The sequence below is a fragment of the Maniola jurtina genome, chromosome 8 (assembly GCF_905333055.1).
Source record: "Maniola jurtina chromosome 8, ilManJurt1.1, whole genome shotgun sequence".
NCBI classification, from domain to species: Eukaryota; Metazoa; Arthropoda; class Insecta; order Lepidoptera; family Nymphalidae; genus Maniola; species Maniola jurtina.
Genome location: NC_060036.1, coordinates 15,130,758 through 15,201,652, shown reverse-complemented (window position 1 = coordinate 15,201,652; position 70,895 = coordinate 15,130,758). Strand labels below are relative to the sequence as shown.

Sequence of the window (70,895 nt, the reverse complement as noted above, 5' to 3'; positions counted from 1 at the left end):
GAATTGTCAACAATAATATAAAATTATTAATTTATCTAATGCAGGTAGTTTGATAAAATCGATATTTGGCTCATTCGATGTCATACAATCTGTTGCTAGGAGGCCAACAAGATTGAACTTGCATAAATACGGGTGTTTTGAAGGTTTTAGTTTAGTCTCCTTCTGAGATTCGGAGCGATATCGCATATTTTCGGTATTTGGATTGTGAACTGGATAATTAGATGTTGTGATAGCAATCACGCTCTAATTAAATTATTTATTTTGGCATTTGTTTGTTTAGATTAAGACTCTCGGATAACCTTTACACATTGAACTTGTATTTTTTGTGTTGGTTTTGAGAGGACATTCCAATAATCCGATAAAAATATTTAAATAATACCTGCTTTTCTGAGTGACGCCAATATCAGTAAGCAAAAATACATATACAAGTCATAGAAGTAGATTAAAAGTAACTCTTTTCCAATAAAACGCCGCTAGGTGTAGGTGCGCTGAGCCAGCGTGTCTATGCTCCGCCATGTTGCTGTGTGGAGGCTGTTCACTGAATGTAGGTTTACGGGAGTGGGTCAGGGTCGCCTCACAATGACCTGAGACGTCTGCCTCTACATAACGTCTCACTTATTAACTCAAAGTGCTGTCCGTCGACACAATGCTTGGAGTTTAGCTTTTAACATAACAAGGTTAGTCTTATTTGTTCACGACAACACTAGATCTCAAGTCTTATTTTTAACCTTCCGAGCTCCGACGTTTTAAGCTTAACTGTGTATCTGTGTATGTATGTGTCTGTGCTACTCGTAGTAGAGTGGCGGCTAATAGCCGCAACCGAAGTCTCTTACCAGACTAGACCACTACCCTCCGTATAAGATTTCACTTCTCACCAACGTTGATAGTATTTGAGAGTCGAAACACTTCAGCGTTAACGTAAAATGGCTCTTAACTACCATACATATAGTTACACACAAATCGTATGCGGACAGGCTGGTGTCCGGTAGTAGTAATAGGTAATTAAAGCGTAGGTGTGTCACACCACTGCGTCAGGAAAATCGCGGTTTTTGGTAAAAGAATAGAATAGTCTTTGGCGACGCACTCGGCCGTAGCCCGTAGCGGGTAATTCGCGGAGTTCTCCACTACCTCCGCCCTCCGGGAAGTGGGCAGGTTTACTTTGCGCCCTTCGCCCTAAATCAACCGAAAGCGACGTTGCTCAGCGGGGGGTTCACAGGGAGAAATAAGATGGTTGCTGAAAAAACTACATCCGATAACATTCTTAGACTATAAAATATGAAGGCGTCGGTCTCCTGGTCAGGAGGTCTGGCGTTCGATCCCGGGCACGCACCTCGTACCTACTTTTAGTGCGTTCATAATAAATAGGAGATGTCCATGTAGAAGTTCGTCATTTTTCAAGAAAAAACGAAGAAGTACCTACGTGTTTTAGGCTTTCTCCGTCACTCGCTTCAAACAATCGTAGTTCCAATTTCAGCAACCAAAGTCCATGAAATTTTGCAGACATATTCTAGAAACTAATATCTGTGTCTGTCGTGTTTTAGATTTTTCTAAAAATATGTAGTTTTAAAATTACAGGGGTTCAAAGATTTGTATGTAAATTTTTAAGACCGCGTAACTTTGAAACCGAATATTTTAACAGAAATCTGGAAAATCACAGACATAGATATTAGGTTCTAGAATATGTCTGCAAAATTTCATGGACTTTGGTTGCTTAATATTCAAATGAAATCGGAACTACGTTTGTATGAAGCGAGTGACGGAGAGACCCCTATTAAGGTTTTTGGAAATTCCACCTCGTCACAGATGTCCAAAAATTCTATTTGAGCGAAGGCGAGGCGGGTCAGCTGTGGCTCATCTTGCGGCGATGTTGGGTCAACGCTATCGTTATAAAAAGCAATTACCGTCATTTATTTTGATTGTATTTCTTTGAATCATGCGGATAATCCCAGGGTGATGTTATTACATAACAAGTTGGCAGTATTTTGTACTCTCCCAATTCCCTTTAGAATTTTGCCGTAATTTCAACATAGTTCGTGCGCCACGCCGTGTTCGATACACGATTATTTACTTACGACATTCTGATTGGCAGCTGTGTAGGGGGGAAACCGGCGTAGCAGCAAAAAGTAGCCTCCTGTCGGTAGAGTATACTGTATAGCGGCGTACCTACCGCTCGCACGTAGCCGCGGCCCGACGGACGGCTCCCTGACACCCGCTACTGAAACGTTTTCACGATCTTGCTACATACGATACATTGCTGCTTTTGTTTTATTTTAATTTTATTTATTTAACACAGGACAAATAATTAATTAAATGACAGGCAAGACATATATAAAACACTCAAACCATAACTGTCTCCAATGAAACATTTACACCCCTTACACAACTATACGTCCACAACTAAACAATCGGTTATAGCATACCGGTTGCATGCAGCATGGTATATTACATTATCGGTTATAATGTAATATACCATTATAGTACCATTACGAAAATGAAAAAAAAAGTTTGATTGGTAGGTTAAAACCAAAAAGTGGAAGTGGAAGTAGACCTATCGGCGCAATAATGAGACACGTAATTCATAGATCGAATGACGAGTAGAATCCTCAATGACGCATCGTACGTCGTCGACGTTTCCGAACCCCACCGCCACGATAGTATTTAAAAGCGAAGCGGTCCAGCGGAGCGGCATTCTATTATCGACAGTCGAAGTGATAACACGTTGAATTTGTCTACCTTTTTAATTTATTCGGTTTAGTTTGACAGTTAATTGTAACTTTGGTTTAAATGTTAAGTTTCTTAAACTTCTTTCAAATTTGTTCGTTTAAGTTTGACGGTTAAATGTAATTTCGGTTAAAATATTGTAAATCGAATCTTATTGTAAATCAAATCTTTGAAAAGAGCAACCGCTGAGTTTCTTGCTGGTTCTTCTCGGCAGGAAAGGCGTTCCGAACCAGTGGTAGATTCATTTGATGATTCAAAAGTATTTGTAAAGGTTTATTTGGATAAAAGTAATATTAAAGATGGTTAAAAGTTTGATAATAAACTGTGATGAATAATAACAATGGCGCGAGTTTTATTGGAGCTAGTTCTCCTACTCTTACATCAGAAGAAGGGATGAATCAACGCCAATTACCATCATCGCCTCGCTAATAGCAACGGCATTTCTGGATAATACTTTAGAGACATAGATTGAGAAATAATGAATAGATTTTAGCCGTTTATTTTCAAACTTCAACCCTGATGTGAAAGAAATGAATATGATTTAAAATACAACGAAGTGCGACTGAAAGCAGCTAGCGCTCATTTAGGAGCAGTAAAATCGTGGGAATGTTTGCTTAAAACCACGACACGGAGTACAGTACCAGTTTTAGAACAATCAATCCAAGGAGTATAACCTGAGTGAATTGGCATACGTATGATGTTGGATAAGTGAAATAATGGCTGAAGGTATCCAAAGTCTGGAACGTGATACAAACCTAAGATTTCAAAGATAGTTGCCGACAGAAGATGACGTGCGTGGCGTGGTGTGAGCTGTTTTATTTGTCATCATTTCATTTATTATTATCATAATCTTTATTTATTTTTCCAGTGGTAGGCCGCTATTAGAAGCAGATGTGTTTTGTAAAGCTTCACAGGTGTATTTCTTTGAAAACATTTACTTTACTATTTCGTGGTCCCAAGATGATAGTAGACGGGTTTAAGCAATTTATCGGACTCCTGTTGTGTTTCTGGATAGTTCCGTTTTTTTTGTCTTCAAAATCGTTTTTGATTATTCGTAGATTTCGCTGTTAATGGCGAACCGTTGAATATTCTTAAATTTCACAGCAGTCACTTAAGAGAGGTCATAATAGCATAGTATTTTTGTTTTTTTAAGTGATCCTTAATACCGTACTAGATCAAGGGCTTGTTTTATGGTGGGAGACACTGATCGGCAGTGTTCCTTCTTTTCAACGTTTTCTGTTTTATGGTGGAATACTATTACCAAGGACCAAGCTACTGACTGGATGTTGTGTCATATAGAATCGGTTGTTTTCTTCGTAATACAGGTTTATCGAATAACTTTGACAAACTCTGTGGTGAGCTGACGGGTCTGTGCGAGGTGACTCAACGGCTTTGGTGATTTGCTGATCATTTTCCATTTCCGTTAAAAGTATTGGCTCCGTTAGGAAGTGTTGTTGGGAAAACTAAATTGTCTTTCTTGGCCGTTGGTTATGAATATCATTTGTAGGATTTAATCTCAGAGATTTTTAATTTTTTTTTTAAGTTGATATTTTAATAGTTGTTCCGCGTGTTTCTCAGACCACTGCCGCATTTGGCGGATTAAACATTTGTGGGTACATGGATTGCTCGATTAGGTATTTGGAGCCCGAATCCAAGCTATCTTAAAGACTTACTGGAACATCTTCGTATTGGCCATTTCTTTCGAGTTTCTCGTTCGGTTCAGACTTATTCTAATTACAAGTTTCGCACTTAAACGTTTCCGTGTGTTGTGCGTGCCAATGCCAAATATCAACGATACGTAGAACCGGTATCCCAGTTTCCTTTTTGTCTTAAATGATAGTAGTGAATAAATTTTTAAGGTTTCATTTTTCAACCAAGATACGAGTCTTGTAGTCATAAATTTGTTGAATGTTCATAAGTTTGGTTCATTAAGAAGGCCATTATTGTAAAGAATTTTCTACTAAGTAATTTACTTGGACGATTGACAGACAATTTAAATCAGTTTTAATAACACCATCCCATATTAAGATCAAGCTCAAGCTTTACGAGAAAGCTAAAAATGTCTAATCAAACCTTCAGTGGAATACATCAAATCACACCATAAAGCGATCCTAAAAGAGATGAAAGTACTGACTTAATCACGGCATATCTGAGGTACTTATTGTCTACTGACGAGAAAAGGTTGTCATGGGCAGAATGGCCGAACATGTTCTCAAATTATGTAATTCACCCAAGAAATCAATGAGACCACATCGGTGATGACTGACTGACAGACCTCACTTGTTCCTGAAGTGCAATCTAAATTTTAATTTCAAGGCGATCGACGTGGTTTCATAATTTAACTGTTTTGACGTGTTCCTATTATCAACTAATTATGAAATTCGCCCAATCGGCGATGAGTTGATGACTGACTAACAGACCTCGCTTGTTCCTGTAGTGCAATCCAAATTTTAATTTCAAGGCGATCGACGTGGTTTCATAATTTAACTGTTTTGACGTGTTCCTATTATCAACTAATTATGAAATTCGCCCAATCGGCGATGAGTTGATGACTGACTAACAGACCTCGCTTGTTCCTGTAGTGCAATCCAAATTTTAATTTCAAGGCGATCGACGTGGTTTCATAATTTAACTGTTTTGACGTGTTCCTATTATCAACTAATTATGAAATTCGCCCAATCGGCGATGAGTTGATGACTGACTAACAGACCTCGCTTGTTCCTGTAGTGCAATCCAAATTTTAATTTCAAGGCGATCGACGTGGTTTCATAATTTAACTGTTTTGACGTGTTCCTATTATCAACTAATTATGAAATTCGCCCAATCGGCGATGAGTTGATGACTGACTAACAGACCTCGCTTGTTCCTGTAGTGCAATCCAAATTTTAATTTCAAGGCGATCGACGTGGTTTCATAATTTAACTGTTTTGACGTGTTCCTATTATCAACTAATTATGAAATTCGCCCAATCGGCGATGAGTTGATGACTGACTAACAGACCTCGCTTGTTCCTGTAGTGCAATCCAAATTTTAATTTCAAGGTGTTGACGCGATTTTATAATTTAAGTGCTTCCATGTGTTCCTATTATCTACCAAATAGTACAGACCTCATAAAGAGATGTGTTTGCGAATCCACTTTTTCTCTTCTTATTGTTACAAATTTTTGGTACCAACCAAATACGAACAGATAATAACATTACAATTGTCGTGATTCGATTAAATTTACTGTTTAATAATTCCATAATTATTCAAAGTTTTGAGTAAATCGTGTTTGTCCATAGTCAATATTATTTTCAAGTGGCAACTTTAACAATATTGGCAATATCATTTTTTATGTTGGCAGTCTTGTGATATGTTTGAATCGACCAATAGCAAGTGGCGCGGGTATTTTTATGATAAAATGGCGTGAAGTGGTAGGGAGATTTTTGGGGTAGACACGCTAACCAGCGGCAGAGCGGCATTCATTACGTGTGGTGTTTCGACAGAGTGAAGTAGTGAAAGGACTTCTTGAGTCAGTACTGTGAAAGTGATTTTAAGTTGCAGTTGTAATTGGTGAGTTCGTTCCAATTTGTACAGATAATGTGAATTTACATACGTGTGAATATTGTTGGTTAGAAATGTTGATTAGACGGTTGAGATAGTAGTTACGATGGAGCCAATCTAGTGTAGGGTACCGTCGCCCAGTTACTTGTTGTTATTATAATCAGAGTTCTACAGGTCGGTGACACATATCAGATCTAGTTATAGAATCCCGTGGTGTTTTATGAATTCGTAACGCTGGGTGTTGTATATATCAAAACCGATTCATTATTCTGCGGCTCTGGTCAGAGACACTTCTCAGTAGACACGGTCTGTCGTACTTACTGTAGGTTTTAGAGTTGTGGTTACCTTATGTGGTTTCCGTTGGTTGAGGTCATAGTACTAGTTGTGGTAGCTAGGCTAGATGGTCGGTTTGGGACCGGTATAGGGGTGGAAGAGCCGGTCTAGGTAGAGTTGGGGTTTTGTATTTATCAAACAATGATACAAAAAAAAAAAAAAAAAACAATGGGATAGTAATGATAAAAAAAAGAGGATAAGTAAATATTTAAAAAAAAAGGGTAATACCGCAAAAAAAAAAAAAAAACAAACAAAAAGATAAACAATGCAAAAAAAAAAACTGATAATAATATTGTATAAAATGTTAACGTAAAAGCTGAAGTAAGAATATCCTCTGAATATGAATATTACTGAACAATAGACGTGAACTTCATCGAAGTAAACCAATGGGACCAGAAGAAAAGTTTGCCACGATTAACGAACGTTTGGAAAGCGTACCAAAATTTGAAGTACAAAGTAATGTGGCCGTATCGGCTATGAGTAAACGTAATAGTACGGCAAAGTGAGGATTTGACGCGCAGACTGACGTGCTTTTATAAGTTAAGTACTTTTCCATTATTTAAGTGTAAACGGCAAGGCCAATATGAGCGCTGAGGCTCTGAGGCTGAACCAATATTAGCGCTGAGGCTTGAGGTTCCGCCGTCATCACTTTTTACTATCTTTCCGAAGGTGTAAACGTCAAGGCCAAAATGAGCGCTGAGGCTCTGAGGCTGAACCAAAATTAACGCTGAGGTTATGAGGTTCTGGCGTCATCACTTGGGGTTTCAATTATCCTTAAAGTCCATTTGATGTGTGAACCAAAATTAGCGCTGAGGCTATGAGGTTGTAACGTCATTTGTGCTTTAAGATAATTGAAATGTGAAAAAAAAAAAAAAAAAAAAAAAACAAAAAATGGTTACTGAACCGAAATTAGCGCTGAGGCTATGAGGTTCTGATGATCACTTATGTGTTTTCAATTGTCTTGTAATTCATGTGTCAACGTCAAGGCTAAAATGAGCGCCGAGGCTCTGAGGCTGAACCAAAATTAGCGCTGAGGCTATGAGGTTCTGACGTTATCACTTATGTGTTCCAAGATAATTGAAATGTGTTTACGTGAAGGCTATGAGTTAACGTGAAAGCTAATATGGGTGTCGAGGCCCTGAGGCTATGAGATTCTTAACGTGATAAAAGTGTTGAGGAACCATTTTTGATTTCGAAATTATAAGGGTTTATGTGTGTGTGATGTTGGTTTACTAATTTATGCACTTTATTGCAGAGAAAAAGGACGAGAGTAGGCGCAGGGACGCGCCTATGATCAGTATGGCCGTATCGGCGCAATAATGAGACACGTAATTCATAGATCGAATGACGAGTAGAATCCTCAATGACGCATCGTACGTCGTCGACGTTTCCGAACCCCACCGCCACGATAGTATTTAAAAGCGAAGCGGTCCAGCGGAGCGGCATTCTATTATCGACAGTCGAAGTGATAACACGTTGAATTTGTCTACCTTTTTAATTTATTCGGTTTAGTTTGACAGTTAATTGTAACTTTGGTTTAAATGTTGAGTTTCTTAAACTTCTTTCAAATTTGTTCGTTTAAGTTTGACGGTTAAATGTAATTTCGGTTAAAATATTGTAAATCGAATCTTATTGTAAATCAAATCTTTGAAAAGAGCAACCGCTGAGTTTCTTGCTGGTTCTTCTCGGCAGGAAAGGCGTTCCGAACCAGTGGTAGATTCATTTGATGATTCAAAAGTATTTGTAAAGGTTTATTTGGATAAAAGTAATATTAAAGATGGTTAAAAGTTTGATAATAAACTGTGATGAATAATAACAATGGCGCGAGTTTTATTGGAGCTAGTTCTCCTACTCTTACAGACCTAACAAACCAGTTATGGAGAAGTAGAAGGGTTAATTGTAGTTTAAACTGTTTGGAAATCCTTGTATAATGCGTAATAGTGAAAATATTTACCATATTTTTTTCTTTGTGACTGCCCGTCACATGACTGTCATGTAAAACGTACGGCCGTATTAAGTCGCATTTTTGACATGACAGTAGCAAAAATAGCGAGTCCTTTTTCATTTATGCATTATACAGTATGTAGTATTCAGAGGATCTGCCAATCCGTTATCACCACGGGATTCGCAAAACGATTTTGATGACATTAGCTGTGATCACTGTGATATAATATTGTCATAAAATACAAGTCGTCTGTATCCCAATGATTAATTATCTCCAAAAGTTAACTGATTCTATTCTTATGAAAATCATAGTTAATTGTAACATGCAATGTACAGCAAAGTGGCACATTTCTCGTGTAGTCAGTAGTGGATGTCGGGCGGGCAGTTATTTGTCGAGCGTGTCCGGAAGGCGCGGGATAGCTTTGAAATGGATGTCGATCCGATCATGCCATTATTTACACACATTTTCAGGAAAAAAGATGTTCATCATCATCATCATCATCATCGACCCATACATTAATTGTCTACAGCCGGACATAGGTCTCTTGTAGAGACTTCCACACGCCACGGTATTGCGCCGCCTGAATCCAACGGCTTCCTGCAACTAGTCTATCCACCTAGTATGAGGTCTTACAATGCTGCACTTTCCAGTGTGGGACCGCCATACTAACACCTTAAGACCCTAACATCTACCAGTAGGGTGTGGGTCGTGTGTATTGCTTTCTTTTACTGCTTCTTTAGTAGTGGGGAGGCGGGCGGCGCAACTCACATGCTGCACGTTGTACCATACAGATTGGTCTGTTTTGGCCGATTATAGCGAATTAATTAGCTTGTGTTATATCATCAACTTTCACAAAGGAACTTCAACCCAACATTTAGAACTGAATTAGTTCTTAATAAAAGTGGGTTTATAACTTTAGTTTTTTCCGAACTCGGAAATCTTTCAAGTCTTTAAAATATAAAAGACAGCAACGGAATTGGGTGAGCTAAATAAAATTAGGTCACTACGGAGTGCTACGGACTGCACTACGTGATGATTCGCGCCGACAGCTCGTTTTATTCGAGCGCCAAAAAACTTTGCAGTTTCTTTTTCGTTTTTAAAAGGGTTGATTCTAATTATATTTTCTAAAGTTAAATAAATAGCTAAGTAGATATATTTTTTATTTGAACATTATTTGCTGTACCAAAGATTATTATTTTTGAAATTTTAAGACCACTATTAATTATAAAGTAAAAAATGTGTTAAAAATCACACACATCCAGTATCGGCCCAGAAATCTTGAATTAAGTAATTATTATAGGTGTACATAAAAAACTACTAAAATAAGTAGTAAATAATTTATGTTTATGAAAAAAAGCAGGATTATTAATTAAATATAGGCCCTCATTTTGGATTGGGGATTGGATAACTCCTCCACTGACTAGGTTGCTTAACTATCACTCAAGAGAGTTGCTGGGGAGCCGCGAGATAAAAGCGGTGCCTATAATATCTTGGGAGACCTCTACGAGTAGGTATGCCTAACAGTGACCATAGATGTGTTCTTCTTGTTTCGCTATATGGCTTTTAATATTGCCAAACTCTATTTCAACTGTAATTTGTGTACCTTTCATTTACACTAACCCAATCCGCAATTTTCACTGACCAAGAAAAGCGAAGCGCTCAAAATGAAATCATGATTCAACAGAGTAGCAGTAGCTAAGTAAGTTAGTAGCCGTCTCCCTGCCTCTAGCACAATATTATTTCGGTCATAATGCCGCCGTACAATTTTCCTCTCCGCGAGGCGCGAGTATGATCTTATTTACAATGCTTTTGGCAACAAAATGACAATACTACAACTTATCTATGATTATAGGCACTGTAATAGTACGTCTGTCTGTGTATACAAGAATCTGTCAGTCTTTTCACAGCTCAAACTCTGAACTGAAGGATTCTCATCATCAACCTATCGCAAGCTTACAACTGGGCACGGATCTCCTCTGCAATTATGAAGGATGCCATAATCCTCCTCGTCAACCAAGTGCAAGTGACAAATCAAGACTTCACATACTTTGAGAACATTAATTGAAGAGCACACTAAGGCATTGTTTCCTTCACCGTTAAACCGAAGTTAGAGATGCGTGCCCGGGATCGAACCCTCGACTCCCCGACTAGGAGGCTATCGTCTTAACTTATAGGCTAACACCGTTTCTGACGTATACTTAGAAGTGTAATTTGACAGCTAGGTGCAGTGTGACGATCATAATCACCTCCGATAAGCTGATATCACGAAGTACGGTGGTTGACATTCTCTCACTATTGGCTAAAACGCAGTGCTGCAGCAAGAATACTATAAATTCAGCCAATCACGACAATTGAGATTATAGAAATCATATATAGCGATGATAATCATTCATTTCTGTGCTACGGGGGGTTGATCATGACGAACACAGAGTTTTATAGTCTGTGGCTACATAAAATTAAAATAAAATAAAACAAACCTTAATAATTCACGTGGATAAAGCTATACAAAAATTGAATAATCTGCTTTCTGAACTAATGATAAAACCTTAACTGAGCTACGAGTTAATTTACATGAAATAAATATAATTGCGTTTGGTTTGATTAAGTTAATTAATAATTTGGATGAGTTTCCCTTGAGAGTCTGACACAATAAATTCGCTAATAAATGTAACGAATTCATTCACAAGACATAATCGCATCACAAAGTACCTCATTGGCGCTTATGCCCAAGTTTACGACGAACGAACAACGCGAAGACAGTCGTGAGTTGAATCATAAACGTTTAGGCTTGTCACGCATTAGCGCAAACGCGACCCGCACAAAGAGCATCGCGTCTTCCTTCCTTCAAATTGACGATCATTGGGTAAATACTGTCACCCGGATAATCGCTGCTGCTAACAAGAGATAAGTGACTTGTTTTAGCAGATTTCCCACTAGACTACAACATGGGGTTATTCAAGGGGCGGACCAACAAATTCCTGAAATGCCGCCAACGCATCGGTGGTACCTCTGGTGCTGCAAATGTTCATGAGCGGCGGTAATCACTTAACATCAGGTAACCCACCTGCTCGTTGGCTCGCTATTTTTTATTTTAAAAAATTTTTGCTCCTTTTGAGCGGATTTATTTAGGCATTTCACAGTTGCTGCAGAATAGCTTGAGCTTTTTCTTTCTTCTTTCGTAGGCCCGCTAAAATGTTTAGACAGTCAAACTAATATTGCCAACTTAATGCTTTCGAAACTTAAAATGAATGAATCAGCGCTTAGAATTTGATTTCAGTGATTAATACTTTTTAAAGAATTCTCCTATTAATCCCCATTAATATAATATAATCCCCATTAATTAATAAATTAATTATACTGCACTGTATATGCCTCGTCACTATAGTATGATGGCGTATGAGATTTCAACGAAGGGTAACAGAGACGTCCGAATTATATTGCTTCTTCAAATAATTTCAACAGCAGCTTCAGCAACGCTCAGCATAGATTGAGATTGAAGCAATCCAAATATTGATGCACGAACACTGCCGAGTGCTGCCAAGTGCGTGCGGCGCGTGCTGTAACTTTAAATATGCGATTATCTTTAGTATCCACTTCCGAAATTTGGATCGTTCGTAAAATCTCCATTCCTAACTCATAATTTGATTTCAATACAATATTTCCATTTGAATAGAGCTAATCAAATGGTGCGATGTTTTCCGAATTCGTAAAGACCTTTTTGAGGCTTTATATAATACTAGCTGATGCCCGCGACTTCGTTCGGGTGGATTTAGATTTTTTTTAAATCCCGTGAGGATCTTTGATTTTGAAAAAGTAAGTCTTTGATTAAAAAAGTAGCCTATGTCACTTTGGTCTTTAATTATAATTATGCAAAAGATCACGCTGATCCGTTGCCCCGTTGACGGGTGATTGCTAGGCAAACTAGCAAACCAACAAACCAACAAACGAGAACACTTTCGCATTTGTAATATGCGTAGTGATTTAATATTTATATTAGCAGTCATATTATTTGCAACGTGCTTTGACTTTTTTTTAAATTAAGAATATTATAGGCAGGCGCTTTATTGTCTGAAAGGCTTTTCATATTCTAGCAGTAGGTACGTACGAGATACGTATTAGAAACGAGGAAACGAATAGCTTCGTACGAGTGAAATTTCAACTATTTACGGGCACATGAGTAGACGGCTATTATGTGAACATTAGGTATTTATCCGATATTTTTCAGAGATCGTAGCCTGGCCACGCCACGTCGTGTGTGAGTTCGACTCGCATTTAATCCAAAATTTATTCCACTAAAAATAGATCACTGGTATTATTAGAGCATCAATTTATACCTTCACATGAGCTACGCTTTTGCCTACATTTGTCTGCATTAAGATTACATTAAACTCCAAACACACATTTGGGTAAGTTATGTGTGTATGTGAGCTGCGGGTGCTCGCACGACGTTGGGCTACGATTTGGCGCCCTGCCCGTGACCCACTTCTAGTCGTGCAAGTGGGTGCTTACACACGGACCAACTTAAGCCCTTACTTAAGTCGGCACCCAACTTTGATATTGCGCCTAAATTAAGGTTAACGTCAATGCCCAACAACGCTATAATTATCGCGATAATCAACGCGTTAAACTGTGCCAATTGAATTGTGGTTAAAATCGTCTAACGCCAAACGGCATAGTGAATGCCGTTGTAGGTTGATCGTGGCTACATCTACGTTTAACGGTAAACAGCATTGAACATCGCGTCGTTGGCCGTTAATGTGGCCGGGATATAGCAATTCCTAGTGATTTAGCGTTTCGGCGCGATGCCAACCAATAAGGGGTGTGGGTTTAATAAAGTTGCCATACCCCATCCAAATTAGCTCAAATTACAGTCAAGTCAAAGTCAATACTTAATACCTTTATTTTATTTTAACCTTAGAATATGTATAACTTAGTTAGTGAGCCGAGCCTCAAATATTTATTGTAAACGCTATTGGTACATTGTTAATGCGAATTAGGTACCCATGACACAGGATTACCAAGTGTGGGTAGGGGTACCATCTTCCAGAGAAAAATTACATAAGTTTTATTAGGTTACTAAATATTTATAATTCTTTTCAAGCGTTGTAAAAACGTGTCAAAGAGTTCGTCCGACAGCCGGACTCCGGGCTTGTCGGCACGTCTGTGGAAGCGTGTGGGAAAGCTGCATGCCGCTGATCGTTACCGAATCGCCAGCACCTTGACACAACCCGCATCACGTCCTTCCTTTTATTTCTTACAAATTCTCGACGGAACAATCTAGAATAAAGCTTATTTTATGGCGTCACACTTCACAAGTTTTCGGAAAGTTTTTCATACCTCATATTTTTCTAAAGATGACCTCTTCGATGTTTTTCGAAAGTGGAACTCGATTAAGATTTATGTCGCTCTCTCCATCGCCGTTAAGGAACTCTAAGGCCGCAGCCTTAATTATCAAAGTACGAAGAATCAGTGGGGCTCACAATGAATCAAGCGGTTAGTGGTCTCATAATGGGAATGAAGCTGATTTGAATATGCATATCGGAGGCGACGGGCGAGGGGCGCGGGCGCCATAACTCTCCGCTGAGCCCTACCGACTACACTCAATTACGGGGTGATGCCTTGTGGCTGTGGTTACACTGATAGCGGCAAAAACTAGGACGAACTAACTATCTACTTTGCAGAGAAGAGATTCTCGAATGTCATGTCTGTCAATGGGGCAGACGGGTTCTGGAATGGACACTGCGTACCAGGAAGCGCAGTTCGTGCACTGCACTTACCGTCAGCCCGCCTGCTCCGATGACCTGAAGAAGGTAGAATTCCGCGGGCGGATGAGGAAAGCAGAGAACCGTGTTTGGTGACACGCTCTTGAAAATGCCTGTGCCCAGCTGTGGACGCATAGGTACAGGTTGTTGGAATGGAATGGATTAAGATTATAAAAATCTCGTGGGAAATTTTTGATTTTCCGGAATAAAAAGCGGCCGGGAAGGTCATTGCCGGCCTCCAATCGGTTAAACGCATAGGCCGCGAAAAGCTAGCAGACAGATAGACATACACACTTTCGCATTTATAGCATTAGGATTTGTATAGATGAGGCATCGACTAAAGTAAGAGAGAGTTTCTCCCGCTATCACTATCGCCACTCATCTCCGATGTGGAACAATCAGAAGGCTGCGCGGCTTTGTGGGGCGTCCTTCGCCGCGCCCTGCGCCTCCGCCTCAAGGCCGCGCCGAAGCCGCAAAGCCGTGACGCAATCCGTCACGTTGTTGCAGCACGTCACAAGTCTAAGCTCTTCCATTTTATCATTTATTACCGCGACGTGCTCCAATTATCTTCCCAAGCTCATTATGTTACTATTTTTTCCATAATCATTATAATATTATTATGAACAGTCAATTTACTAACAAAGCATAAATAAAGCCAAAGTCACACTTACACTACACTAGTCTATCTTGAACTAATAAAACTCAAACCTTGATTCAAACTCACTTCACAAGACACAGGTATAACTTACGCGACAGGTCGAGATGGCAATCGCGGTATGAGACGAGGGGTCGCCCCGCCCACACGTCACCCACACGTCACCCACGCGACACCCACACGACACCCACACGACACCCACACGTCACCCACGCGACACCCACACGACACCCACGCTATCCCGCGCTCGATTGCCATCTCGACCTATAAGTTCAATTTCGAGAAATAGGTTCCTAATCCTACTCGGCTGGGCAGCGTTCAAGAAGCTTCGAGATGTCTTCTCTTCCAAAATAACTCAGTGCTTGAAGACGCACGTCTTCGAGCAGTGCGTGTTGCCGGAAGAAACTAGCCGGAGTGATAAAAACAGAGTTGAGGGGATCCGTATTCCGTATGAGAACCAGAGTAACTCACATAGCTATGGGCACATAATTCCAAAAACCGATAGAGATGTTGGTGGTATAGAATAGCGACCTGACACCGGGAAGAGCAGCGTTGAAACACTCCTCACTCGGTGAGCAGATGACATCACAAAATGAAGTTAAGAGGGCTCTCTCCGTCACTCGCTTCTACTCGCTTCATACAATCGTAGTTCCAATTTCATTTGAATATTAAGCAACCAAAGTCCATGAAATTTTGCAGACATATTCTAGAAACTAATATCTATGTCTGTGGTTTTCCAGATTTCTGTTAAAATATTCGGTTTCAAAGTTACGCGGTCTTAAAAATTTACATACAAATCTTTGAGCCCCTGTAATTTTAAAACTACATATTTTTAGAAAAATCTAAAACACCATCTGTGGTGTTTTAGATTACACACACACACACACACACACACACACACACACACACACACACACACACACGCACACAGATATTAGTTTCTAGAATATGTCTGCAAAATTTCATGGACTTTGGTTGGTTAATATTCAAATGAAATTGGAACTACGATTGTATGAAACGAGTGGAAGCAAGTGACGGAGAGAGCACGACTACATACTACCCGCGAACTTCCGATACATAGCGATAGATATTGTATGGTGGCACAAGAGCGTGGTGTGTGGAGGTCCCTACGAGAGATCTACTCGTATATCGGTTGATCATGATGATGATGATGACTTTACCAACGCTTTTGGAAGTAAAGCGGCTAACGTCGGCTACTCACGTTTTGGAACGCGCAGTAATTCCCTTCCTGCTTTGAGAAAAGTCAACACAAAACTGAATACTTGTTCCATCCACAAATTAGCGAGCCACTAAGTAGCCTATATCAAATTTCTGAAGGGATGGCTCGTCCTCCCAGGAGGGCTTTAGTAGGGTGGCTACTAAGAGCCTTATTATCGGATAAGATGTTTAGGTTCCAGTAAGTGCAATCCCATATAGAAGCGAATTACAGTTAATATGGGGTATGGCAGCACTACGTAACTCCACTAATTTTACCTCCCGTCTACCTAATCTGCGGTAGGTACCGACATAAAAGTATTTTGCACTAGCTGATGCCCTCGTTTTCGTTTGCGTGGAATTAAGTTTTCAAAAATCCCGTGAGAATTCTTTGATTTTTCAGGATAAAAAGATGCCTTACTCTATCTCCAAGTCTTTAATTATATCCATGCAAAAAAAATGACATACATCAATTGCTCCGTTGCGACGAGATTAAACGACAAACAAATAATACATTTTCACATATTTTGTAATAGGGTAGTGATACGCAGCCTCAGGCTTTTGAAAAACGGTCAAAATATCACTGATGATAAAGGGTATGGAGGGGAATCTATCTATGTGCAAGCTGTTCAACTAAAGTTGGCAAACTGAAGCAAGCGTGGATGAATGAGGTTTTTAATTAAGATTATCCACTAACGAGCCTCTAGAAAAAATGCATTTGTTTGTCTGCTATTCATGTTACTAATGAATCAAAATACCTACTCGTTAGACATGATTGCATGGTGGTATTGTGTAGGTAGTCAGTAAGTATACTGTATAGTTAGCAACAAAGTTCTCTATAAATATACCAATTTGACGGGTTTTTTTGATTTTTAAATCATAACCTTATCTTCCATGTAAAACCTCATAGCTTTAGTTTAGATATGTCTATCTACCTACTGTTTATCGGTATTCTACAGTATACATTTCGGAGAGTGTGCCCAAGAACTTTTTGAACTATTTTCCCCCTCACCTGTCTACTATGGTACTGCAAGGCGTCGTCGCCAAGGTCTGCAACCCTACGTAGTCGAAATTCCACGGACACGTACGAAGCCATTTACCCGATTCATTTTTAACCGACTTCCAAAAAAGGAGGAGGTTCTCAATTCGTCGGGATCTTTTTTTTTATTTTTTTTTTATTTTTTATGTATGTTCCCCGATTACTCAAAGACCCCTGGACCGATTTGGAAAATTTTTTTTTTGTTTGAAAGGGTATACTGTGCAGGTGGTCCCATATAGATTTGGTGAAGATCTGATGAATATCTTCGGAGATGGAGAACAGAACTCCTCAATGGATAAGAGCAAATTGCTCGCGATCACTGTAATAGCTTAGTAAACAGTAGGGTTTTAACTGGGCATAGCATATTATAGTACAGTGGGGCCACTAAAAATTGTGAAATAAAAAATTTTCAAAAGAAAAATAAAACCGACTTCAAAAACCAAAAACACTAAAAAGTAGAAAATAATTTTTGTTTAGCTACACATGTAATGGTATGAAGTCGGGCGAGCTTCACTCTTGGATTTCTAATTTTGTTTTAATATGCTCGCTCGACTTCATACCTAGGTACATTACATGTGTAGCTAAACAAAAATTATTTTCTACTTTTTAGTGTTTTTGGTTTTTGAAGTCGGTTTTATTTTTCTTTTTTAATTCGAACCGTTAGTATATGGAATGCCCTTCCAGTTTTAGTTTTCCCTCCAATTTTTTTATAATTGGTATAGCATAATAAAAGAATCTAAAAATGTAAGCGTGAAGCTCGCCCGACTTCATACATACATGTACACGTCTAGAAACAAAAAATATTTTTTTACGATGTAGTGGTTTTTGAAGTCGTTTTTTTATATATTTTTTTTATTGAACAACTATGATCCACAGCTATTATAACCCATCAGACGGCCTGACTGTACCAAGCCGAACGGCAACTGTGTGTGTAGCAACCCTAACGTGAATTCTCACGCTGAACGCACAATACAGCAATTAGCGGGAAAATGGAAACAATGATTGGAGCTTACTGTTTTGTTTGGAATTAAAATAACTGATCGTGAAATTCCAGATTGCTCCCTTTTACATAGAACCTTAATTTATTTCCAGACCAGCATAATATGACCGCGGCTCTGTTCGCATTGAAATTGTGTAACATTATGTGGAGAATCTCATTTGACAATGTATAATTTTGTGAAGTTAACTATCAAATAAGCGAACCACCAACTAGAAGGCAGACGTCCTAACCACCAGGCTATCATGTTCTTAAGTTGACTAGTAAACAGTGATAAAAGAATAATTTCCTGAATCTCGATTTATGAAAAGATTTTCCTATTTCCCTACGCGGGACATGTTTATGCTTAAATAAGCCCGTCCTATGTTCCTCCGCGCCCAGTACACTGTATATACATTTCAGCGAAATCCTCACAGTTGCTCTAATGGTACATGATTCGTGCGCGGAAAGATAATATCCCAAAATTTTACCATTTATATGAGGCTCTCCCGGGCTTAGGCCGTAAGGCGCGTTATTTATACCGTTTGTCGAGTACACACGTGACGTTCCGGACGTGACAACAGCGAGGCGAGATCGAAATACCTACTAAATAAAAAATCTCCAGATTAAAACTAAACGCATATCGATACTTCCTTTCTTCTTCTTCAACTTCTGACGACCTCCCAAGCGCAGTGGCAAGTGCAGTGGTCTTATTAGTGAGAGGTCCCGGGTTCGATTCCCGGCAGGAATTTGGAATTTTATAATTTCTAAAGTCTGGTCTGGTCTGGTGGGAGGCTTTGGTCGTGGTTAGTTACCACCCTACCGGCAAAGCCGTGCCGCCATGCGATTTAGCGTTCCGGTACGATGCCGTGTACAAACCAAAGGGGTATGGGTTCCATAAAAATGCCATACCCCTTCCAGGTTAGCCCGCTTCCATCTTAGACTGCATCATCACTTACAACCAGGTAAGATTACAGTCAAGGGTACCGAAGGCACGGCCGAAGCCTCCCACCAGACCAGACCAGTGATTTAGGAGTAATAAAATTCCAAAACCCTGCCGGGAATGGAACCCAGGACCTCCCACTAATAAGAGCACAGTGCTTACCTCTGCGCCAGGGAGGTCGGAGTTAGTGATGCAGCGGTAACTGCGCCCGACTCAATATCCGCACTTGGCAGTGAGACGGCGCGCTAAGTCAATATCCTGTGGAAGGCGGTAAGACGCTCGCACTCGGATATTGCCGGCTCGGAGCCTCTTCGGGTAGCCGCAACTCTTATCTACGTTCTCTATACTTCATACATATATACAAAGCATGTACTCCATAGTCACATTGGCGACGAAACGCTGGATTAAACTCCAAAGTTTGGGTCATCAGTGCAAGATTGCTTGCCAGTCGGTATTCTACAGGATATAATATTCCGGAGCGTACATTAAGGCATATTAGGGACCATCGTCAATTCCGCACCGCGTATAAGCGAGCGTAGAGTGGGACGCCCGCCGCCCGCCAGCACGATGGACCGGCGGGCGGCGACACTGAATAGGTAAATATTCAGTGACTGGCGACGATATAAAGAGGTTGGCGGGAAGTGGCTGGATGAGGGAAGCTGACGACTGCGTGTGGTGGGAAGACCTATGTCCAACAGTGGATGTCCACAGGCTGACGATGACTTTGTGTGGTCACACCACAACGATATAAATGATTTATGATGGAAACAATTATTTCTTTGCTCCACATTCGTCCCGAGGCCATTATTCGTTTATGGCTGAATCCATTTCTATCATTCGACATAAAAGGGCGCTTTGATTGATCGGGACGTCGACATTATGCGGGAGGCGCAGGTGTAAGTGGAAATATAAAGGGCCGGATTATCCCTTTTTTGTACCTTCTGTATACCTTCGCTCGTTGAAACAGTTTGTTCAGTTGTGTAAGTTTGTGTGTTAAGCTTATTCGCCTATAAAGGGATATACTTGAACCGTCCATATGGATGTTAAATTTTTGTTTATTTGCTAGGTAAACCATACGTTGATACTTGATGTTCTAGATAAAGATAAAATGGGTATATTTTGTTTTTTTTTCCTTTTTATTGTCATAATAGGTAACCTACCTGGTAACATGTCGTCTAGCAGGTATAATTTGTCATAACTTTTATTTTTGTACAAATACTTGTTTTAATGGTGAAGGAAAACATCATGCCAAAACGAAAGTTTCCATGATGTTCTTAAAGGTGTATGGAGTCGGTCAGTAGTCAGTACCTACGCAGTTTAGCCAGCATGATGGACTATAGCCACAGGTTTTCTATGACTATAGCCCAAACCTTCTTATTCTGAGAGGAGACCAGAGTTCAGTAGTTACTATTGATGGCATTTAATTTGGGAAATGCCAAAAACCTAACTTTCAAACTAATTGGTACCTATATACAAAACATAATAAGTACTAAAATCGTAAATTTACATTTATTGGGCCATACTTAGGTTTCCAAAGCATAAAAAGTGTATCAGTTTAGTGTATTAGTGCCCAATAAAGTGGAAGTTAATCAAATGGCGAAGTAAATTCAGGGTAAACGCCCCGCGCGGACAAGTTGCACAACTACAGTTGTTACTTGTTGCTAAACTGCTAATAGTCGGCTAGCGAACTGAGGCACCTAATAACACCCAATTAGAGAAACAAGTCACAAACAGACAGCAAAACCTATCGACACCTAGTGAAAATATACATTACTAGGTCAAAGTTTAACCCACGTAGTGTCTTCTTCTTTGTTGTAACACAGCACGGCAGTTGGCACGAAGTAACGTCTTTGACGGCAGATGTTATCACTAGCATTCGCCCTTTCTCCCTGCCTAAAAGCCTGATTCACTCGTGCTAGGGATCAACCTTACACACATCACACATCAGCCTTAATTTGGTCGGTCTATCGCACGGGCGACCGGGCAACCTCGTAGTGTACGAATTCTCCCAAAATACGTGTCAAAAATGTGTCAGGTGGTTCCGTTGCGCAATCATCCCCCAGATTAGTGCCGGGGGAGTTGTCCGGCGTCCACAGTCCACACGCGGCAATCACGAGGGGCTTGTCGAAAGAGTAATAAAACGCATTAATTCCCAGCGAGCGCGCGGGCGGCCCCTTGTAATATTTACGTAATTTCACGCCAATGTGAAGTGCCGAAAAGCCGTTTATTGCTTCACCCTTTGTTTTATTTCACAAACACAAATGTCATTTACTTGAAGTAGGCCTACGTTGCGTTTATACAAGTCCGTGATTACGTTATTATAATATCATAATCAACCGCTGACTACTGAGCACGGGTCTCCTTTCAGAGTGAGAAGGGTTTGGCCATAGTCCGCCACGCTGGCCAAGTGGCGGACTTCACACACCTTTGAGAACTTTATGGAGAACTCTCAAGCATGCAAGTTACGTCGCAATGTTTTCTTTCTTCGTTGTAGATACCGTCAAAGACCTGGGAAATGACAAGCTGCCTTTCATCCCGGAAAATCAAAGAAATCCTACGGGAATTTTAAAAAATTTACGAGGATGAAATCGCGGGCATCAGCTAGTAGGAATATCATTAAAAATAAAGAAACTTTCAAAGCAATTCCACAATTCAAGCGTTTATGAAGTGGTCTCATTCCAGCAATAAGTAGATACTTGAATTTTAAAAGTTACGATTCCATAACTGCACCGAACAGGAGATACGACACTGACCCAGCCGTGTTGACGCCAAAAGTCGACGATATAAAATAGCTGTTCCTTTTATCGCCGAGCCAAACAAAAATAGATTGAATAATATTTCTATAACGTTCGATGCAATAGAGAATTTCATATCCGTCCGTAGCCGCCTTTGTGTCCTCCTCCACGTCCCGACACTAAATCCTGGCTTTTGAAATACCCGCGCCAATCGCCAATCTATCCGACAAATATAGCAGCTAGTAGGTACCTTCGATAAATAAAACTGCTGTGCACAATTTTGAGGATAGTCTGTAGTAAAGTCAGCAATATCCTACCTAGTTCCAGGTTCCAGACTTTCTGAGGAAAATATATTGCAACGTTAATCTAGGTTCAAATTGCCAGGGCCAAAATTAGGTAGGATTTTTCTTACTCTGCTACACACTCTGCCTATCTGTCTGTATGCTAGCTTTTCACGGCCCATCCATTTAACCGATTTTGATGAAATTTGGTACAGAATACGGAGATAGCTTACATCCCAGGGATGAGCATAATCTTGGTACTTTTCATTCCGGAAAATCAAAAAGTTCTCACGGGATTCTTAAAGGCCCATCCGTTTAACAGATCTTTATGAAAGGCACAGAGATAGTTTGCATCTCGGAGATTGACATGGACTACTTTTTATCCCACGGGATTTTCATGTACTTACCTAAATTCACGCGGGCATCATCTAGTTTAATAATATAATGTAGGTATTTTTTTTTAAATCGCTTGTACCATTTCGGGCAGCAGGCGAGCTATGCATGCAGCTGGCACGTGCCGGCACGCGCGTCGTCGGCACGGAGCGGCCATACTTTGCGCGGCTCGATTTATTTCCCGCCGCCGCCCGAGCGCCGCAGCTATCAGGAAGAGATTACTTTTTAGACGCTGTAATGGACTATCTTTAGTTTTTTATTTTCCCGCGACATATATTGCAAGTTGCAAGTTGCAACGGAATGAGAATTATTTTTTATTTCGGAAAAAGCAGAAAAATGTGGAAAGTTAAAACGAAGAGGACTAACGGCCGAGAACTGAAACGTACGAGTAGGTACTTAGCAGGTGCATTATAATTTGTTTGTCAATGCAAAAGACCTGAAAGTATCGACGCTGGTTTTCTGCGAACTGAGATGGGCTCTAATGTACATATCTATGCTCTAGTGTCAAACTTTGGCCCAGTGTCATATCAGAGAGACAGCATCGAGACGATTGCTGGCCAACTACTGAGTACGTGTCTCCTCTTAGAATGGCAAGAGTTTAACTGGCCTGATGCGAATTGACTAACTTCACACACCTTTGAGACCATTATGGAGAACTCTCAGGCATGCAGTTTCCTCACGATGTTTTCCTTCGCCGATAAAGCAAGTGATATTGAACTGCTTAAAAAACTACCTTAAAACGCAGAGAACTCTGAAAAGTTAGCATCGTCGCACCCGTCATTAAACCATTAGGCTATTATTATTAAAACCAATCGTTGTCTGGATCCAAAGTCATTTTCCCAAAAGTTTGTACAGGTGACTCAAACAACATTTCAAGTTAATCTTCGTATTCCAAACGTTTGTTTGATACTTAAGTTAATATTGAAGCGAAATCTCAAAGACAATAAAGAACAATTCCGCGATCCCCCGTGGCGACGCTGAACGTATATAAACCCTTTTAAATAACTTTTACTTTGCGCTGGAAATGGTTGGCTAAATTTGTGCTTTTCGGTCGTTTCTTTTCATTAATTCAACTACCTCAGCTTCGTCTAAAATGTTTCAGAATTCCGATGTTCTGAAACTTTTAGCGTATCTACCAAGTTAATTAAATCTGAAAGTTTTATAATTTACCTACTCTCTAGTTTGGAGTTATTGCGATTGGTTGTGAGTTGTGGCTAACTATAAATCTAACTTAAAAAAATAAAAAAACCCCCGACACTAAAACCTCTATAAGAAACTAGAAAAGAGCTGATAACTTTCAAACGGCTGAACCGATTTTTTTGGATTATAGCTAAGAACACTCTCGATCGAGCCACCTTTCAAACAAAAAAACTAAATTAAAATCGGTTCATTCGTTTAGGAGCTACGATGCCACAGACAGATACACAGATACACACGTCAAACTTATAACACCCCTCTTTTTGGGTCGGGGGTTAAAAATTCCTTAACTTTCAAAAAGTGTACAATGGTACTAATTTGAATGTAAATGATTTGATTTTTCTACGAGGCATGCCTTTTAAGTTTTGTCGTTTGAAGAAAAAAACACTACTAGAACCTTATAGTACTTTTTATTCCTTTTCAAAGTATTCACCACGTAGCTTAATACACTTTTCATTCGCTCAAACCAGTTATTCTAACATTTATTCCACTCTAAAGTGGTGGTGTTCAAAATGGCTGACTTGAAAGCGTCGACTGCTTCTTCACCGGACTAAAACCTTTGACCACGAAGACTTTTCTTAATTTTAGGAAATGTAAAGTAATTGTTAGGGCTTAGGTCAGGACTATATGGAGGATGGTCAAGAATTTCTACTTTTTCCTGCTTCAAATACTCAATCGTTTGACGAACTCTGTGTGAGCTTGCGTTGTCGTGGTGCAGGATGATGCGTCGCTTTGATATAGATTTTCGAAGTTCGGCGATGATTTGTGGTAAACAAACTGTGGTATTCCACTCTGCGTTAACCGTTCTACGATCTTCAAGTGCAATAGTCGCAACATAGCCGGTTTTTCCAATAAACGTGGCCCCCATCTTCTTTGAAGTGCTTCGAGAACGAACAACTTTAGTGGGCTTTGGCTCGTCTTGAAAGACCCAGAGTGTGGATTGTTGTTTGGAATCAGGATTGTAGGCATAGATCCAAGATTCGTCACTACTGATGATGTCATAGACGTGATTTGACTCTCCTCGGTTGAACCATTGCAGAGTTTTCTTGCACCATCTGACGCGGGCCGCCTTGTGATCGTCGGAAAGCAGGTGCGGTATCCAACGGCAAACTAGCTTTCTCACACCAAGCGCTTCATGCAAGATCTTCGGAATGGTTGTCCCTGAGATGCCTAATAGAGCCTCTATCTCTCGATATGTCACATGATGATCTTTGAGAATTAGTTGTCTCACAGCAATGATGTTATCTTCAGTGAAGGCGGATTTTGGTCGTCCTTCGCGAGATTTGTCACTAACACTAGTATGTCCACGCTGGAATTCTAAATACCAGCGTTCGACAATCCGCAGACATGGGGCTTCATCACTGAATACAGATGTTAGTTCTTCAAAACACTGAAGCCGTATCAGGCCTCTTCTAAAGTTGTAGAAAATTATTGCACGAACATTTTCCTTAGAAAGATTCACTTTCGTATTTTCCTGATAGATTCCAATCGATGCTGTGACTAAACGATAGCATTAATCCTAATACTTTCAACTGTTTTGAGTTTCCAAATTAAAACACATTCGAATATAGAACAGTTCCAAAGAACTTCCTGAAGGAGAGCGTTCATGTAATGAACCAGCTACTATCACTAGGTACCCATCACTCTAATATTATAAAGGAGAAAATATGTGTGTATGTTTGTTACTCTTTCACGCAAAAACTTACTAGACGGATTTACTATACCCTGGATTAACACATAGGTTACTTTTATCCCGGAAAATCAATGATTTCCCACGGAATTTTTAAAAACCTAAGTATATCCACGCGAACGAAGTCGCGGGCATCAGCTAGTAATATTATAAATACGAAAGTGTGTCTGTCTGTTAGATTTTCACGGCCCATCCACTTAACTGATTTTAATGTATATTTATTTAACATATGTACATGTAGTACAGAGATATAGGCTACGTCTTTTAAGACTTCCCTCGGGATTAAAAAAAATAAAACATGCCAATCAATTCGCGAATTCAGTACTTCTGCAGAGCCTAGCTTTTATTCCGGAGACGGATAAAATTTCATCCCGGAAAATCAAAGAGTCTTTTAGTCGCACGCTGTCCCCATCGCATCGCATACTGCAGTGTTCCATGCAGTTTTTACATTTTATATTGTGTTGCCAGTGATGACATACGGATCGTAGAAGAATAATAGAGCAGGAAAAAGAGCACTTAGTCCTGATCTGCAATCTCACCTGGTGGTAAGTGAAGATACAGTCTAAAATGGAATCGGGCTAACCTGGAAGGGCTATGGCAGCTTTTATTAAACCCCTTTGGTTTCTACACGGCATCGTACCCGTCGTACACTTGGCGGCACGGCCAAGTGATTAGCCGGTAGGGTGGTCTACCGCGGCCGAAGCCTCTCACCAGACCAGAGCAGAAATTTAGAAATTATAATATTCCAAGCCTCTGCCGGGAATCAACCTCGAGACCTTATACATATAAGACCACAGCGCTTGCCACTGCGAATCTACCATCTGGATTCTGCAAAGGCGTAAATGCGCTGTCTGTGATACATTTTGCCGCGCAGTTGCCATGACGCCGCGCTACCTACCTACCGCTACTGTTTGTTTCAGGTTTCAGCATTAAACTGTTTAATGGCAAAACGATTAAGATACTTTATTTACGAGTTACGACCCCGTAGCCCCGTGCACTCGTTGCATTGTGCTGGCGCGGCTTTAAACAGTAAATGCAAACAAAGTTCCCTCTATCGGGCAACTTTTTAGCACAAAAACAAGAGCGGAACGTTTTACACAGACTATGCAAAAACTACGTTCCATTTTCACCAAATTTTTGTACAGCTCTTGCGGCATTCTTTTTTTTTAATAAAAAAATGTGGATCGGAATGGAATTGAAAGGGTTCGGGTTGCAACGCTTCACGTCACGTCGCGTTGTATTCAATTGTAGTTGAAGGAAAATGATTGTTTTTTATTGTGAGATAGGCTTCCGCTTAGCGAAAATTATGCCTAAAATACATATTACGGCTCATAAGATACAGCCTGCTGACAGACAGATGGACAGGCGAAAGGACGGACAGACGGTCGATCAGCGGAGGCTTAGTAGTAGGGTCCCATTGGCATCCTTCGGATACGGAACACTAAAAGTTTTATCACCACTATATCATCTTACAAATCTAACAATTCTGATTATCAAAAGGTGTAGGTACAATATACTTTGAATAAATGATTTTGAATTTTGAGTTTTAAAAGTAAAAAACGCTTAAAGTAAAGAAGACAAGGTTCAGTAAGTGAGTGCAATTGAAAAACAATTCAATCAAAAATTGAATGATTACTGGCTACTGGCTTAGACACCTACTTTATTGAAGTTTCCAAGCAGAGCGCGCAGTTTTTACAGAGATAAGCGCTAAAGATCAGTGTGTGGCGATGCTGCGCGGCGCCGCGCCGGCAATCGATAAGTACGCGCTCAGAGTGGCACCCTAACGCGATTTGTCACCAGTACACACCTATAATTATGTAGGTACAATTAAGATAAGTATGATCCGATTAACTAGTTCACACGCGGTGAACATATTACTATGTTTTTTGAGAGCTTGGTTCACAAGTAGTGAATGAAACCTTCAGAAAACTAAACTTCAAGAAAATGAGCGAATGCAGAGTAGGTATTGCAGTCAAGCTTGAATATTATTATGATTAAAAAAGGTATTTGTTACGCTAGGCTGCAAAGTTGTTATTTTGTCGCGAGAATTTGTTTTGAATTTCGAGCCAGCGAAGGATTCTTATTGAACCACGAGCGAAGCGCGTCGTTCAAAAATACTCGTAGAATCCTGAGCGTGTAGCGACGAAATTACCACTTTCCACGTAGATTTCAAAGAATCCTTTCCGAACGAGTGACATTTAAAAAAAAATTACACTGCATAATCTGCATAATATCATTAATAATTCGACTAATTACACGAGAGGTTAACTGAAGTGTGAAAATAGTAAATGCACTGTTGTAGATGTGTAAGTAGATATTCTATCTCATTCTCCCGCATTCTAAGTCCTAACTAATATATGTGTTTCTCTTTTTAGTGTCGCTTTTTCGTTTCATCGAGTTTCAAATCCCAACGGTATTAAAGAAGTTTTCATTTCAAAAATATAAGAAATATTATGACTCTTAGCAGCTCTAGCTCGATCCCAGCAATGGCTATCTACAAATTTTTAGAAATTTAATATCTAAGGTAATCCCGCGTCAAGCGAGCAACAAAATCTCATAAGCGATCTAGCTCCGCGCAAAGAATGCTTTGGATATCAAAAATATGTCTCATATCCTGAAATACGAAGTCTAGAGAGCAATTTGGAGAAAGGTATGCACTTCGCAACCGCAAGCAGCGTTTGGGAATTGCAACGTAAATACTAGCCACATTCCCTGCTTAGTGCTTGGCATATTCTTAGTTATGCCATTTCATTCATTGCTGCATGAACAGAACAGAAGAAAATAGAACAGAAATGAAGACAAAGGAATTCTACAATTCCTAAAGAATCAAATAGGTTAGGTATTCCAGGTGTGATACTAATTTTTGGGCTGCCGATGCCGTGCTGATATTTTTTGAATATGCCGCGCTTTTCCAGTCTCTTCTTTCGTTTGCCAGACTCTATTTAGTAACTGAACTGGATTTCTGTGTCTTCCTTATGATCGATCCATTAAACGTGTATTTCCCCAAGTGAGCTAGGTAATGAATCTGGCGGGATTGTTTATTCAGTGATTTCTTCAGGGAATAGCTCCGCCGCCGCCACCAGCAGCAGTCGGCTCCTTTCTCGCTACAATCATAAATTTCAATTTAGAAAGTTAATTTTCCCCGTTGCTCTGTTTGCTTGGGAATATTTTTCATTTAATATAATAATATTTTTATTTACTGAACGTAATGTTGAATGTTAAGTTCTTCTTCGCCCGAGCGCTGCGCTTGTTAGAAAAAACCGGTCAAGTGCGAGTCGGATTCGCCCACGGATTCCGTACCATCGTGCAAGATTTTTTTTTTTTTTACTTTAGGTACGTGGCTGTCTTTTTGAATTTTTTATTATATTTTGTCGTTATAGTGGAAACAGAAATACACATGTGTAAAATTTCAACTTTCTACCAATTACCGCTCATGAGATAGGCAGTTACAGATACAGCCTGCTGACAGACAGATGAACAGACAGCTAAGGCTTAGTAGGTAATAGTTTCCGATTGGGTTAGTCGTATTGTCCTATTTTGGTACGGAACCCTAAAATAAAGGTATTTATGTAGTAATAAACAAGATTTTATTTTTTCAGACAAATTTTTGAATGAACAATTGAGCGAAGTTTCATGAGATTTAATATTTGTAAACTTTTAACAAGAATTCTTGGTTTCAACTTCAAAAAGGAGATTATTCTTTAGAAGCTTTTATTAATTCAACGCGTACAGCGTTCTTTGGCGGTTTTACCCAATGTTTCATCGAATCTGAACACAGGCTAACTAATTACTTTTTATTTGAAAAATATCCTGACGTAAATTCTCAAGATCTGAAGAATATCTTGAGCACACACAAGATGAAGCATGGAAATACTCGACGGACAATCACTCACATTCAGTGCATCAATTTGGTAGGAACTTACCTACTTACTTTTCAACCACACAAAATTTCAACTTGCAACATGCTTTCATAGGACGGTCCGTGAGGTACAGCCCGCTGACAGACAGACGGGCAGATAGACAGACCGACAGACAGCGGAGGCTTAGTAATAGGAACCTGCAATAGGGTTCCGTTGACATCCTTCCGAATGTACCCGAATTCAAAACGACGGACATAATAATATTATGTAGTAGATAATATTATAATACACTTAATACCAGGATCAGATACGCGGTTGTGGGCGGCGGCCGGGCCCCGGGACTGATGAATCCATTTTAATCCACAAGATATACCCAAATGGATTACTTTGTGTTGGATCGCGCACTCCTTTGATCTCGGTGGGTTATGATGAAACAAAAATAATATGTGAAATAGGTCTGTGGAAAACTCAAGCAAATCCTTTTTCGAATTTATGATAATACTCTGTTTCGCTGATTGAATAACATAAGAAAAAAAATTTATATAATTTATTTTAGAATTTTAATATTGGGTATTCTATGCTTCTAGAAATATTGTAAAATATTGAATTCAGGCTTATTTCGACATTATAAGCAAAAAAGCGGGTAGGTAGTTAATATAGGTAAGGTATGTACCTACTGCCCTTAACAGCTCGAACTTCATTTAATCGTCTCTCGCCAAGCTCTCACCAATGACTTCTATGTATACTAATTAATGTCGCTGACTCTCGCAGCCACAGACATGGATTTCTCGCAACACTGCAGAGTCCCTTCGCGTCGCATTGTGACAACATTTCAAAATCATTTTTACATCGAACTTTAGAAAGAGATTTCTGCTTTGTAGAGTGGCGTCTCTGTCACTCATCTCTCATTTCAAGGCAGTAGGTACTGCCTCCTATTGCATATGGAAACGAAAATATACGCTGTCCGGTACTGTAGGTACAGCTACGTATTTGTATTTACATTACAATATTGCAAAATATTTTGGACTTTGAATTATTGTTGTACAGCTACAACAATAATTCAAATAATTCAAATTCCTCATTTTCACCTGTAGGTATTATCGAAGAAATGATCGAAATGAGAAAATATTGAGAGATGCAGCCACGATGTACACGCTGCAACATACCTACAAGCGGCATCGGATCGGATATTCGCGCCAACTGGAGTATAATACTAGAGAGAAGAAATACAAATCAAACGACGTAGATAAGCGGCCTGGTGCAGCGGCGGCGTGTTATACAGCTCGCCGTTTATGTACATAGTGCGTATGAGGCCTTAGTAGAGTGAGTAGCTATCCCTGTAAACGCTCACCGTAATGTCACTGATATTATGACATTGACAAGTGGAAGTGTCATTGTAAACTGTCATTTGTCAAATGTCAGTCCTAACGTCAACAAAGTCAATAGGTATTTTTTGGAATTTTTGTATGATTTAGCTTTGAATTGATGATATTTTAGAGTTATCTAGGTTCTAAGCAAAATAAGAAATGAAAGAAACACTACATACTGTTTCATACAAATAAATGTACAAGTGAAGTGTAAAAAAAAAAATATGGCAAGTGACGACGAGAGAAGTAAACATCGGTCTCCAGAGAGGCACCGAAGCAAAGATACAGAACGGCACAGAAGTCACGACCGAGAGAAGCGGGACCGCAGTCGAGATCGTCACAGGACTAGCAAGGGTCGAGAATCTAGCCGAGACAAGGACAAACACAGGGATCACAGTAGCAGAGAGCGGGACAGAAGCAGGGATAGAAGGAATCGCAGTGATAGGGATAGGTCAGAGAGGCCACAAAATCGTGATAGAGGCAGGAGCTCCTATAAGGAATATAATGGAGGGGGATTGGGAGGTGGTATGTACACTTCGGTCTAATTCTTGTTAGTTATTTTGAATTAATGATGATCACTAATCACTATCTACAGACACATTTAAACTCTAAAAAGCTTTTTTTTTAAATTTATTTATTCATAAAAGTTCTACAATATTCTTAATATTATTTACTCGCCAAACTGGTGGGCCACTTTGCTGGCGAGGTGCCGCTCTTTTGTACATAACTTTAAGAGCGGCCTAGTAAAATTTATTTGGAGTAACTTTCTCTACAACTTAATCTACTGTACTGTGTGATATAAGCCTTTATTTATTGAATTACATGCTATACATGAATATATACTATGTACATATATTTTAAACAAATTAATAACTTTGTTGTTTGTTTTGTCCATCATGGGCATAGGCATTCATATAGTTCTTTCTTCAGCTTTTCTTCGCCATGTATTCCCTGCCTGTTCTCATATGTCATCCTCCCATCTCTGACAAATCCACTGTATTCTACTTGCTTTAACATTGTAATTAATATACTTTTCCAAATGCCAGGTCTGGGTGGCGGTGGCGGTGGTGGCGGTGCCGGGGGCGGCCGCTACAAGGCGCAAGAAGAGGAGTTCCTGGACGCGCGGCGCGAGGAGCGCGAGCGCATCGGGGAGGTGGGCGTGGCCTCCGTGTGGGGCAAGTCTCCCGTCAGACCTGAGTCAGTGCTCATTAGTTTTACTGATATTTAATATTGTTTTAGCCAATGCCCAGAATTCATTGCAATGACTCACTCATCACATATTTGTATGTTGATAGTACTTTGTGGTAAATAGACATCCTACATAAGTGTAAGACCATGAACCTATTGTATTATGTACCTGGATTGATGACTTGTAATACCTACTTGAAGCCAAACCTACTTATCATTATCCCACTTCAACTTCTGAACGAGAGTGAAAAATTGCACCCCACTGGGGTCTGATCTCTTGCTATAGTTGATTTGTCATAGTGGGATAACGATAATTAGCTGTTTGCTTCAAGTACCTCCCATGCTGCAAATGTTCATGGGCGGCGGTAATCACTTAACCTCTGTAGGTCAGAGGTTCAATCCTCTAACTTTTGTGTGTTAAATATTGCTTTAACAGTGAAGAAAGACATGGTGAGGAAACTCACACACCTGAGTTGTGCACAATGTTCTCCAAGCTGTGTGACTGTAAAGTCTACCAGTCTGCACGGAGCCAGCTTAGCAGACTATGGCATTAACACTTCATTTATATTTTGATAATTTTTTTTCAATTACAAAGCTACTTTATCCAAAAGTACCATTGACTATGCCTTTGGTACTTTTCATTTTTTATTATTTTGCGTGCATTTTACATTTTTTATTGATTTTTCAGATCTGATGAAGAAGAACCACCGAACAAATCAGAAGTGAGCAAAGAGAAGAAAAAGAGTAAAAAGTCCAAAGACAAAGAAGACACTAAGGTAAAACTAAGAAAGTTAAAGAAAAAGCTCAAGAAAATCAAGAAAGCGCGGAAAAAAGCCAAGAAAAAATCTAGAGGTTCCAGTAGTGACAGTAGTTCCAGCAGTGAAGAGGAGATCTGGGTAGAAAAAGGAAGTAAGTTTTGATTATTTACTAAAAATTTACTGCATCGTACAACAAATAACACTTCATTTTCTTATGATGTAACCACAAATTCACAGTTTTCAGATTTTTCCTTTACTTGTGCTATAAGACATTGCAAGTTGCTACCTGCATGATTCTAGGTCAAAGGGAAGTACCCTATAGGTTTTGATTCTCTTGATGGCTCTTGACAGACAGACAATGAAGTATTAGTTTACTCTTTTTCTCTGTTTACTCTTACTCTTTTTTGAACTCTAAAAACATATATTTACTAGATATCAACCTTAAAACATTCATCCAAACTTATACAATGTTGCACATTTACCTACAGAGGAGCATGAAGTTTTGGAAGCGTCTCGTGCGTCCAGAGAGTCGGAGCTGGGCGGCGAGGCGCCCGGGCCCGCGCCGCGCTCGGCCGGCGCGCTGGCGCCGCGCGACTTTGGCCGCGCCTTGCTGCCGGGCGAGGGCGCCGCCATGGCCGCCTTCGTAGCGGAGGGCAAGCGCATCCCGCGCAGAGGCGAGATCGGCCTCACGTCCGACGAGATCGCGTCCTACGAGTCCGTGGGATACGTGATGAGTGGCAGCAGGTGCGTATAGTTGTACTGTCCTAGTGACGGATCTCTGTGCTCCTCGGAGGCCCACTTGCTAAGGCGTGCTGGAGTTCACGCACGCGTGGCCTCCAGGCGGAGCTATGGAGTCTTAGGACAACGCAGAGAGAAGGAAAGTGAGGAAGAGAATGAGATAAAAGAAGATGAGGGATGTGTGTAGAAGTCTACAGTGAGGAGGAAGGAAATGAAGGAAGCTCAGATTGTAGACCAATCATAGTACGCGTTCGTCCGCTATGGGTTGTTCCCATGCCTAAGCGCCATGTTTTGTACGCGCGAATTATGAGCGAGCCAGCACGAGGTTGTTGTGTTTATCTCAACGTCAAGCTATTGCTATTACGTATGTATTTACGCACGTTGTTACGTATGTATTTCATTGGTATTCGGTTGTACCTACCTAATCGACGTAAGGTTGCACTTTTCTGCGCAAATGAATTTTGTCAATGTGACATAAAGTGGTAGTAACTACCGACCATTGTACACTTTTTGATTGGAAATAATTTATTGAATATGTAAGAATAGTTTGATGTAAGTAATAAATTGTGATAAAACCTGCATAATTCACTACATAATGTTTTTTTGTATTGTACTCTTGTATATTTTGTTCGGCAGACATCGTCGCATGGAGGCCGTGCGAATACGTAAAGAGAACCAGATCTACTCGGCGGACGAGAAGCGCGCGCTCGCCGCCTTCAGTAAAGAAGAACGTGCAAAGCGCGAAAACGCCATCCTCGCGCAGTTCCGAGACGTGCTCAGCGCGCGCGCGCACCGGAGAGAGGACTAGGGCGAGCTGCTGGGGATACAAACTACACTGGTTGCAAATATTAACAAGATCTAGTGCTTAAACGCACTAGCGGTCAGCCGCCCAGGCGGGTTGTCGTTAGCGGTTCACCGCCACGCGGCGTGGCACAGGTCTAACTCGTACACAAAGTTGAAATTTTCTATTTAAACAACAAATACTGAATTAAATAGTTTTCACACAACTCGCTCCAGAATGCTTTATTACTGGCCTGTTATTCTAAAGGTAATCTAAGTCATCACGTTCCTATGAATTAGCCGGGCAGTAATGTTGTATGGAAAGCCCATGGGGCGTATTGTAGCGTCCAAAAAGTTTTTAGTTATCAACTATCTTGCTCCGACGTATGATGGTGTCTCTCTCACACGCGCGATTTAAATTTTCTATCTCGCTTTGATAAGTGATGGCGTCTCTCTCTTTCACAAACCATAGATTAAAGAATATTGAAAATTTCCTTCAAAACATATCTGCGAAACCCTGTGCAAAACGTTATATTATGGTGTTATTGAAATAAATTATTTATTTAACTTGAAATTAAAATGTCGAGTGATGACGATGATGGCAGCAATAATCTAACTCCGGAAACTATTAAAAGTGTTCAAAAGTGCTCAAAGTGTAATAAACGATTTGCTCCCAGATATTTCTAAAGACAGATAGGTAGGTACTATATTATAAGCTATAAGCATACGAAGATTAAAATTTTGATTTTGATTGCGAGGTGTGAAAAGCAGAGTATGCAACTTGGGGATAATGCTGTCTTAGTCTTGGGCACCCCTAAATCCCGCGCTTCACTCAGGATTCTAGATGTAACACCCTCTCTACGCTCGGGAGTTACTCTAAAATCCCTCGTTCGCTTGGGATTTATCCAGGTGCCCGTGACGTAAGACATTACATTATCCCCATGTTGCATAATCTACTATTGTAAGCTGCGACCAAAAGGAACGAACATTTTTTGGGTTTTTCTTTCACGGTTTATTGCGATGTTCTAGCTCGGAAAAGAAATATTTCCTACACCCAAAATGTGTTCATAATTATGTACGGAACCCTAATAGAGCGCGGACTGACTCGCACTTGACCGGTTCTTTTAACATAGGCAATTCAGTCAAAAGTGAAAAGGTATCTTCTACCCAAGCGCGCTCCATCATCACTTGCCAGCAGGTCTGCTTGCAGCCAAGCGCTAGTCTATAAGTTAAAAAAAAAAGCCACCCACGCGGTTGACCGCTAGTGCGTATGAGCGCATATTCGCAATCTGTCACGGAAGAAATCCTCTGGGTGATAGTAGAGGATTTTGTCCAACGCTGGTTGAAGGTCTCTTGCGTAGTCGAAGGTTTCTAGAGGTCCAAAGATCAGACCTTAGCTGTCGTGTGTAAATTACTATGTAAAATAAAAAATATGAACTTTAAAAAAATACTTTTATTACAACTCCATTAACAAAACCATTGTTGACAGTAAAAGTAACAGTTGCACTTATAAAATACCTCCTCAACAATTAATAAAATATTATTAGTATTACATAGTTACTTTTTTAAACATTTAGTCTTTTTTTTATATACAAATTTAAAAAAAGTTTAATACATAGTTACTTTTTTAAACCATTATTATAAGTCTTTTTATATACAAATTTTAAAATAAAAGAAAATTAATATTATCTCGATGTAAATTAAAATCACAGGATCAGTTTCAACATGAATTATTCAACTTAATCATTAGAAGTACACAATATGTGTAAAGTTATATATTAATTGGATTAATATAACATATCTACACATTACAAATACACTATTACATCCTCTTATAAGTATACTAATATAATTTTTCCCAGTTTCTGAACCGCTTTTTTTACAAAACACCATTACCACGCACATTAATATTATGTCAATATATACATAGAGGGATTATTGTCCGCGAAGAACAAAAATAGATCACCTTCTTTTGTCCTCCATGGACAGTAACTAGCCCCTTGTCTGCGTACACCCTATGGCAAGAGTGAATAGGCAACTTCTAAGCAAGCGATAACCCCTCGACAGCTTTGCCACAAAAAATTAAAACAACTAAATTGACATTTCTCGACAACTTTTGCATAGCAAAAACTATCAGAATTAAAATAGGTAAACACGCATTGAACGCTTTACGCAGAGTATGTAATCACTACGTTGCTTTAGGTACGTTTCTTGTGGTAAGTCATCAGTGAGTATATTAAGAGGTGTCATGATTCATAATACGCCTAAGACAGATCTATAGAATGCACTTTGATTTTACTCAGTCTTAAGTTTCAGTTAAAACAGACAGATCTCTGCAAGAAATATAGCGCTGTCTCGTTTTAAGTGTCTTAAGACTGAGCAAAGTCAAAGTACGCTCACAGCTTCAGAACCGGACTCCTCTTGTTCCTGCAACCCTGGCAGCTCCTGCGCCTCGTCGACTATACACAGTATGTAACCACCACGCACCCGCTCTGTAGTCGGGCACTGAAAAGCACGCGTGTACGTGTAAACAGTGCTTTGACGACAATATTATCGTCTCTAACGAGGTACAAGTTACCATCTTCAACGATTGTGGAGAAGTATGGTGATGAACGGAACATGTGATCACTGGTCGTGGCCGCCCTCGTAGTGCGCGAGCCGCGCGCGACAGGCGCGCAGCTCCGCGCTGAGCGACGCGATGGCCGCGCGCGCCGCCGCCAGCTGCGCGCGCAGCGAGCCGCCCTGCGTCTCCTGCGCCTCGTCCTCCATCGTTATGTCGATGGTGGCCGAGTCGTCTACGTCTTGTATAATTTCGTTTACCGCGTAATTTGGTGTGCTTGCCTGAAACATTGAAATGATACTCTGAGAAAATATCTAGAGGGCCCATAAGCGGTTGTTCAATAATGAAAAAAATATATTCAGCCACAAGTTGTTTATTAATTAGCTTTTAAAATTGTTGTTGTTTGAATGCCATATTCTGTGGTACCTACGAGTAATATTTCAAATATTGTAGTACTTCCAAATTCCATGCTCGGAAATGACTTCCGTATAGATTTCTTTAACAAACAGTTCGACAATCTTAAACTACAAAATTGAGGTTATTTTCACAATCATAGTCCCAAAAAGCCTCGAAAATGACACTAATATTGATGCCTTCAAATTATTATAAAGCCAGATTTTTTCAAGGAGAGTCTAACTTTAGGCCCTGGTAATTGAAATCTGACTGACGAAATGTGGAATGATCTTACCTGCGCAGCGGCGGCGGGTGCCGCAGCCCTGGTGTTGGCCAGCAGGCGCTGCAGGTGCGCCTTGTCCAGCACTATCTTCAGCGCGGGACGCAGCTTGCCGGGAGATTGTGCTGACGACTTACTAGCCGCTGGCACTCGCATCACTTTCAATTGCTGGAAATCACACGTATTCTCATTCAACAGGTTAAAGAAAGTCATGAGAATGTAGGATTCCGTTGTTGCCGGTCACAATATTCTAGCTGTTTTACACAACTCAGAACTTTGTCTAAGTACAAGTAATATCCATTGAACATTGCAATGTAGAGGTCGCAAGATTGGACCCGAAACAACTTGGGTAAAAATATACCTCCCTGCATGAACCCATATAGATAACTATCACTAAAATTAGTTTTGCACTTTCAGTTATCATCTCACAAAATAGTTTTGTCTTGAAAAGATCCTGTGAATTCTCTAGATATTCGAAAACCTACACAATTCCAGAATAAATTATTTTGCATAATTGGTCAAATGCTTTGGTTAGATTGGACGATTAAACAACTACTGATCTATGCTTACGTATTTAAATATCTTCATTTAGTGGCATCGGTTGCATCATCTCAAAAGTAAAATTGGTTACAAACAAAAAGTAAGATATTCAAGACTTCCTAACACTACATAAGTTAAAATTAGCAATTTTACAGGAGAGCAAAAAACTTCCTGTTTCTAGGTTTGAGTTGTTTGATGACTATGGTGCAGCTGCTTTTTATTCCTTTAAGAGTTCCTATTGGACGTTTTCTTGTTTCTGACTGGTGCAATGACGCATCTCTCGATTCTCTAGCGAATAGCCTCGAAATATAAACCAAGAAAAAATTACTTACCTGTAAATCATTCGGATGAATAATTCTTTTCAATGGCTGGTTTTTGTTCAAGGTCACCAGTTTGACCTCCTTCCCGTACTTCGCAGGCTTCACTCTCGCTCTCTTGCTGAAGCCCTGCACTATGCTCACACCCGCACTATCTGCACTGTTCACACTAAAGTCGCTGTCCACACCGGTGTTGGCACTTGCACTAAGGTTGGTGTTATTCACTTGGATGATGTTAGCATTCGTCACTGCGTGTGTAGTGTTAGTACTGTTCGTTACGTGTTGGGGGTCGTTTGTGACGGCGCTGCTTTCTTTTAGCATTAGTTTGCCGGCATCTAGAAAAAGTGACAGCGGTATTTATCAGTTCAATAGAAGTTTGTCTAATTTTGCAGATTATTTTGAGTATGTTAATTTCAGTAACACCATCCCGCGCTCTGGTGAATTAAATCCTTTCACCAAATGTTGCCTGTAATAAGGCCGCCTTTGTACACTTTTGTTTAGTTTATTCTGTATCTTGTATTGTTTTCGTGAATATATGTGTGTGCAATAAAGATTTCTAAAGAAGTAAATAACTTTGCAAGGAAAATATTAAATGATGTTGGGAAAAAATTGTACCTATGCAGAAGCATATTGCGATTCAGAAAGAAACACAAAACCTCCTGATGCTATTGAACCACTAGCAACTATTTGGATAGCTGAAGAGAACTCATGAATTGGATGCTAAGAATTATTTGTGATTATTTGAGGAAATAGATCTCACTGGTATTCAAAGAGAATATAACCACTTCGTTTTCGATAGTGGCTTTGGATCTTCAAGAATTCTTCATTTCCCTTTATTTATTATTTAATATATTTAAAATGTACGCGCGAATTATGAGAGAGATAGCATGGTCTCTGTTCTCCTCACTTGTTCTTATGTTTCATCAAGCAATGTTGGTTTGCGTTTGTGGAATACACCGATGAACACAGAATACTTACCAGAGAGCACTACAGTGCGTCCACTCCGCAACGCTGTGAGGACGGTGGAGCCCCGATCCGTTGGCAGCAAGGTTATGCCATGCGCCCGGAGCAATGCTGCGCCAGCATTTGCCGCGTTCGTTCCCGTAGCCGTGCCACTCCCATCCGCGGGAGCCCCACCCGTGGGAGTCCCAGTCGTGGCCGACCCACTCGTTCCCGTTACAGCCCCGCTGATACTCGCAGCACGGATTACGTTCGCACTCGCGGGGATTGGCTGTGTTTATCAAACCACACATTAGCAAAGCATACTTTGACTTTGTTCAGACTTACTAAAAATCGGAGTCTTTCAAATAAATCTTTCTTGTTTTAGTTCTTGACTGAGTAAAGTCAAAGTAAATTCCATAAATCTCAGCCTAAGTCCAGATAATAAATCCAGGACAAAAGAAAAAAGAGTTAGTTATATATTTTCAAAATTTCAAGATCTTTGGTTGCTGATGATAAGACAAAAAGAGATCTTTGAAGCAAATTGAAGAAAGAAAGTAGTTATTAAAATCACAATAATTCGAAAAACCATCAAACTTACCTCTGTTTTTGACTCGATTATAATCTTTTTCTCTCTCTGAACCATCACTTTTGTTTGTATTCCTAAAAATATCACCTCTTATTAATATTATTACTACTTAAAACAAATTTACATTACAGTGAAAATATTGTTTACTTACTTCTAAATAAATTTTGAGGTTTCGGCCGCTCTTCGAATAGTTTTTCTGAAATGGAAAAAAAAATTATTTACTTATTATGTATTAATTAGTATGAACTTAAAACATTGTTATAAGTAATAATAATTAAAATTATTCAAAATAAGAAAACCGTGACTGTGGTTCTTTGTCAGTCACTAACAAAACCGCTGGAATACCCTAAAATAGTTCAATGCTTCAAGGGAAAATAACATCTATCCAGGTACTAAAGAATAAAGATGATACTGATAAAATGAAAAGAAAAAGCTAACTTACGTGAGACAGCAGTGGTCTCTTCCTCGTCAAACAAGGCGACTAAGTCGGGTCTATTGGCGCGCAAGGCGAGACACCTCGGCGTCTTGCGGAACTTGCAGCGCGCGCGCTGGTCGGCGCCGCGGCGCAGCAGGCAGCGCGCCACGCGCAGGTGCCCCCGCGCCGCCGCCCAGTGCAGCGGCGTCATGAGCAGCATGTCGCGGCAGTCCACCGCCGCGCCGTACTCCAGCAGGAGCTCCACCACGTCCGCGTGGCCCGCGGTGGCGGCCAGGTGCAGCGGCGTGCGCTCCACCTTCGTGCGCGAGTCGCGGCTCACGCCCGCTCGGAGCAGCACGGCGCACGTTTCCACGTGGTTGTTGGCTGCTGCGAGGTGTAGGGGAGACGTGCCTAGCTGCGAAGTGTAATAATATTGGGGGATAACTTTTTATTTGGAGGGGTTGCCTTATCATGCGATCAGTCGGTGGACTATGAGCAGATTGGTTGGAGGACAAGTTGGCGTTCATTAGGAGACAACTTCCCCAGCGGGAAAACTCCATAAGTCTCAGTTTAATGTAGGGACTGGCAACGCCGCGCTCTCCGATGCGATTTCAGCATTCCAACACCTTGGGACCCTATAATAGTTTTTCGAACTATACGCCCTGCCTATTGCCATCATATTATATACCTACTTGTTACTCTGGTAAAGAAGAGAAGCTAACTTTAGCTCTCTCCCTGCGTGTCTGGTGTAAGTGATCTCTCAGTAAGTCCTCAGTCAGGTCACTCACCCAGTCAGTAGTGAAGGGGGACCCCTTGGCCATCAGCTCGAGCACAGCGTTGGTGTCGCCCGCGCGCGCCGCCAGCAGCAGCTTGCGCCCCAGCTCCACCCCCCCGCTCGTCCCCGCCGACCCCCGCCCGCTGCTCGCCACTGCTGCATCGCTTCCTACCGGCACTAGGCTCTAGTACACAAGATAAAGTTGAAAACTAAAAGCCGACTGCGATCGTCTTAATGAACGCTAAATATTATATTAAAATTGTTTTTCTGTCGCTTGGTATATTTTAATGTTGTAGGATCTCAGATTTCAGATTTAGACTCAGAATTTTTTCTCTTTCATTTGACACCCCACTCGATACAATAGCAAAAAAAAAAATTTTGGAGACCCCCACTTTTTTCATGTAACATCCGTTAGGTCAATTTTTTTGGTATAAAATATAGCCTATGTCACCCGGACCTTTACAACGAATAGATTGACACCTCATTCATCAAAATCGGCCCAGTAGTTTAGGCGCTACGATGGAACACACAGAATCTGGATACAAACATACACACATACATACATACATACATACATAGACTGCTAAAATCATAATCCTTCCTTTTGGCTTTGCCGCAGTCGGGTAAAAAGAAGCAACATGGAACTTCAAATGTCTTGTAGTGCAATACACATCACAACACAGCACAGCAATTTCCAACGTCACCCGGGCGGACTCACGCCTGTCTCCGGGCGTAGGTACGGATTAATCAAGTCCAACCTATTCATCTCAATTTTATCCTAAGCCGTGATCCGTAAAACATAATTTAATATGAAAGTGTGGCTAAGTCTATGCAAAATAACTAAGTAAGTAGGTAAGTATATGCAAAATTTCAAATTTCAAGATCCACCAGTTTTAGGCTGTGCTGTCAGTCACAATATTGTTTTAAGAATATGTAGGTACTTATTAATTAACTAGCTTATGTCCGTGACTTTGTCCACGTGGATTACACCAAACCCCTATTTTACCCCGTTATAAGTTGACTGTATAAAAATCCTTTCTTAGCGGATGTCTATATGTCTTAATAGTTATGATAGCTATCTGCTTGCCAACTTTCAGCCTGCTCCGTCAGTAGTTTGAGCTGTGTGTTGATGGATCAGTCTAAAAATCCTTTCTTGACTAAGTCAGTCAGTCGTGTACTCTTTTTTTTTCGTTTCCAACAAGTCCATCTGAGATCGGCCCTCCGGCCATAATCAGATTTGGGGAGTTGTGAAAATTTGTTGTAAATGTACTCTACTTATGGATAAATAAATGAATTATGAAATTTTGTTTGAATATTATATTATACTTACTGAGACAATATTTTGTGGGGAGGATGATAAGCGTACAACTACATCTTCACCGCAGAGATCTGAGCTCATGATGATTTACCTATAACAATTATTTACCTTGTTCTATTTTACAATTCTAGACCAATTCTAGATTTTACTTCAAATACATATATATATATATATATATATATACATCATTGACTGGTGGGGAAGCAATCTGCACAAAGGTGAGATAAATCTTTCCTTTTCCAAGCTTTGCTACATTCAAATACCTAATATTATTCATATTTAGCGACGAGATAATATAGAGCAAACGTATAAATAAAGGCATACATATCTATATACCTCATGATAATAATATGTTAATCATGGGCCATGGCTTTCCATAATTCTTGAGATAGTGGATTCGCCTGTAATATTTCAACTTTCATTTCGCGCTTCTAATTTACCTACTTGTCAACTTTTCTTACAATAAACTATACAAACAGGATAAGGATGTTGAAATCAAAGTGCTTTTCCAATGCACTTTCGATGACCGACCGCACACTTCCTTTTCCTGTCCCGACGGAAGTTCTTCTATTTACAAAATTATTGTTTCATTCTACGAAAATAGACCAACAGAACTCTTACCTTATCGAAATTTACTATGTAATTTAGCTAGTGAAATGGTGCATTACTATATTTGTTGTTTTAGTTTACGATGTACATTGTAGACGTCAACAAATCTTCATAAGTTTACGATTTATGAGATATAGAGGAGCTATAATATACCGCGAAAATAAACGTCAAATTAAATTTTCTGCAAATATTTTGAAAGCTGTCTCCTAGAAAGATATTTACTTAGACTTTGATTTGAATATTAATCGAAGACGTGAAAAATGGGAAAATATTATGTACTTTTGTTGAAATTTTAATTTTTATAGGTTATATTTCTTCGAATGTTGGTCAACCTGTTAAAAAGGTATAGACATAGACAATATTTTTACATTCTTATAGTCATTACATTTAAGTAGTCTTTACACGAAGCGAGTAGACACGATTGTAAACATGTCAAAGTAGGTACCTACCATGTGCAGTTACGTAGATAGAGCAATGTATAGATCGTCTGATATTCATTTCGTCTTACGTCTCTATTTCATTCCCACAAGAAAGAGATGCAGTATTGGCATAATGCACAAGTAAGACAAAGGTACAGCTATTTTAGTGTTAGGTTCAAGGAATTCAGAGCCCAGAGCCGTAATGTCATCATAAAAAAATCGAAAGGAAAGGTGACGTCATTTTGAAATTTGCGCCATGCGCGGCTGCGCGCGCATATGACGTCATTACCGGATAATTTAATTCGCATGTTTGCCTTTTAATTTTCTGATCTAGATTTTTAAGTAGATTACTTCTTTAATTTGAAACAAATACTTAAAAATGAAATTATCAATGCCAAGATATACGTTCTGTTTAATCAGCCAATTAACATTCATGTTTTGTGATCTCATATTTAATTGCGTTAGTTTGTTCCCAAGAAGTCGCGATGGTTTATTAGTTTTATTTATGTGAGTGAAAATTATTATTTTTGTTTATTTTATAGTGAACACTAAAAAGTGCTCAAATATAAAATTCCCTGTGATAAAATAAATTTATTTAGATTTCAGGATTTGTTCCTGATTCTATCCATCACTACAATGTTGATGACATTTTTTTCAACATATTTGTTTCAAGTAAGTTAGTAGGTAGTAGGTACCTACCTAGGGACCTACCTTACTTACTCAATATTATTTTTAATCTTATTAAATATCTTATTAAATACTTACTTCACTTATTTAATATCTTATTAAATACTTACTTCACTAACTTTTCTGTTTTTAGAACTTGCCTTGCTTTAAGTTACCTAGAATTTAAATTGGCGTTCCAGCTTTCATTCAAAGAAACTTATAAATAGCTTTTGCTTTAATAAAGCTTTTTGTATAGCAAAATTTTGCCTTTGATTATAAGTAGATCTCTCTGTATATTTTTTGTGAGTAGTTACTGCTTGCCTGCATTCTGTACCTCTTGGAGTATCCTGAGTTCAAAGAATAAATAATCTGCCGATTTTATGTTATTGAGCAACACTGTTATTTTTATTTCAAATGCTGAAACTATTATTTAATTGTCAAGGCAGGTCTAGTAGAGGTGCTAGTCCGCAAGTTCCGTGCGGCGGGCGCCGTGGTGATAGCATATGTGGTTGCCAGTGTGGTGCTGCACGCCGCGTGGCTGCTGGAGAAGTGGGCTGACCCTGAGTCTGTGTCCACTCCCATGCTCATTGTGCTGTTCACTCTGCAACGATGCTGTGAGTATGTCTTCAGTTGTCACTCGGGATGATGTAAGGATTCTTACAATACCCCGTACGTCCAAATGTGTCCAGACATTTAGATGTTACTAGAGGATGCCCGCGGCTTCGCCCGCGTGGATTTCGGTTTTTTAAATCCCGCAGGAACTCTTTGATTTTCCGGGATATAAAGTAGCCTATGTCCTTCCCCGGGATGTAGCCCATGTCTGTACCAAATTTCATCAAAATCGGTTCAGCGGTTCGGCCGTGAAAACGTAGCAGACAGACAGACAGACAGACAGACACACTTTCGCATTTATAATATTAGTATGGATAGCAGCTTGTGCCAAACATAACAGTTTATTCCAGCTTCTTCTGCTTGAGGCTTGTTGACTTTAATGCTCCAGTGGAGGAAGCACCGGGATACTCTTAGTTAAAGAAATAAACAATTTTAGGGTTTCGTACCTCAAAAGGAAAGATGGAACCTTTATAAAGGACCTGTCTGTCCGTCCGTCGTGGCTGTCAAGAAAACCTATAGGGTACTTCCCGTTGACCTAGATTCATGAAATTTGGTGGGAAGTGGGCCTTATAGCACAAAAAAAGGAATAAATCCGAAAACAGACATTTTGTGGTTACATCACAAAAAAAAAATATTACTAAATCACATATAGTTGGCGCTGTCTTGTTGCACATAAAAATATTAAAATATCTTGTTGGATGGCACGGAGCCCTTCGTACGCTTCGTCCGACTCGCACTTGAGCAGTGTTTTGTTTCATGGTCCGCAGTGTCGCCGTGGTACTACTTCTTCTACAAGCGCGCCGCGCTGCGCGTCAGCGACCCGCGCTTCTACGAGGACATCGACTGGATCAACCAGCAGCTCGCGGCGCATTAACGCTGAACCACTTTCACAATTCCTACTGGATCCACATTTTAAACAACTTGTGATACATAAAGTATAAATGAATGAATGTAATTAGAATTAAATCAGAGTAAACTAGGCTTATATTTTGTGCTCTCTTGCGAGACAATTAATTTTTAAAATTCCTAGGTTCTTGCAATTTTTTCATAATAGTGTAATCAGAAAAGGACAGACAGACCTTTTGCAGTGAAGGCGTCCTGAAATATTAAATTAAATGATGCATTACTTGCATTCACCATACCAAAGTAAATTATGAGTATTATGTATGTGTATCTCTAGTCTGTTATAGTCATAATTTAATATTATGTAGGAATAATAATTTTTGTGTATTTTGTTTGAAATACGAAAATATGGAAAGAACCATAAATAAAACAATTATTACAGTAAATTTTTTATTGAATTTATTTTACAAAAAATACAATTTATTAATTATAGTACATGATTTATTTAAACAGTACAGTTAAGGTAACATTAGAAGGAAGTGTTGTAGTTACAGAGAACCAAACTGGTAAAACTAGTAGATCCTATACTTACAACCATGATGACAACATGATGATCTTAACAACTTGAATAACATTTTCTCATAAGAGGCTTATTTCACCGCTAATCAAAACTATAAAGTACACTTACCACACTTCGGCGATAAAAATATTACATACAAAGCCGTGCATAACATTCTTCATTGCACTATATTTAAAATGGCCGCCAAATAGAACAGCTGTTTTGAACATCCACATTTGAGATTATTGTTACTGATAGCTAAGTAATAGTTGGAGCTTAGCATTGATTGATAGATATGAAATCATGAATAAAATTTTAAAGATCGCTGCAGTATTTATTATTTACATTTTGGAATCATATTACATTTTGTTTATGCTTGCCTTAGAGGCGATGGCCGTTGGAGCCGGAAAGTCCTTGAGTGGGACGCCCTCCAGTACGACGGACCAACGATATAAAGCGGGAAGTGGCTGGATGAGGAAGGCGATAAGGGCCGGGTGTGGTGGCGCTCTATAGGGAAGGCCTACGTGCAACGATGATGATGATATTTTTGTTTGTCAATGTTTCAGCAGCACGTGTATAATTCTCTCGCTGACGGCATCAGAACTTGTTGCGACACAGCGGGCAGTTCGTCTTGCGACTGTGCCGGAACCATTTATTCTGAAACAAAAACCTTTTTTATAATTTTATTGTTTTGGTGTCTTCGTGACAAACTGAAGTATGTCGGGATACGGGCCTCGAAGTCAAATCTATTCAAAGTAGGCCCTTTTGATGGTCAGATTTGTTAGATTTGTAAGATGGTATACGCTTCGCCTGGGCGTATCCTCATAGGTGTCTTGTGCTTGCCATATTATATGATCAAGTTTCTTAGGTTGCGTTTGCAGTCCAGTTTTGACGGTGTAGGGCTTTCAGTTGACTTAAACTAGGGTAAACCTTATCGTATAGGTATGACCAGCATTGGGCTAGCTGGACTATTTATTTCAGCCCTTTTCAAATTCGCTATCAAGCGATCACTACACTGGGTTAGTAGTTAGTACATACCAGGCAGGCGGAGTGGAACTTGTTCCGGCACTGGTGGCACGAGACGTTAGGGAAGCGGCCCGACGAGGGGTGCATGCGGCAGTAGCACACGTAGCACTGCGCCGCGCTCTGCACGCGCGAGTTGACGGCGCGGGTCCACATCTTCAGTGCGTTCAGCAGCGTGCCGTTCTGCAACAATGGACACGAGCGTTGTACGCAGCGTAAACAGAAGGTGGACCATTTCACAGCAAGAATCTCCTGGAACTGTGACGTCAAATCAATCAGCCTGTTTGCGTCCACAGCTGGACATGGCCTTCGCAAGAGCGCGTCACCACACACGATCCTCGCCTTCTTCCCGCTATCTTAAGGTCGGAGGTCGTCCCACACTACGCTTGCTGATACGCGGTCTCCACTCCAGAACCTAAAAATGGCTAATATAAGTACTTATGAAAAATACATGGTAGGTGAGATAGAGGACTATCCAGCTGGTGTCAGGCGTGGGCGAGTTGGGCGGGCTGCTGACGCTGGGCGGCACCAGCGGGTGCTCGGGCGCGAAGCGGACCGTCAGCTCCAGCTCGTGGTCCTCCAGCTCGACCCAGCACTGCACTTCACCGCGAGACCATTGGATCGATATCTGGAAACAAGTATACACTGTACCAGATATACTCACTAAACTACGTGAATACGTGACTATAGCTACTAAATACGAGAGCTTCAACAGTAAAACAATCAAGTAGTGAATAGACTAGAACGAAGACAGGTGAAACTACTGATGATCACTGAAAAGATACCTTAAAAAATTTTTAGAAAAATCCTGTATTTTTTAAAAGTTCACAACATATTGCGAATAAACATCTAACTGACGCTAGAGGTCAACGAACGTTCCGTAAATAGGTCACTCTAAGTCAATGCCGTGTCGTAGGTGAGGCATTGACCCGAGTTTTGCTCGCTATACCTCACTATACAATGCGGCTTTGAAAAATACTAAATCACTAAATCTTTTTTTTTTATTCACTATAGGCAAGCGCTTGACCACAATCACACCTGATGGAAAGTGATGATGCGGTGTAAGATGGGACGCGTTTACCTAGAAGGTAAACACGATAAGATCTACAAGATAAGGCAAATGGTTAATGGCATTAGATTAAGTAGATGGGAAAATACGTTGAAATCCGCGAAGACAATCATCGCTCGCGTCATCGGCGTACTCTTTTTTGAAGAACTTGCTACAGTTTTTACAAAGGTATGCCCGCTAAGCAGTTCTCACCCTCGCGTCCGGCAGCTTGTGCGCGTTGTCCTTGAGCTGCGTGAGATGGCGCTGCAGCAGCACGGGCGCCACGGCGGCCGGCACGAGGCGGCGCAGCGCGGGGGCGAGGCTCGTGTGCGCGGCGCCGCACCAGCTGCGCGCGGCCATCGCGCCCGGCCCGCCCAGCGTCTCCGTCAGCACGTAGCACGCCAGCGCGCCCACCGTGTCGCCCGAGCAGCGCTCTGCGGACCATGATATAACAATCAAACAATTCCTGAGGGATTTTCAAAAACCTATATCCGCGAACCAAGCTCATCAGCTAGTTATAAATACTACTGGTTACTTCGGGTTACAAAATATTGAATCAGCTCGTCTGCGTGTGGTTTCACTCACCGTTTACGTCGAGGGCGGGCAGGTCTCGGAAGAGCTGCAGCGCCGCGGCCGACAGCGCCGGGCCCCGCACGTACGCGAACGCGGCCACGGCGCTCGGCAGCAGGCGCAGCGTGCACGACATCAGCCCCTCCGCGTACATGCGGCCTCTGCAACACCGCCCGGGGTACATTTCCACAACACGCGATATCATGTTCCCAAAATAGCTCAAACTCATAACCATTTATTCAAAGTAGGTATTGTACATCTTTTGATAGTCAGAACTGTTACATTTGTAAGAAACTTTAATAGAAGTAAGCTTTTATTATAAGACTGTAAAAAAGTAACGTAATATTGTCAGGGTCAGAGGAGTGTTTTGTTCAACCGCAACTTCTTGCCTGAACAAATTCGGATGTATCGGATTACGTTACAATCCTTCCATCTATCCCGACTCATACCGGCTAAAATTTCAGACGCCCTAATTTTATCGCAACCTTGGCATTTTATTACTTTGTACATTTTCAATTATTATTTACAAAACTTCTTTTGCAAATATGGCACAGTTTTGAAGAATTTTTATTAATTTTACAGATATGTAAGTAGATTATTTCGATTTAGTACCCATAATCCTCAATCGATGCCAATAAAATAAAATAAAATCATGGCTTAATTTGTAGCAGTTGCGTACCTAAACTCTTCCGTATACACAAGATACAGATTGCCGCGCGCGGAAGTGCACAGGCGCAGGAACGAGGCGGCGAGGAGCATGTACCCGAGAGACACGCAGTGGCTGTCCGAGAACGGCACCATCTCGCACGTGCCCTCACATAACCTGCAAAAACATTCTTTTTTTAATTTATAGACTAGGGTTGGGCTGCAATCTCTTTTGATGATTGACAACTCGGCTTGACCAGTGGCGTTCGGGAAGCTTCGAGATATCTTTTCATCCAAATTTCCTCAGTGCTTGTTGCCAGTGATAACACATGGATCAGAGACATAGTCTAACTAGTCATAGCTAGGGGCCTCATAAGAAAGCTCAGAGTCAGTCAGCGGGCGATGGAGAGGCTATATTGGAGTTCCAGTTCAAACGTTGCTTGCTTGGAGCTTGGAGTTACGCGATCAAATCAAACATGAGGTGGCGCAAATGCAAATGCCGTGTGAAAGGGGTCTGACCCGTTCGAGGCCAGATGGATCGCGTTCGTTTTTTATTATACTAGCGCTTGCTTGAAAGATGTCTATTCACTCTTGACTTGCAGGTACCCATATTAAGTTTGGAGGGGAAAACTGATGCTGGATTACTCACTTGACGTTGGCCAAGGCAGCTTCGGTGTAGTCCTGCAAGTGGTTCATGGCCTCGTCGAACAGAGCGAAGCACGTGGCAGGGCGCGGCGTCCCTTCGTTCTCCTCGGCGTTCCACTCCTTTAGCTTCAGCGCTGTGGATTCGAGTTACGGATCTTCTATTATGCTTTTTTAATTACAGCGGCTCGATTGCGCGAGCGGCTCACGATTGCAATCACCTCTGATTGGTTGATGCTCGCTCACTATTGGCTGCAATACATGGTTGCAACAAGAGCATAAATTCAACCAATCACAACAATTGCGATTGTAATAACGATTGATGAAGGTTATATTTTCAGGATAAATTTCCTTGACAACAATCATGCCTTAAAAATATAATAAGCAAGTTGGAGCGCGCTTGTCTAACCACAAATTTACGGTTTTCAGATTTTTTCATTTACTTGTGCTATACAGCATTGCCATCTGCCAAATTTCATGATTCTAGGTCAACGGGAAGTACCTGTAGGTTTTGATTCCCTTGACAAGCATTGACAGACACGTAACAACGTGATCCTAGAGGGTTTTTTTTTTCCTCTGGAGATACAGGATCGTAAAAAGGTAATCTTCGTTTACTCACCATCCTCGAAGACCAACGGTTTGACCATGAGCTGCAGCGTGTGGAAGGCCAGGTACTTGTACGCGTGATGGTTCATGGCGAGCAGCGCGCGGGTGGCGGCTTCGGCCACGCCCTGCATGCTCAGCTCCAATGCCGCTGTTTTGGAGATCGTGTTCCAGTCCATGTATTTGGTGGCCGTGATGAGACATCCGACAGTGGTTACGCTGCTTGCGGTTACTGGTGTGTCCGTTGAACCTAAACCATTTATTTATCTATTTTTATTACCCGACTAGATACGGCAAAGGCAAAAAGAAGGGTTGAGATTTCAGCAGTCTATGTATGTATATATGTATGTAGGTTTGTATTTATAACCGTAGCGCCTAAACTACTGAGCCGATTTTGATGAGGTGTCAATCGATTCGTTATTACGGTCCAGGTGACATAGGCTACATTTTATATGAAAAAAAAAAAATTACTCTGGCTGTAGACAGTCTGCTTTGTCACTTAATAACAAATTAATGATCTTTTGCTCTATCCTCAAACCCATTTGGCTTTATGGCATACAGATTTGGGGTACTGCCGGTAAATCAAATATATTAGATTGCCAACGCTCCCTGGTTTACTCGCAACACAGAAATACACGAGTATCTGGAAATACCAACAGTAATTGAGGAAATCAATAAGTATAATACAAAATATCGGGATCGCTTGTTGAGGCACCCTAACCAACTAGCACATAGTGGAACGGATAAAGCGTCTGAAGCGGGCTAGTGTGCTCGATAGTGTGCAGATCTAAGGATACTGGTCCTAAGTATCTGCACAAGTCATAGCCGACCATAACTAATCTGCTTATAGTCGGTCGACTGATCGCAGATCACTCTCGGGGGAAAAAAATCGGCCTGATCGATATTACATCCAAAAAAGTGGGGGTCTCCAAAAATCTTTTTTTTTGGTTATCGTATCGAGTGGTATGTCAAATGAAAGAGGAAAAAAATCTGTTCATAAATATAAAAAAGAAAAAAATCATAAATATAAATAAAGTGCAATTTGAAAATACACCGAGCGACAGAAAAACAATTTTGCTAATTACATAATATATATCGTCAGTTCACGCGGGTAGTAGTCAGGTTTTACTTTACTTGTGCTATAAGACCTACCTATTTGCCAAACATTTATTTTCTTGACAGATACCACAGACAAGTGATTCTATAAGGGTTCCGTTTTTTCTTTTGAGGTACGTACATAATATATCACGATGATAGCTAGTCAGTACTCACGCAGCACGGCGTGGAGGATCGTGAACAGATGTTTGTTGATGGCGGGAGCGAAGATCTCGTCCCACTCCGGCAGCATAGTCTTGATGTGTTCGGGCGGCGGTTCCAGCGCGCAGCGCAGCTCGCGCATGAAGCCGCACACAAGCGACAGCAGCCGCGTCACGCCGCGCAGCAGGGCGCACACCTGCCCACATTTTTTTTAAACTTGGTTTACGGGTCCGGGTTATAGCCCCTTTGAGTCTACCTGCTCACAGATACAACTTGACCACAGACCCTAACCCGGTGGTTCCAAGATTTCGCGACCTATGCGTCCTGAACTAACTCCTATGCGGCAATGGAGAAGTTTCATGATCCAAACTGTCAATAGATCCAAACTATTAAATCAGTGGTTTTTTTAAATCATCAATAAAGGACTGTAAATCAATTAATTATTTAGTAATACTTTTGGCCCCACCTGCGTGACCTCGATGCTCCCGTGAGCTACACCGAATCTCTATTTTAGCCTTTTAGGGTTTGAATTTTCAAAAATCCTGCTTACCGAATTTTAGCCCAATCTGTCCAGTAGTTTGAGCTGTGCGTCGATAGATCTGTCAGTCACATCAGTCAGTCACGTCTGTCTATATATTGAGATTAGTTTATTCCACTTTATGTTTGATATTGTTGGGCTTACTACTCACACCGGTAGTGCCCCAGAGGTGCACGCTGCGGCCCACAGAGTCGAGCAGGGAGCTCAGGCTGATGTTGACGAAGTCCCAGTGGCTAGCGAGCATGCTGCGCGCCTCCACCGCGACCATGGCGCTCAGGTACTCCACGACAGCCACGTTACTCATTATCTGTGTCCACGGCACGTCGGTTAAGTCCCTGTCACACGAATATAATACGCTGCAGTCAACATAATATAAACACACACACATTTTCATGTGTCTCGGCATGCAACCTCTACTCGCTGATGACGTTGAGTAGCTGGCAGACAACTATCAATAAAACTTCTACACAGCTGCCAGTTGGAACAAACAAATCGGAACGAGTCGAAAATCCTGCAGCTCTCATGGACATCTGAGGGCCTCATTCTCCCCGAGACCCTCATCAACCACTGTCGAACGACGTGCTCCAGATGTCTACTTCCGAACCAGAAGGAAGCGATACACCTCGTCTGGTCAAACCATTGATGTAAATACAGTATACATATTGTAAATTGTAAATATCTTGTGAATATAAATGTAACATGATTGTGAGTGGCGTTTTACTGAAGTATCTAACCACGCTGACTCACGCTGATATTGTTATGGAAGAGCGGAGCTTTCTGACACAAGGCTCTAACCTCTTTGTGTTACTGTTAACCTAAAATATATATTTTTTATAAAAGAATACTAGACATGTTCTACCATGACTAATATTACCCTTTTCCCCTGCAACTAAGCGTAAACTGCACTCCTTGTGCTAGGAGTGGGTACGAGAATAGTGCGACGGGTGAGGTTTGAACCGCCGAGCTTTCGGATTCCAGTCCGCTTCTAGACCCGTTGAGCTATGGAAGTTTTAAAGATCACTGATGTGAACATTGAAAAGTTTCGGAGAGTAAGCCCACCTTGGTGAACCCTGCACTCTGTCATAATATGCCCACTAGAGATCGCGGCGCCTCATCTTACATGGTTAATTAGACTCCCGTACCAGTATCTTAGCAGACTTGTTACAATTTATTTATGGCACCGGCTGCCATCTGGGATACGATATGGTGCTCCTGAGCTCTACGTTTAGCGAAGTGAGAAAACGACATCAAACATCTGCAGTCATAATATCAATTAGGATAGGAATTACCTCTCGAACAGCATAAAGGAGTGTTGCTTGGTGCAGTAGTGGGCGTTAACGACGGGGTCGGGGCTGCACGCGCCGCGCACGCTGACGCTGTCGGCCAGCAGCTGCACGATCACGGTCGGCTCGTGCATGTGCGCGCTGAGCAGGCTGCGCATCATTATCTTGAACCGCGTCTTGTGGTCGCGGCTCGCGTCAGGCGAGTACTTCGCTTCCGCCTACAAATCACAAAATGATCCAGTAGCTCCATTCCGTAAAACCTGCGTCCGGCATCAATCATTATTACAATCGCAATTGTTGTTATTGGCTAAATTTATGGTATTCTTGTTGCAACAATGCATTGTAGCCAATAGTGAGCGAGCGTCAACCAATCAGATTCCCCCCTTTATATGGTAAAATGCAAAATTATAACAGAATTAGCTGTTCACATTTACTTTAAATACTGTAATTTTGCAGGGGTACATGTAAACACAACAAATACAAGTCAGTCAACTATTAAATAGAAATAAATACATTTTTCCTTGCAAGTTTCACCTTTAGATAGGTACGACCGTAAAGGACGCGAAGTCATAGTTCGGAGCGAACCACTCGTTTAATAGCAACATCACCTAATCAAGTAGTTAATACTAACCTCTAAATTAAGATAGTACGCACTATTGCTGACAAGCTCCTGTAGTGACGAGGAGCCCAACAACTCTGCCCACTGCACTTTGTCCACGTATGGGGATGCATCTGCAAAGAATTTATGTGCATCCTCGTGCTCTGAGGTGGGTTCACGTTTACTTTGTACAGATGCAGATTCAGATTTACTCAGTTCTGTTTTGGGTTCAGTTTGACTTTGTCCTGATGTAGATTTAGATATACTGTGTTCTGGTTTAGATTCGGTTTTAGTTTGTTCTGGTTTAGATTCAGGTTTACTCTGTTCTGGTATAGGTTTAGAGCTCTGCTCTGGTTTGGATTCACCTTTACTCTGTACTGGTTTTAAATCAGATTTATTCTGTGGTAGTTCTGAAATTTTACTTTGTTTTAATGTGGATGGTAAATCACACAGTTTCAGTTTAGATTGGGAAATATTCTCTTCGATTGTAGGTAATTGTGTATTTTTCTGGTCTGAGATTTTATGCTCTGTTCCAGTTTTAAAATCGCTCTGTCCTGGTTTAAACGTAGATATATCTTTATTTGAAATATAACCTTTAATATTCATTTTGTTATCGCTTTTTAGTAATTTGGCTTCAGAATCCTGTTTTGAATTTTCTGTAAAATCTTTCTGTTTCATTTTGGATTTTAAAATGTTATCCTCTGCTGGTGTAATCAAACAATCGTTAGACTTGAAAATTGTTTTAGAGTCATCTTTTACATTTTCAGAGTCGTTTTGTTCTATGTCATTTTCTTGCTCTAATCGAGAACATTCTAGTGATTTATTCGGGCTTTCTGGTGTTTTATTGTTGTTGTTAATTTTTGCAGTAACTTCATTGAATTTAATATCAAATAATTTTCTTGCAAACGGCCAATAAAACTGGCCCTGTTTTGCAAATGATTCCGTAAGGAAGGAATATATTGCATCTTTTGTTTCAATAGTAAAATCAGTCAAAATATCTTCAAGTAAAGATTCCATTTGCTTTTTAGTTTGATATATTATTTCATAATGCAGCCACTGAAAGGAAAAGTAAAACATATGCATTTATATATTATGTGTAAATGAAAGAAGAAACTGACTGACTGACATATCAACATACAACTTAAACCTAAATCCACGAAGTCGCGAGCATCATCTACTTGGTATAGAGATAGCTAGCATCCTGGAGACAGGCATAATATTATGCTACTTTTTGTCCCGGAAAATCAAAAAGTTCCACGTGATTTAAAAAAACTTAATCCACGCGGACTAAGTCGCGGACATCATCTAGTTTGATCTTCATCATGTCAATTAATTAATATAAAAAATACTCACAAATGCATAATACTCGAAAAGTGTGTAAATTACAGCGTAATCGTACATGAATCGACTGAAGACTTCCTTGAAGTGGGACTCGCTCAACAATAAGTTACACCAAGAGTTACACTTCACGTCACCATCAGGGGTTTGTGTGATTTTACGCAAGAAATAACCACGAAACAGACTTCTATGCACTGATATCATAAGGTCCTCTTTTGATAATTCCTCAGGATGTTTTTCAGACTCCAAACTGATTTTCTTGCATAGCTCGTTATTTCTTTCGAAAGCAGGAATGATGTGTCCATGTATGCAATCGCATCTTAGTGCGTAGAATTCCAATGGTGTTTCTGGTTGTTTAGATTCTATTTGCGTGAACAGTTTGTCAGTGAGGGAGACTAGTTCGGTGACGCTCGGTTTATTATTTTCAGTAGTACCGAAGAGGTATGTGCAAGTTGATGCAGCATCTTCTATGCGGTTTACATGCAACTTTTTTATGCTGAAAATGTACAAAAATAGTTAAAAATAGAAAAAATGCAAATGCAAATGCTAAAGTGCAAATGTTCATGGGTGACGGTAATCCCTTGACAGCACAACCTGTCTATTCATTAGCTGGCTTTTTAAAAACAAGACAATGTCAATACTAAACCCCAACTACTCTTCTCAAAAACTCGATCATAGACCAATATTTTTCACAGATGAAAAATTGTACCTTATCAGTTTACATTAAGGACCAAATTTTAATATCCAGCCACAAGTTTTTATTAGCTTTTTAACTTTGTTCTTTAACTCATCATCATCATTATCATTGTCAACGAATGTGACTTCCACACTCCACGATGTTGCGCCCTCTGAACCCACTGGTGGCTCCCTGGGACTAGTTTAATGTCATCTATCCACTTATTTGCACTAGCAATGCTGCACTTGCTAACGTACACTATTAATATAATGGAATAACTTGACTTGTGGCAGTATAATTCAGTCAAACATATTCTTTTTGTGGCCCCAGGAACACTTCGGGAATAAGTGGTAACTCACTCGTAAAACACGTGGTCGCACAGGTCTCGTAAAGCATTCGTCAACAGCTCGTTCCGTCGGTCCGTGGGCAGAGCGGGCAGCGCGTCGCGCCACGCGTCCCGCACTAGCGAGCTAGCTGCTGTGGCGCCGGTTTTGTTGTCGTGCTGCAACCAGGGCGCTGCATGAGACTGCGAGCGGTTACGCATTCATCCGATCCGAGCCCGTGAAAATACAGATATAAAAACTCGGACCGAACTCGGATATTGCATACGCACTCTCGAAAGAAAATTCTACTGCGAGAAGTCGACAAGAAACTCACGGGCAATCGCAGCCGGTACCGGAAGAGCTGCCTCAACAGCGGCGCGCAGTGCGCGTGCGCGGCGCCGCGAGCCAGCACGCACACCGTCTCCGCGGCGACCTGCGCGCGCCGCGACCACGCCTGCGCGTCGCCCGATGTACTCTCTAGTCTGTCGCTTATTACTTGGACCACTTTAGCCACTGATGACTCGCTCACTATCACTTCTGTGAACACATACAATAGTAGATTGTACAACAAGGGCATAAAAAAACCGTTTTATCCGAGTCATACATGCACTGCTTTTCACTCGATAGCTAGAAAATGATAAACAGTGATACGCAACCGCGACCTGGGGGTGAGCTCACTCTCATCTCTTCATCTCTTTTGGTCATTACATATTATGCTCTAGCCATGCATCGATAAATCACCCACTGCGCAGGTACAAGGTAAGAGGCCTTTTAATGAGACGCTAAATATGCACGCTGTAGATCGACATATCACCTACTGCGCAAGTTCAAGGTTGGAGGATTTTTGACACCAACTGTAGCTTAGCGTAGGAGGCTAATCTCAGGCACTAAAGAAATTCAATTCAAAATGAGAAGTGAAACGATTTTTTTCACTTCTCCTACTCGTAAAGTTCTTATTTAATATGTTAAGTGTGTTGTGTGAAAATTTCTATAGTGCCTGTACTCTGTTCTCTGTTGTTCTCCCGGTACTTTATTCATGTATTAGCATACAGTTGGTATCACGTCAAACGCCTCGCATACATCCCCTTCCGGCAGCCAGCCGACTGTGTGAGTGCGACGGGAACAGCTGAAAGTCGGATAAAGATGAAACATACCTCCCGTATCATCCGGAGCGAGACACATGAGCAACAAGCTCGTCGCCTTGTTGTCCTCCTCTCGCTTGCACAGCGCCAGCACACTCGCGTCCACCACGGGGCCCCGCATCCATCTCCTTACCGCGGCCAGCCGACTGTGCGGGTGCGACAGGGACAGCTGTATACACCACTCCACTACCGGCGGCGGGAACTGAGGAGTTGCACAATTTTAACTATTTCTACCATAATTTATTTTGATAGTCTGCATTGTCCTTTTTAGGCATCCGTATCTCCAGAAAAAAAGGAATCCTTAGTTTTAAGTTTACGTAATTAATTTTTTACATTATATTATTACAAATTCAACAATTGACACATTTGCCCATATTCAATTCATGATTTACTAGATGACGATTTAGGTTTTTTGAAAATATCAAGGGAACTATTCAATTTTCTGGGATGAAAAGTATCTCTACCCAGGCCGCAAGCTATCTCTGAACCAGCGGTTAAACCAACGAGCCGTGAAAAGCTAGCAGACAAACACATTTACGCATTCATAATGTTAGTATGGATGGATGAAATTATGGATTCAAATCTCACCTGTTGGAAAGAGCTGAACATATTGTCCTGCTCCTCTTCAGACAGATATTTGACCACCAAGAACACCATTTCCACGAGCGCCTTACATCTCATCGTATCCCCCGCCAACCATGGCCTCAACACCTTGTCGTAAAACCCATACACCGAATCAGCACCAAAATGCTTGGCTAGAGCCATAAACAAGTCTCTACTATCAAATTCTATCAACAAATTCGTCAAAACTGGACAAACAGATTGAGAAACTAGCTTTTTATGCGCAAAATCGAAATAACCACAACAAGTTTTCTGAACTAAATCGTTCAAATTGTGCTTAAACCTTTCCTTTAGTTGCTCATCACAAGTTACGTCTAATGTTTCACTTGTATCGTCAATTCTACTTAAATCTATTTTTTGGTCCTCAAATTGTATGCTCATTTTCTTTTTCGGTTCATTTACAAATGACGTATGTAATGTTTTTAATAGTAGAATATGAGATTCAATCGCTTGTACGATATCATCTTGTTCGATTGAAAGTTTGTCAATTTGTGTGAGAATAGTGGAACCAATATTTTGCCAAAAGTTCCTCGTCAATTGGTCATACTTTTCGTTCTCTTGTTGGGACTGATTGAGCCAATATTTGATCAAACTGGCCATGTTGGTCATGGAATGTCGTATCAGATTGGTCCGCGCTTGGCTTTCTTTGATATTTAGGACCCTTTCAAGCCAAGTCCGGTGGACGTAAGTGATAACTTCAGTAACGAAGTCGTAGTTTTGTGTGGACAAGTAGCGCAAACATTCGCCCAAGTTGGATATCCATGTCTGTCTTTCGCTTTTGGAGTTTAATAAGTTTTTGTTGCTTAACCTGTGAACAATTTAAGTTGGCATAAGTCATAAAGTTCCTATACTTCTGATCAAAAAAATTGAAACACTTCCAAAGCAAAAGGTGTTGCGAGGTGTTTCGATCTTTTTTTATGTTTTGAATTATGTAAATTTTAAAGTAGTTTTTTTTATTCACTATAATAGGCACCTGCTTGGCCACAAATACACCTGATAGGAAGTGATGATGTGGCCCAAGAGAGGCGCGTTTGCCTAGAAGGTTCCCATCCAATCTTGTCTTAAAGATATGCTGATAACTTACCCAGTGAACATGGCGTCGAAGAATTTAACATAGAACTGCTTAGTGAGCAGATTAGCCGGCAAGCTCGCGAGCAGCGGCACGAGCATGTTCGACAGCAAGCGCGCCGAGCCCCACGCGCCTGACAACAGAATAAGTTGTAGTCAGTAACAGTATGCTAAAAGATTCGTGTTCTAATAGAGTAAAAGAACAAAAACCCAACTTTAAAAATACTATAGCGGACGAATAATTCATTCTGTCGTAATAATATTATCCAAATCACATATTTTCAAAATTTCTTAATAGTTGGCACTAAATTCAATGCATAACTAGCCCCCATGTAATTTTTTTTTTGTTGTGAGATAGGCTTGCTCTTGACGACAATCATGCTTAATAAAAAGCAATATTAGGTCTTGCCTAGAAGATGCCTGTTCACTCTTCCCTCGAAGCTATTTAAGCTACTTGGCAGGAAATAAATCAAAAAGTTAAGCTCAAACGTTTCATAAAAATAGATTGGTTACCGACAAAATATTGTATTGGATATTTGACAAAACGGATAGCGTTACATAAGGAATACTTGGCCAAGATGGACGAGGGAAAATGTAAATAGCACTTACTATTTTCTATCATATCCAGAAGTCGAGCTACAAGTAGGTCTTTCTTCTCCAACCACAAGTGCCATTCCTAAAAATAGAAAACTACATTGGGTGTGTGTTGTAACATAGTTTTTGAAATAAAAGCATCTTGAGGTGTGTTGGACGATTTTTGGATTTTTGGGCACACATTTTTTTATTTTTTTTATTCACTATAGGTAAGCGCTTGACCACGTTCACAGCTGATGGAAAGTGATGATGTGGTCTAAGATGGGACACGTTTACCTAGAAGGTGCCTATTCACTCTTGTTTTAAAGTTACCCGGATTGAAATTGGTAGGAAACACAGATCGCGGAAGAGTATTCCAAACCTTAGAAGACGCAAAACGTTTCGTGCGTGTAGATGGAATGTCGACGACATAAGGATGGAAACTCGCCCGACGTCTTGCGGTTCGGTGGTAAAATGGTGAAGAGGGGACAAGATCGAAAAGTTCCTGTGCACACTCTCCGAAATATATCCTATAAAACACCGATAAGCCGGCGACCTTACGGCGGTGATCGAGACTTTGAAGTTTCGCCAACAAAGGAGAGTCTTCGCCTATAAGTCTCCTAGCTCGACGGTCAACGGCATCCAGAGCCGCTAGTTGGTACTTAGCGAAGCCATCGTAGAGGTGACTGCAGTACTCCATGCACGACCTGACTTGTGCTTGATACAAAGTAATCAGTTGGCGCGGCGTGAAGTACTGCTTGACCTTGTTAAGAATGCCTAGTTTTTTTGCGGCGGTCTTGGCTTTGGACATATACACATAACTGACATCTAAGTTACAATTCTATTTCCCTGCACACGATATGAATGGTTGAGTTCGCTCAGCGATTGCTACTCACTAAATTCATTATTACTCTTATGTATTTCATGTCTTACGTTTTTCGTTTTGAATTTTCATAGCTAACTATAGTTATTTCGCTAACGTGAGCTTGAAGTTTTAACAACCCGAAATCGTCTAATGCATCTAAAGAAGTTTTCACTTAAAAACTACGTTAGAAAACATTCTTCTAGTTCGTTTAAAAAACTTGGTATTTAAATAATTTTTTTTAATGTTTTTCTTTCAGGTAAGACCTTTTTTTTCTTTCTCGTCTGGCTTTACAAAGATTAGCCAATGTCAAGTTTGTAGTTATTTGTAACAAATTAGTTAAACTATACAAGTATGGACCCCGTCTCGTGCCGGTGCTCGCCGACATATGCACGGCACCCCCTTAGAGCGCTTTCCAGTCAGTTTTAACAAAAAAAAACACTCCAAAAAAGAAGAGCACGCCCGCCAGCTAACACCAACACAGACGAAGTCCCAGGCAAGACTTACTTCGACATGTCTCATGAGTAGTAAAAGCGCTGCCCAGCGCTGCGCGGCGACCCCGGCATTTCTCTCCGGCTCAGCGACGAGCGCTTTAGCCACTTTCGTGCCAACCTGCAGCGAAATGCGCGCTCCGAACCGTTCTATGATCCCGCCCACTGCGCCGTACCATGCGGCTCTGTTATACAAAATATATCGGTCAAGTGCGAGTCGGACTCGCACATGAAAGGTTCTGTACCATCCTACAAGAACTAACACTTTATATTTTTTTTCATTTTTTCATTTTTATTATTTGTTGTTATAGCGGCAATAGAAATACACATTCTGTGAAAATTTCAACTTTCTGCTTAATTCGACGACGAACGGACAGACGGACAGCGGCAGCTTAATAATAGGCACCCTTCGGGTACGGAAGCCTAAAAAGGTACAGTGTAAAAGTTAAAATATGCGGTAGTTTTTTAATTTGTAATGAAACGAAGATCGAATAGGTGAAGCTGAATGAAAGAAGGACAGAGCGAGTTTTCTAGCATAGCCAATTTAAAAAGCCTGTCAGTCAGCTAGTCAGTTATTCAAAAATTATCATGTAAGGCTATTTGCCACTGGGTTGCAGGCCTATTTTTGGATCAAATTCAAATTCAAATTCAAATTCAAATTCAAATTATTTTTATTCAATTAAACTTTTACAAGTGCTTTTGAATCGTCAAAATAATCTACCACTGGTTCGGAATGCTGTTCCTACCGAGAAGAACCAGCAAGAAACTCGGCGGTTGCTCTTTTCAAATGTACAATTTACAATAATATGCCATACTGTATACAAGCAATTGCAGCGCCGTATATTGCTGGAGCGAATCAAATCCAAGCTTTTTTGTCATTTACATAATCTTCGATTGTATAATAAGCTTTTTCCAGGAGCATACTTTTAATAGATTTTTTAAACTTGTGTAAAGGCAAGTCTAAAATTGATTGTGGAATTTTATTATAAAATATTACACTCATTCCCACAAACGATTTTCCCACTTTCCTGAGGCGGAGCGTAGGATATGCGAGCCTATTACGGTTTCTAGTTTGCCGGTCGTGGAAATCACCGATTTTTTTGTAACTATGAATGTTTTGTCGTACAAAAATTATATTAGCGTAAATATATTGAGAAGCTACTGTAAGAATACCTATTTCCTTAAATTTCTCTCGTAGGGAATCGCGCGGTTTTAAATTATAGATTGCGCGTATTGCCCTTTTTTGTAATACGAAAATTTTTCCAATATCTGCCGCTTTACCCCATAGTAAGATTCCGTAAGACATAATACTGTGAAAATAGGCAAAATATACAATTTTTGCAGTTTCCACATCAGTTATCTGTCGAATCTTTCTAACAGCGTAAGCAGCAGAGCTGAGTTTACCAGCAAGTGTTGATATATGGGCGTTCCATTGAAGCTTTGCATCTAAAGTTATCCCTAGGAACACGGTAGTTTCTTCTACTTTCAACATATCATTATTTACCATTAAATTAAAATCATTTGCCGTCTTAGTATTGGGCAATGCGAATTCGACACACTTAGTTTTCTTTGCATCTTTCTTCCCTGGGGGGTTTTCCGGGAAGCCTTTTCTCCAGAGCTTTAATTCCTACATCGCAGAGCTCACCGAATAGGCTGCAGCTGGTGCCTCATGAGCCCCCAGAAGTAGTTGTGCTGCAGTAAAGGCGACACGAAGCTGTCCCACAGCCAGTCGTCGTGCGCAGCGGGCAGCTTGGTGATGATCAGCTGCAGCGCGTACAGACTGCTGGCCAGCACGCGCGACACCTGCGCCTGCCTCTCTTCCGCGTCTTCTATCCTGTAATGACGAAAATAAGCCTGCTCTATGGCGGAAATAATGTTGTTTCTTAACTCTACATAACAAGCATTGCCCAAGTAAAAAGGTCTAGATTAAAATGTTTTTAGATTTCATATTAATATCAATAAAATCGGTCAAGTGTGAGTCTGACTCACACACGAAGGGTTAAAAGAAATAGTACAAGGGCATAAACAAAGCCTTTTTATCTAAGACATCATATTATCCAAGTTTATCTATCTGAGCCGGAGGTGACGGTAGATATTTAAGCCTAAGTTAAAATGGGTTTTACAAGAGCTACATACATTGGTTGCAAAATAGTGATCAAGCTCTTTAAAAGAGAATTTTTTGACGTGACAACGTCTTATAATTCGATAGAGCCGGCTGCACGCACGAAAAAACATGACTCATGCGGCGTTACCTCGCTCTGAGGCGTTCCATGTAAGGCTTGAAGTGCAAGCGAGAGCGCGGAACGAGCGACAAAGAAGCACAATCGGCCTTTGTTGTCACGTTCAACTATCGTCAGTAAACCGACTTTACAGACAACCAATTTTTTTTACAATTTTTAGTGGCCCCACTGTACTAAAATATGCTATGCCTAGTTAAAACCTACTGTTAACTAAGCTATTACACTGATCGTGAGCAATTATTTACTCTTATCCATTGAGGAGTTCTGTTCTCCATCTCCGAAGATATTTATCAGATCTTTACCAAATTGATATGGAACAATCTGCGAAGTATACAGGGTGTTTGGTAATTAGTATATAAAGACGACACGTACCCATGCTACTTTGATCTGATAAACACAATGCTGAAGTATAATGACGAAATAAAATTATAAAAATTTCCATAAGTTGGTTAAAAAAGGGTTTGTGACCGAGTTGTAGGCTCTGCTTTTCACTTTGATTGTGAAACAATGAAATGGTGATACGCAACTGCAACCTGCGGGTGAACTCATTCTCATACTTACCTCTTCTGATAATTACATTTATATGCTCTAGCCACAGTCATAGATCACCCACTGCGCAGGTACAAGCTCAGAGGCTTTTTAATGAAACACCAAATATATAGAGCGATAGATTGGAGACCTTTTGCCTGACACCAACTGTAGCTTCATAAAGTACTCGGAGAAGATGGGAGCATAGGAGGCTGCTAACTAGGCCAATGAGTCAACAGTTACTTAAAATAAAGAAGTGGTACACACCGTTTCCCCACCATGGCATCTGCGTTGCCCGTGAGGTTTTCGCTGAGCAGGGCTATGATCTCCGCCTTGCAAAATGATAGAGCCTCAGCTAACTTTCCTTCCGGGAACGTATTCTGTTAACAAAACATTCATAATTACGTATTTAAGCGAGAAGCTACTTGTTACCTATAAACAAACTAAGGAAAACTTAAGTGTACTCTAGAGATGGTTTAGTTAGTTTGTCTGACCTGCAAGTGCGCCTGCGCGACGGAGCACGCGGGCGCGTGCTCGTCGTTGAGCGCTAGCAGCCACGCGGGCAGCACGCGGCGCAGCTGCGGCGCCACGCGGCGCCCGCACGCCGCCACTATGGCGCCATGGCAAACCTGCACCAAACAATATTTTCCATATAACACTTTTATGCCCAAGAGCATAAAGAGCAGTTCAAGGCTGAGATCTATAGTACGCACTTTGACTTTGCTCAGACTTAAGACACTGTTAAAATGAGATAGTGTGATACCGCTGTCATAAATCTGTCTTGTTTTAACTGAAACTTAAATCTAAGCAAAGACAAAGTGCGATCTACAAATTTCAACCTTAGTCTGCTTACTCTTCATACAAGCATGAGAATGTGAAAATCTCCCGTGCCTGACTAATAAAGTACCAGAAGAGCATAGGAGCATAGGGCTCTAATTCTATTTTATTTTTATTTTTTATTTTATTTGTACCAGAAAATTGTAACAATATAAATAAAAGGAAAGAAAAAGTGGACAGGGAAGCACTTATCTCTATAAGAGATCTCTACCAGTGACCCTTTGCAGTGCGAGAGGTTATAAAGGGAGTAGAATAGGTACAGCAAAGATAGACCGTAACTATGAATAAAAAAAAAAATAGTAGATATTATGTTATAATATATACTTACAAATATTTATATATTAAAAATAGACTTACAAAAACATACATAAATATATACTTATAGTCATAAATATAATTCTCTCCTGATACTGTCGATATAGGGCTGACCGAGCAGTAATGACCAAAAGAGGTGAAGTGAGCTCACCCTAGTTGTGGTCATATATCAGGTTCACCTTGTAATCCAAGTGAAAACTAGTGTTTAACTCGGGCTGTGATTGGTTGGAGACTCAAAATGGTTAAGGCCCACTGAGAGTTTTGCCTCTATCATTAGTATGGGAATACAAATGAAGAGAGTGCTATACTAGCTTTTTTCGCAGATAGAGTATAGTTTAAACAGACTTGGCCGTAAAGTATTTCATTTCCAGCCTAGATAGTAATATACTATTCATAATTCATATTATTTTTTACAAACACATTAAAGATATGAAAACGAATACCTGTGTGGCCTCGCGCACCCTGCGGTCCGAGTCAATGGTGAGGAACTGGTAGTGGTGCGACCAGCTGGGCAGAGCTGCCTCTGCATCTGTCACATTGCCTGTCTTCACCAGCTCAGTCAGTTCTTGTAAGGCCTGAAAACACCAGTCATCGTCATCATCATCATGAACCCATCCCTTGCTTACTATTTGAAATAGAATAGAAATAATTGTATTCCAATGAACTTTTACAAGTACTTTTGAATCATCAAATGAATCTACGACTGGCTCGGAATTCCAGAGAAGAATCAACTAGAAAATCAGTGGTTGCTCTTTCCAAAGATTCAGTTTACAATAATCACTCTTTGTGTTGTAACAAGAGTAGTTATTTATTTAAACACTCGCTAATGCCTGCAATTAGTCCAAGTAGATTTAGGTGTTTTAAATCCTGTGGGAACTCTTTGATTTTCTGGGATAAGAAGTAGCCTATGTCACTCGCCAGGTCTTTAACTATACCCATGCAAAAAATCACATTAATCTATTGCTTGTTGTGTGATTAAAGGAAAAACCAACAAACGAACACACTTCCACATTTATAATATGGGTAGTGATTTTTGCAGAATGAGAAGGCTCATACTTGGAAAGTACTATCAAGTATTCTGTGTTGAAAACCTTAGTCTTAGTAACAGGATCCTTCTTGGTAAACTTCTTGAAGCACACGGAATACTCTGCAGGGAGCCCCTGCTCTACACTGCTGGTGGCGAGTGAAGAGAATAGAACTGCAGCCCCACTGCCCGCTGCAAAATATTGTTCTGCGTTTGCTGCATGGTTTAGCAGTTCTGCACTACGACCACTGCTGGAGGGCTGCAAATGTTCAAATAAGGTAAGATGAAGCTATCTTGTGGTTCACAAGATCACCATGATCATTATGGTCAACCGACAGACGTCCACTGCTGTAGATAGGGTCTCTTGTAGGGATTTCCACATGCCACAGCCTTCATCATCTGAATCCATCGGTCCCTACAACTCATTTAACATTATCTGTTTAACTAGTGGGGGATCTACCAACACTATGGGTTCCAGTGTGAGGTCACCATTCCAACACCTTGGGACTCCAACGTTTATCCGTTTTCCAAACTATGTGCCCCATCTATGACCATTTCAGTTCGCAACTCTTCGTTACTGTGGTTTTACTATGGATGTCTTCATTTCTAATGTGATCACACAGAGACTCCAAGCTTAGCTACCTTGGAGTACTATCAAGGTAATGTGTTAAATAAGTACCTACTATGCACCTCAAGAAAATATTATATACCTGCTAATCTACTGTTTTGATAAAATTAAATTTAGTTTGTAATTTATAGGTTAGCAGCATAGATAGGAAAGTGTTTCGTATTGTAAAAATAGAGTTTCACAACGTTTTTGGCCATAAAAACTATGGAATTTGAACAGTTTCATGTCGGTACTTACACGGACATTATTCTTCGTTCTTTGGCTTGTTTTCGCCTTCCCGCCCATGTGTTACACGTATGGGTTTAATAGAAATATTTAAAATAGTAGCTAATCAATTTGTTCTGTGTAGTAATTTGCTATTATTTTGCAAAATTATACTTCAACAACATAACAATCTTGCAACAATCGGTGGCTCTACCACAAGGAACATTTATACTCTAGGGAGCTCTACCACCGACGAAATTTTGACTGTTGGTGACTGTGACAGTGTTGAGTGTGACGTCATGACGTGACGGGTGATGTGACATTTTACTGTGACAAATGACAACGTCAAGTTGACATAAACACAGACAAAGATCTAATTTTGGATGAAGGTTTACAAAATTATATCTATCTATCTATATCTCGGGACTTCTTCTGTGTTGGTGTTAACTGGCGGGCGTGCTCTGCCTTTTTGGAGTGTTTTTTTTTTGTTAAAACTGACTGGAAAGCGCTCTAAGGGGGTGCCGTGCGTGCGTATGTCGGCGAGCGCCGGCACAGACGGGGTCCATACTTGTATAGTTTAACTAACTTGTTACAAATAACTAGTTATAAACTTGACATTGGCTAATCATTGTAAAGCCAGACGAGAGAGGAAAAAAAAATCTATATCTCTATGTATCTAATACTGTAACATAGATCTTTAATACCCAGCTCCATTTAAATATTTACCTATATAAGATCTAGCTCGGACGCGAAGCGAAAATTGTATGTCTATGGCTCGGACTTTGTCTGTGGTGGCGTTTGTTGGCGCGCGTGTTGTAACTTTTTGGAGTGTTTTTTTGTTAGAAGTGGCCGGTTTTTGTGTCCCGCTGGTGTTTATTGGTGGTGGAACTGACCGAGGAACTGACTGAGAAGCGCTCTAAAGGGGCGCCGCGTGTATGTCGGCGGGCGCCAGCACAGACGAAGTCCATACTTATACATATAGTTTTCCTAACTTGTAAATAACTACACACTTGACATTGGCTAATCAGTGTAAAGCCAGACGAGAGAAGAAAAAAAAAAAAAAAAAGATCTAGCTCCACTCTCGTCGCTTATCTGTACACAAAATTGATTACGAGTTGTGAAACTCCTAATTTTATGGAATAGTTAGGGTTCTGTTACTCATCACTATATTATGATCAATCAAACATCAGTTTTTGTGCGGTGAAATAAATTAATAAAAATATTTTTTATTGAATTAAACTTTTACAAGTACCTACTTTGAATAGTCAAATGCATCTATCATCAAGAAACTCGGCGGTTGCTCTTTACAAAAAATTGATTAATATTATGCCATGTATAAAAGTAGATAATTGAAGTCCCGCGCATTGCTGGAGTGAGCTGCAGGTCAAATCTACGCTCTTTTATTGTTTACATAATCTTCAATTGTACAATATTTTGCTTTTACAAGACTTGTAGACTTTCCCGAGGCGGGCGTAGGAGTCGCAAGCTTACTACGGTTTCTAGTATGTCTATTACTATGCAGATCACCAATTTTCTTGTAACTGTTAAATAATTTGTCTTACAAAAATTGTTATTGTAAATGTATTGATTGATAGGCTACTGTAAAGATCCCTATTTCCATAAATTTCTTGCTTATAAATCCCATCACACACCGTGATCCCCAAATGAAACTGCTTAGCACGCCAGAGTGGGTGAGGTTTAGTCGGCAAGAATCCGAAATAACCTCCATGCTTCTCAGAGTGGCGCGGTGTTCATGAAATCCATGATGAATTTCCCCACAAAAGAAAGTCTTACTGATAGAATTTCAAGGACAAGATACAGTAAAACAGCACTAAACCCCGACTACTACAAGCAATCTGCCGATAGTGATAGAGATACCTACCTAGTATAAAATTGTCATTCTGTCACTCGGTGTATTAACATTGTACTTTATTTATAAACTCAGAATTTTTCCTCTTTCATTTGATATGCCACTCGATACAATAGTAAAAAAAAATTTTGGAGACTCACTTTTTTGGATGTTATTTTTTTCGTATAAAATGTAGCCTATGTCGCCCGGACCATAGTAACGAATGGATTGATACCTCATTCATCAAAATCGGCTCAGTGGTCATAGACTACTAAAATCATAACTGGTTTTGCCGTAGTCGGGTAGAAATAGAATAAAAGAACTTCCTTTGCATTGAAATGTCAATATATATATTTTAATATTCATAAATTCAATATACATTATAATATCAAGTAAAATGAATTACTATAATTTATATAGGCAATATTTTAACACATGTTAATCTATGGTTAAGTTTAACAATCTAGAGTTACCTTAATTTTAACAAGTGGTTTGCGACAGAGCTGTCGGCTCACATTTACAACAAATATTATGGCAATAGGAATTCACTTTGGCCTAACATTAGTCTTTGGATCTTGCAAACGCTTGTAAATATTTTTGGCACCAAATAACTTATAGCGTGCGGCTCGTCTTTTTACTCTACCTAATGTACCTACAATCAATATTAATCCGAAACTTCAGTTTTTTTTTTCGTAAATCGACTAATGACTACAAAATGCTGACTATAAAGTCACTTATGATGTATACGTATAGTAATCTGGTGTAACAGTGGTTATTATATTACTAGAGGATTCCCGCGGCTTCGCCCGCCTGGATTTCGGTTTTTTAAATCCCGCAGGAACTCTTTGATTTTCCGGGATAAAAAGTAGCCTATGTCCTTCCCCGGGATGTAGCCCATGTCTGTACCATATTTCATCAAAATCGGTTCAGCGGTTGGGCCGTGAAAACGTAGCAGACAGACAGACAGACACACTTTCGCATTTATAATATTAGTATGGATATGAGACAAAATAAGAGGCACTCTGTTTACGCTGGTCACTGGGCCAATATTGAAGTTAGTCAAACTCAACAACAATCATTTAATGTTGATCACTGAGTAAGCGCACCGCATTTCGGAGTTACTCATATCATCGCAATTTTACTATGTATAACTGGCGTTTGGCTTCATATTATTATTACTATGAGAAAGTTGCTTATAAGTATGGTACCTATGTATGTATATTTAACAGGTACCTACTTCATAAAAGACCGTAGGCCTCCTGTTCAAGAGGGCCTGAACGGGGACCAATCCAGTCAATATGACAATTACACTACTCTTTACGCCCCCCACATTTTAAAGAGGTTTTAGTAAATGCAATATATTTCATTGAAGGAATCCAAGAAGGAATAAATTATTTTGTTTAGAATTAAGTATATTTGCGCTGCGTAGCAAAACCACACGCCACGTTTACGAGCTTTTGCAAGATACAAAGATTACATACTAAAACTAGATATTATAAAATAAAATACTTTCCTTGCAATATTATATTGCACAAGAAATTAACTAAATAATGCCACAGTACATGATGCCCAGTTAAAAATTTACATTACATAGTAAGTATATTTATATAAAATTTATTCGAAGCATTAAAATTAATATTTTTGGCACAAAACTTATCAGCTAGTGATGGGAGGATTATATATTACAGTTTTCCACATCGTATTGTTATCATAATTAATCTTTGGTTTATCTAGCCCACCAGTGATTATTTGGGAATCACTTACACTACCCGTTCAAGAATCGTCTCTAAAACAGCGAGGCAAATGTATAAATTTAACTTTTTAAATCTTACTACTCCGACAACCATTGTAAGTGACATAATATGAGTAAGGCAACAATTTTATTACACTAACGTAAAATTTTGTCGGTGTGTGTCCAACCAGTTTCACTATTCAGTAAGCTTTTAAGTTTTTTATTAAGTCTATTATAATATGCTCGACGTCAACCCGTAACGCATAATAAGAGGTGTTACTGGT

The 70,895-nt window shown here is 40.3% G+C and overlaps 5 protein-coding genes and 1 long non-coding RNA gene across 13 annotated transcripts in view; 2 read left to right on the top strand and 4 right to left on the bottom strand.

Annotated features, from left to right (window-relative positions):
* Positions 1-28,281: 28,281 nt before the first annotated feature.
* Positions 28,282-44,127, bottom strand: LOC123867804. Of its 2 annotated transcripts, none has more exons than XR_006796511.1 (2): positions 44,116-44,127; positions 28,282-28,366 (listed from the first exon to the last, which is right to left on the bottom strand). It is a non-coding gene; the product is annotated as an uncharacterized LOC123867804 (long non-coding RNA). The 2 variants fall into 2 exon arrangements; XR_006796510.1 differs by lacking the exon at positions 44,116-44,127 and adding an exon at positions 43,973-43,983.
* Positions 29,695-58,204, top strand: LOC123867803 (transmembrane protein 138-like). 2 transcript variants are annotated; one of them, XM_045910069.1, is made up of 6 exons: positions 43,528-43,780; positions 43,873-43,945; positions 44,382-44,553; positions 45,319-45,452; positions 48,549-48,554; positions 58,194-58,204. In XM_045910069.1, exons 1-4 carry the CDS (start codon positions 43,653-43,655, stop codon positions 45,423-45,425), a joined length of 480 nt encoding a protein of 159 aa, XP_045766025.1. In that variant the 5' UTR covers positions 43,528-43,652; the 3' UTR covers positions 45,426-45,452; positions 48,549-48,554; positions 58,194-58,204. The 2 variants fall into 2 exon arrangements, with proteins under 2 accessions (XP_045766026.1, XP_045766025.1); XM_045910070.1 differs by lacking the exons at positions 48,549-48,554; positions 58,194-58,204 and adding an exon at positions 29,695-29,706 and having other exon boundaries at positions 43,620-43,780; positions 45,319-46,277.
* LOC123867802 (NKAP family protein CG6066) lies at positions 30,693-34,327 on the top strand. Its single transcript, XM_045910068.1, has 5 exons — positions 30,693-31,180; positions 31,702-31,852; positions 32,532-32,752; positions 33,090-33,345; positions 33,976-34,327. Exons 1-5 carry the CDS (start codon positions 30,880-30,882, stop codon positions 34,145-34,147), a joined length of 1,101 nt encoding a protein of 366 aa, XP_045766024.1. The 5' UTR covers positions 30,693-30,879; the 3' UTR covers positions 34,148-34,327.
* LOC123867800 (ankyrin repeat domain-containing protein 50) lies at positions 36,435-43,142 on the bottom strand. Of its 2 annotated transcripts, none has more exons than XM_045910066.1 (10): positions 42,867-43,142; positions 42,258-42,336; positions 40,941-41,111; positions 40,180-40,567; positions 39,889-39,933; positions 39,750-39,811; positions 39,188-39,440; positions 38,225-38,544; positions 37,368-37,520; positions 36,435-36,960 (listed from the first exon to the last, which is right to left on the bottom strand). In XM_045910066.1, exons 2-10 carry the CDS (start codon positions 42,324-42,326, stop codon positions 36,745-36,747), a joined length of 1,677 nt encoding a protein of 558 aa, XP_045766022.1. In that variant the 5' UTR covers positions 42,327-42,336; positions 42,867-43,142; the 3' UTR covers positions 36,435-36,744. The 2 variants fall into 2 exon arrangements, with proteins under 2 accessions (XP_045766022.1, XP_045766023.1); XM_045910067.1 differs by lacking the exon at positions 42,867-43,142 and adding an exon at positions 42,582-42,812.
* Positions 45,837-67,300, bottom strand: LOC123867798 (E3 ubiquitin-protein ligase listerin). 3 transcript variants are annotated; one of them, XM_045910061.1, is made up of 27 exons: positions 67,064-67,300; positions 66,266-66,457; positions 65,618-65,749; positions 64,517-64,651; positions 64,290-64,402; positions 62,900-63,088; positions 61,271-61,439; positions 59,938-60,004; positions 59,345-59,462; positions 58,228-59,068; positions 57,652-57,841; positions 56,832-57,034; positions 56,534-56,676; positions 55,514-55,994; positions 54,424-55,216; positions 54,194-54,363; positions 53,569-53,780; positions 52,431-52,614; positions 51,757-51,937; positions 50,501-50,734; positions 49,889-50,018; positions 49,274-49,417; positions 48,610-48,755; positions 48,238-48,458; positions 47,428-47,604; positions 46,992-47,159; positions 45,837-46,610 (listed from the first exon to the last, which is right to left on the bottom strand). In XM_045910061.1, exons 1-27 carry the CDS (start codon positions 67,109-67,111, stop codon positions 46,551-46,553), a joined length of 5,841 nt encoding a protein of 1,946 aa, XP_045766017.1. In that variant the 5' UTR covers positions 67,112-67,300; the 3' UTR covers positions 45,837-46,550. The 3 variants fall into 3 exon arrangements, with proteins under 3 accessions (XP_045766017.1, XP_045766018.1, XP_045766016.1); XM_045910062.1 differs by having other exon boundaries at positions 54,194-54,369; positions 54,457-55,216; XM_045910060.1 differs by having other exon boundaries at positions 54,194-55,216.
* A 1,906-nt stretch (positions 67,301-69,206) lies between these two features.
* The window catches only part of LOC123867799 (zinc finger protein 1), an 18,862-nt gene continuing 17,173 nt past the window's right edge, over positions 69,207-70,895 (bottom strand). For all 3 annotated transcript variants that reach the window (XM_045910065.1, XM_045910063.1, XM_045910064.1), the window contains exon 4: positions 69,207-70,895. This exon is cut by the window's right edge and continues 5,495 nt beyond it. The gene's annotated coding sequence lies outside the window, so the exon portion shown is untranslated.

Coding starts and splice junctions, on each gene's coding strand:
- LOC123867802 (XM_045910068.1), top strand. CDS start 30,880: ATGGCAAGTGACGACGAGAGAAGTAAACATCGGTCTCCAGAGAGGCAC. Junction 31,853..32,531: donor AAGTCTCCCGTCAGACCTGA/GTCAGTGCTCAT, acceptor TTGATTTTTCAG/ATCTGATGAAGAAGAACCAC. Junction 33,346..33,975: donor TACGTGATGAGTGGCAGCAG/GTGCGTATAGTT, acceptor TTTGTTCGGCAG/ACATCGTCGCATGGAGGCCG.
- LOC123867800 (XM_045910066.1), bottom strand. CDS start 42,326: ATGAGCTCAGATCTCTGCGGTGAAGATGTAGTTGTACGCTTATCATCC. Junction 41,112..42,257: donor CCCCACAAAATATTGTCTCA/GTAAGTATAATA, acceptor CTTGTGTACTAG/AGCCTAGTGCCGGTAGGAAG. Junction 37,521..38,224: donor TTCATCCGAATGATTTACAG/GTAAGTAATTTT, acceptor TGTGATTTCCAG/CAATTGAAAGTGATGCGAGT.
- LOC123867803 (XM_045910069.1), top strand. CDS start 43,653: ATGAAATTATCAATGCCAAGATATACGTTCTGTTTAATCAGCCAATTA. Junction 43,946..44,381: donor TTTCAACATATTTGTTTCAA/GTAAGTTAGTAG, acceptor TTAATTGTCAAG/GCAGGTCTAGTAGAGGTGCT. Junction 44,554..45,318: donor GTTCACTCTGCAACGATGCT/GTGAGTATGTCT, acceptor CATGGTCCGCAG/TGTCGCCGTGGTACTACTTC.
- LOC123867798 (XM_045910060.1), bottom strand. CDS start 67,111: ATGGGCGGGAAGGCGAAAACAAGCCAAAGAACGAAGAATAATGTCCGT. Junction 63,089..64,289: donor GATGCCATGGTGGGGAAACG/GTGTGTACCACT, acceptor TCGTCATTACAG/GATAGAAGACGCGGAAGAGA. Junction 59,069..59,344: donor TTCGACGCCATGTTCACTGG/GTAAGTTATCAG, acceptor AATTGTTCACAG/GTTAAGCAACAAAAACTTAT.